The sequence below is a fragment of the Nicotiana tabacum genome, chromosome 8, assembly GCF_000715075.1.
Source record: "Nicotiana tabacum cultivar K326 chromosome 8, ASM71507v2, whole genome shotgun sequence".
NCBI lineage: Eukaryota > Viridiplantae > Streptophyta > Magnoliopsida > Solanales > Solanaceae > Nicotiana > Nicotiana tabacum.
The window spans coordinates 100,845,476-100,917,564 of NC_134087.1; the positions used below are offsets into that span (position 1 = coordinate 100,845,476).

At 37.9% G+C, this 72,089-nt stretch overlaps 1 protein-coding gene and 1 pseudogene across 1 annotated transcript; both read left to right on the forward strand.

The window, feature by feature from the left end:
• The first annotated feature begins 4,368 nt into the window (after positions 1-4,368).
• On the forward strand, positions 4,369-46,401 carry LOC107782534 (bifunctional monodehydroascorbate reductase and carbonic anhydrase nectarin-3-like; annotated as a pseudogene).
• Positions 46,402-50,453: 4,052 nt separating this feature from the next.
• On the forward strand, positions 50,454-51,218 carry LOC107784601 (secreted RxLR effector protein 161-like). The gene has a single exon (XM_016605752.2). The coding sequence runs from the start codon at positions 50,454-50,456 to the stop codon at positions 51,216-51,218; it is 765 nt and encodes a 254-aa protein (XP_016461238.2).
• Positions 51,219-72,089: the final 20,871 nt, after the last annotated feature.

The following is a 72,089-nucleotide window of genomic DNA, read 5'->3' on the forward strand; positions in this document are numbered from 1 at the left end:
CCAAGCAGGTTACCTTAGATGATGATGGAGTTTTGAGATTGTAGGGACGAGTTTGTGTGCCCAATGTTGATGAGATTCGAGAGTTGATCTTAGCGGAGGCCCATAGTTCCCGGTATTCGATTCATCCGGGCGCCGCGAAGATGTATCAGGATTTGTGGCAGCATTATTGGTGGCGTAGAATGAAGAAGGATATTGTGGCATATGTGGCGCGGTGTTTGAATTGTCAGCAGGTTAAGTATGAGCATTAGAGGCCTGGTGGTTTATTTCAGAGGATTGAGCTTCCCGAGTGGAAGTGGGAGAGGATCACTATGGACTTCGTTACTGGACTTCCGTTGACCCGGAAGAAGTTTGATGCAGTTGGGGTCATTGTTGATAGGCTGACCAAGTCAGCAATTTTCATTCTGTGGCAGTCTCCTATTCATCCGAGAGGTTAGCTGAGATCTATATCTGGGAGATTGTTCGCCTTCATGGTGTGCCGGTATCTATCATTTCGGATCGGGGCACGCAGTTTACCTCGCGTTTCTGGAGAGCAGTTCAGCGAGAGTTAGGCACCCAGGTGGAGTTGAGCACAGCATTTCATCCTCAGACGGACGGGCAGTCCGAGCGGACTATTCAGATATTGGAGGATATGCTCCGAGCTTGTGTTATTGATTTTAGAGGTTCATGGGATCAGTTCTTGCCTTTAGCAGAGTTTGCCTACAACAACAGCTACCAGTCGATTATCCAGATGGATCCTTATGATGCTTTATATGGTAGGCAGTGTCGATCTCCGGTTGGATGGTTTGAGCTGGGAGAGGCTCGGTTGTTGGGTACAAATTTGGTTTAGGAGGCCTTGGACATGGTCAGGATCATTCAAGATAGGCTTCTTACGGCTCAGTCTAGGCAAAAGAGTTATGCAGATCGCAAGGTTCGAGAAGTGGCTTTCATGGTTGGTGAGCAAGTATTGCTCCGAGTGTCGCCTATGAAGGGTGTGATGAGATTTGGGAAGAAAGGCAAGCTTAGCCCTAGGTTCATTGGTCCGTTTGAGATTCTTGATCGAGTGGGAGAGGTGGCTTATAGACTTGCATTGCCGCCAAGCTTATTAGCCGTAAATCCAGTTTTTCATGTGTCCATGCTTCGGAGGTATCACGACGATCCAGCACACGTGTTAGATTTCAGCACTGTCCAGTTGGACAAGGACTTATCTTATGAGGAGGAGCCGGTAGCTATTCTAGACCAACAGGTTCGTCAGTTGAGATCCAAGAGTTTCCCCTTTGTTCATGTTCAGTGGAGAGGTCAGCCTCCCGAGGCATCGACCTGGGAGTCCGAGTCTGATATGCGGAGCCGTTATCCTCATCTGTTTCCCGACTCAGGTACTTCTTTCTTCTGTGCGTTCGAGGATGAACGGTTGTTTTAGAGGTGGAGAATGTGACGACTCAAAGGGTCATCACCTCTTTTCTTACCCATTCGGAATCAAATTCCGAGGTCTCAAGCCCGAGAAATGGATTTTTGAGTAAAATTGTTTTTCTGAAATTTATAAAAAAAAATTGAAATGAAAATTGGTTAGAACATGTTGGTATCGGGCCCATATTTTGGTTCCGGCGCCCGGTACAAGTCTTATATGTAGTTTAAGATATTTTTGTGAAGTTTGGTTGAAATTGGACATCATTTGACGTGTTTCGGACTTAAAACTCTAAATTTGAAAGTTTATGAAGTTTGAAGAAAAACTAGTGATTTTGAGGCTTGATTTGTTGTTTTTGATGTTATTTTGGCGATTTGATCGCGCAGTTAAGTTCGTAGGATGTTGTTGAGTTAGTGCATGTGATTGGTTAGGAGCCCCGAGGACTCAGGAGTGTTTCGGAGTGGTTTCGGACTTAGAAAGATTGCAGGTTTTTGGCTTCAGCAGTTGCAGGCCATTTCTTCTTCGCGTTCGCGACGCATCATCCGCGTTCGCGAAGCTCTGAATTTTCCTTTCATCGCATTCTCATTCCTGCCTTGCGTTCGCGTAGAGTCATTTGACTCTGAGGACTCAACTTTCTTTTTCCTCTTCGCGTTTGCATATACACCCTCGCGAACGCGTAGTCTTGCAGATCCCTTTCATCGCGTTTGCGTGAAGGTCCACGTGTTCGCGTAGCCCAATTCCTGGACCCCCAGCCTTTTCTCTTCGCGTTCGCACTCTTCTTATCGCGAACGCGTTGGTCTGCCAAGTTTACCCTTCGCGAACGCGACCTTCCTTCCTCGAACGCGAAGGGCAATTTTGCCCAGTTATAATTTTTAATTCCAGAACGGTGTAGTTGCGGGATTTTCATAAAAACACCCGAACTCCTTCCTCTCCAAGGTCCTTAGGCGTCCATTGAAGCTCTCTTTCACCAACACTTCTTGGGTTAGTAAATTTCAACTCGTTTTCTTCATTTTCCATCAATATCTATTGAATTCCTAAGCCTAAAACATGTAATTTAGGGTAGAAATTGAGGGAATTGGGTAGAGTTAGGGCTTTTTACTTTTTCTTGATTTAGACCTTGTTTTGGGGTCGAATTTGAAAATAAATTATATTTTCGGGCTCGTGGGTAAATGGGGGATATGAATTAGGGCCGAACCTCGTGTTTTGACCAAGCGAGCCCGGGGTCGATTTTTGAGATTTTGGGAAAAAAGCTTGGAAATCTATAATTAGGCATTGGGTTTGTTTTGTTTAGCATATATTGATATTATGAAGTCATTATTGTATAGATTTGATTGAGTTGGAGCCGAATTCGAGAGGGAAAGCGGTTGTTGTGGATTGATTTGGCCGTAGAAGTTGAGGTAAGTGTTTGGTCTGACATTAGCTTGAGGGAATAGGAGTTGAGACTTATTTGCTACTTGCTAATTGTCGAGTACGATGTATAGGCATGGTGACGAGTATCTATACATTGGTGTCTAGCATGACCGTGAGTCCTTATATTGCAAATATCCTAGTTTTGTTATAACTTCCATACTTAAATTGATGATTTCTATATGTGGTAAAGAGTATGTGAAAGGAAATTGTGATCTTTGAACTTCGTGGAGCGTTGGCTCGAGTTGAAATACAAATTGTGAAGGTATATGAGATAATTAAATCTTTGGAGCATTGGCTCAAGTGATAACGTGAACTATGAGATGAAAGTGAAAGAAAGAGAAAGAGTTATTGGTTTATTCCCTTGCCGGGACGTTTCATTGTTTTGTTGATTTTCTCCCTTGTCGGGATATGGAAACTCATTGATATTGTTCCTTTGCCGGGATTTAACTGTTTAATTGCATTCCCTTGCCGGGATTTCTATCATTATTTGTTTACTTCTGTGCCCCATATTTGTGATTGTTGTTTGGGTAAGGAAGAGTGATAAAGCACGAAGGGTGATGCCGCGCATTGTTTGATATTGTGAGGAAAGAGTGTAAAGCATGAAGGGTGATGTCGTGCACTGCTTGATATTGTGAGGAAAGAGTGTAAAGCACGAAGGGTGATGCCGTGCCGTACGATGTACCATTCCGTACTGATATTCATTGATTATACTGTGAGGAAAGAGAGTAAAAGCACGAAGGGTGATGTCGTGTACATGATTATTGATACGATTGATTTGGTGAGGACGAGAGTAAAGCACGAAGGGTGATGCCGTGCAAGTTTGTGATTTCTGATTCTTATTGATATTCTGGCCTTGTTGTTTCTTTCTTTATCTGAGATTACTTATTTGAAACTGTTATCTCCCCACAGCATGTTCCCCTTCCTTTATTAATTGATTACTTCCTGTATTTCTTTTCCGTTGTATATATATATTCGAACTACACAGGTTTACTTGGTTGTCTGGTTCTAGCCTCGTCACTACTTTGCCGAGGTTAGGCTGGGCACTTACCAGCACATGGGGTCGGTTGTGCTGATACTACACTCTGTGCTATTTTGCACAGATCTAGGTTTTGGACAGCAGCAGTAGTAGCGTGGGAGCAGGCCTTCAGTCCAGCGAGACACCGAGGTAGCCTTGCAGGCGTCCGCAGGCCCGGCGTCTCCCCGATCTTTTACTTTAGACTGTTATCTCATTGTATTCGAGACAAACAGATATATTTCTTTCAGACAGTGTATTTATTATTCTTAGAAGTTCGTGAGTATTGTGACACCAGTCTTGGGTAGAGGCTTATGTTGAATTCTTCCGCATTTCTATTCAGCTTTCGTTAATTTAAGACTTCCGCTTATTTAGTTAAATCAGTTGCTTTTATTTTAATGCTGATATTTATTAAAAAGGATTATGTTGTTAATGATAAAGTAAGTAATGTTTGGCTTGCCTAGCTCCCAATAGTAGGCACCATCACGACTCCTGATGGTGGGGAAATACGGGTCGTGACATTTGCTCACCTAACTTACAAAACATTTCAATAGTTGAAGATACAATGAGGATGGCAGTAAAAGCTAAAATGTTGTTCATTTCGTTTCTTTTCCTTTCAAGTGTATTTCTTGCAGGATCTGGAGAAGTTGGTAGGTTAAGATCACTAGAAATAGCATCTCCTGTGTCTTTCCAAATCTGTTTTTTATTTTTAGTTTTAGCGCATGCCTTTTTACTTTGGAATATAATTAACTCATACAAATTGAGAGTGTAAATAATTTTTGCACTATCAATATACTTAACATATCTTATATTTTTAGGCTACTAATGCACACTTTTTATAAACAGTTACTAGTAGTTATTATCTTTTAGATCGATGACCACTTAGCTAGTGCAAAAAATATTTATTGTGTTAGTGTACAGAGTTAAAACTTTGTTTATGTTTGGGCAATTGTAGATGATGAGAGTGAATTTAGTTACGATGAAAAAAGCGAGAATGGACCAGCTAATTGGGGCAATATTCGTCCAGATTGGAAAGACTGTAGTGGCAAATTGCAGCCTCCTATTGATCTTTTTGAGTTAAGGGCTGAAGTAGTTTCAAAGTTGGGAATACTTCAAACGGACTACAAACCATCGAATGCCACCCTCTTAGAACAGAGGCCATGATATAATGGTAAGAAGAAAAAAGACTACTAGCTACGAGTATATAATAATTGCATATTGTGAAAACAACACTGCTCATGATGCAGTTGAGATGGGATGATGGAGGATACTTGAAGATAAATGGAACTCAATATCAACTCAAACAATTGCATTGGCACACACCTTCTGAACACACTGTTAATGGAGAAAGGTACGTACTTCCTTGCAGGCACTTGCTTATGCATATATTCTAAGTTTTTTTTAAAAAAAAAATCTTATTTTCATGACAATTTCATTTATATTAACAAATGCAGGTTTAATTTGGAGTCTCATTTGTGGTACATGAAAGCAATAATGGAAAGTTTGCTGTTATTGGAATCATCTACGAGATCGGATTATGGCCTGATCCCTTCTTATCTATGGTAAACAAGAATTATATTTTATGTAACACAAAAATATTCAAGGACAATATTTTATTTTTTTAATATAAAATAATTTAATTTGTTGTAGAAGGTCACTTGCTTTATGTTTCAGATTCTTAATATTGCTTTACTTCTGATCACAGATAGAGAATGATTTGAAAGTTCCTGCTGATAAAAAAAGGTATAGAGAGAGCCACTGGAACTATTGATCCAAATCAAATAAAATTGGATGGCAAACAATATTTCAGGTATATTGGCTCCCTTACAACACCTCCTTGCACCGAAGGTGTTGTCTGGACAATTGATAGAAAGGTAATCAAGTGTTGCCTTTCTCCTTATCTATCTCGATCTATATCTATGTCTATCTATCTTACATAAAGTATACAAATTATTTATAAGGTAAAAGAAAAATTAAATAATTAACGAAAGATATTTTAATAACAAGAATAATAAATTCATTTTAATACTGATAAATCGTGCAAACGAATATTTTATACGTAAATATTACTAAAACATTTAAATATAATGTGTTCGAATAATTAAGAAATCTATATCTATCTATGTATATATTAAAGCAAGAAAGTTACCATATATAATTGACATTATGGTTAAGCCAAGTGGCAAGCTAATAAAAGTCAATAGTATATGGTAGCTTTATTCTATATTTGACTATTTTAGTTAAATACAAATCCATATCTTACATACATACATACATACATACATACATACATACGGAATTTGAATTAAAAGATAATTTTAAATTTATAGATAAATTTCTAAAATTCAAATTTAATTAAAAATAAAATTTATCTTTTTTTTATCATGTTATCATACTTAATTCGGTTAATGATCATATGCAATCATGTTAGGAGCTTTTTTATTTTTCATAATTATTTAAATACTACTTTGCCTCTAGCAAAAAAAAAAACTACTCCATATAACTATAAAACTCTTTCACATTTAAAATCTTATAAGTATAGTTCTTTGAAACACTGTAGCTAGATTTGAATAAAACGAAATTCTTTTAAAATAAATATAATATACAGGGTACACGTCTATGTTTATCTAAATAACAAAAAAGAGTTTACAAAACCAAATAAAAGTTTACTTACATATATAATAAAATAAACATACATGCTGGAGAAAGAAACATCACAAAATCAGTCAATATTAAAAAAATAAAATTGTTTCTTTTTTCTTCTTGAAGAATACTTGTTTGAAGAGTCAATTTGTATAAATGAACATCAAACAAATAACAAAACTTTGGCTATACAATTGCAATCATTAATTTTAATTTAGCACATTCAAGGAATTGAAGGGTATAAGCTGAAAGCCCTTCATTTAGCTGTGGTCAAGCCAATATTACAAGGGTATAATATTTTTTTTGTTGAAGAATATTAGTTTTGAATCATTAGATTATGTGAAAGGTTTTTTTTCAAACTCAACAAGAGATAAATTGATTTCTAATTGATAGATTCTATAGCGACTTTTAAGTGTAACAAAGAGTATATATAAAGAAAAAATTGGTACAACGTGATATATATTTTTTTAAAATGTAAATAAATTATTTTGATTTTTTTTTGATTTTTTTAATTCAAAGATAATAAAAAGACAAGATATTTTTGAATATTAGTAGGTAGTTTTAAAATTATTATAATAGAAGTTATATCATGGATAAACTCAAAAAACCGAAATCTTATGGAATATTTACATAATATCCGGCCATATTTATTGTTTACTTCTTATAGCTAATATAAATAGATGATATACCGACAACACACGATTATACACATATTATATATGAATTATATATAAATAACACATCTTTCAATATTTTTAATTTAAGTGGTCAGGTGAGCACCTATTTAGCTGATTAGATAAAGCCAAAAGAAAAATATGAAATAATTTCAACCAAAGACTAAAAATATAATTAAAGTTCATATGTAGACAATTTTTATTAAAACTCATCCTTTTATAGTGAAATAAATTATTTTTTTGTAACAACAGAAATAATGACATAAAAAATAAGATAAAAGAAAATAAATATTGAAAAAAATATTAGAAAAATCTAAAAACGAGAAATAAAAGATGACAACAAATTTCTTCTTATGTTTCATCTTTGTTGAGTATAAAATTTTTTAAAGTTAATCTCATCGATTTCAAATATATTTTTTTCCAACTCAAATATATAGATTATAAGATAAGGATATTTTCGATTTTTTTTTAATTTACATTATGTGTCGTTTTAAAAAAATCACTATTACTAACAAACTCATATGATATTTGAATTTGAATTGGAATGCAATTTGAGTAGTTTGGATTGAGGTCAAGCCAAGTATGATGTCGAAAGATAAACTACTCGACAATTTTAAGACAATATATGCAATGTTTTATAATAATAATCAACTAATTTAACGTTTAATAATTCATTTAATAATTCAAAGAACAAAATTTTTGTATATATAGGATATTAAAAATTCAAATTCTGGGGCTAGAGATATCGATAAACTTAAAGTGGAGTCATACTGAAATAAATCCGGTCAAAGAATCATTTAAATTTTTAGATAGCCGATTAAAGTGAATTTTAAATTAAGAATAATATCTTCACTTGCATCATTATAAAGATAATTATTATTATAATATATATAAAGTTTTAGAAATTGAAATTTCAAAATAGAAATATTTTTTGAAAGATAAAATCATATCAAATAAGAGTTCAAGTCGTAGTATAAGAGTCACGTCATAATCAAATAATCGTTTATATCGTGTCAACCTTTGTGCTTTGCCATAAATATGAGTTATTATTTTACTTTGTGGCTATTTTTAGGTTCCAATGACACCTATGAGAATAGTGCAAAAACAAAATTATCACTACGAGAATTGAGAAAATGTTAGTCTTTTTTCATGTAGTGTTTCTTAATTAATATCTGACGATTATCTATAATTATTTAGAAGGTTTAAATGTTAAGGTTATTTACATATAATTCAAATAACTCAGATATTTAACATGGTTAATGTCAAATATCAAAATAAATTAAAAAAAATTCACTAGCTAAAGAATTTTTTTATATTTTTAGATAGCCAACTGAAATGAGTTTTGAATTAAGAATAATATTTTCAATTACATTATTATAAAAATAATTATTATTGAAAAATAATGTTTTAGAAACTAAAATTTTAAGAAAGAAATATTTTTAAGAGATATCAACACACCAAATAAGAGTTCAAGTAGTAGTAAAAGAGTTCAGTCTTATCCAAAGAGTCATTCATTATCTCAACATTTGATTGTTTTGCCATAAATATAAGTTATTATTTTGCTTCCTGACTATTTTTAGGATCCAATGACACCAGCAAGAATGATATCAAAAAAGAAAAATAGAAGAAATTGTTAAATTTCTTCATGTAGTTAATATCCAATGATTATCTATATTTACTGAAAAAGTGTAAATTTTAAGATTATTTACATACAATCAAAATAACTTAAATATTTGACATGAATAGTGTCCGCGCATCCACGCGGGTACTAATACTAGTCTATATTATATTAAAAGGAGAGTAGTTTGCAATGTGGTTAAGCCAAGTGACAAGTTAAAATGAAGTCACTTGGCAATTTTAAGACAAAAAAAATGGATTATAAATGAAAAAATATTTAATGAAAGTAGTAGTCTAAGATTTTCTGTAAAATGAATTTCATTCTTTAATAAATCAAAGCCAATTATTTGAATATTTAAACTAAAAATATTCTATTTTTGAGAATCCGTTGGACGTACACAAAGAGGGATGCAACTTTCATTAAGCAAACAAATATATTATAGCTATAGGTATCTTTACTTAAATTTGTATATAATTCAGTTATGTTAGGTATCCTTTTTTGAGAAAGAATCAACTAAAAATTTCGTTTTGTATCTTACACATTAATTTTAAGTTGAAATAATAATTCTATATTTAGTACAAGCTTTGTACTGACCTTATTTGCGAACAATATACATTAATATAGGTATCATATACATTAATATAAGTATTTTTAATTAAATTTTTGTGTATAATTTATTATTTTTTAAACTAAAAATGTTCTCTTTTTGAGAATATGTTGGACGTATACAAAGAGGGATGCAATTTTCATTAAGCAAGCAAATATATTATAGCTATAGGTATCTTTACTTAAATTTGTGTATAATTCAATTATAGTAGGTATCCTTTTTTGAGAAAAAATCAATTAAAATTTCGTTTTGTATCTTACACATTAATTTTAAGTTGAAATAATAATTCTATAATAAGTACAAGCTTTGTATCTGACCTTATTTGCGAACAATATACATTAATATAGGTATCATATACATTACTATAAGTATTTTTAATTAAATTTTGTGTATAATTTATTCTTTTTCAAACTAAAAATATTCTCTTTTTGAGAATATGTTGGACGTACACAAGGGATGTAATTTTCATTTAGAAAACAAATATATTATAGCTATAGGTATCTTTACTTAAATTTGTGTATAATTTAGTTATGGTAGGTATTCTTTTTTGAGAAAGAATCAACTAAAATTTCGTTTTGTATCTTACACATTAATTTTAAGTTGAAATAATAATTCTATATTTAGTACAAGCTTTGTATCTGACCTTATTTGCAAATAATTTACATTAATATAGGTATTATATACATTACTATAAGTATTTTTAATTAAATTTTGTGTATAATTTATTATTTATAAACTAAAAATGTTCTCTTTTTGAAAATATGTTGGACGTACACAAAGAGGGATGCAATTTTCATTAAGCAAGCAAATATATTAAGCAAGAAAATTCTAATTCAATTGAATTAATTATTCAAGATGAAAATGTGCATACTCTTTTACATGTTGTTATTTTTTTCGAGTTGTGATGTGTTTCTTCAACTTATGCGCCTTACTAACTTAAATTTCTTTTCACATTTTTGATTTTAGGGAGATCGAATTCATGCAACTATTGGAAGAGCTGTTATGCGTATTTTCAAAACAAAAATACATGAAATGGGATTGTACGTTATGAAAAACTTTGTGGTTGGACCAAACAATCTAAAAATTAAGACCATCAAGCATATATTGAAACTAAAAATTACAGGGGTTCCATCAATTTTTGATATTGGGAACATATTGAGTTCCCAGTTGGTATTCTATTGTTTATATCCATATGAAATATATTATTATTGTTTAAGTTCTCACCTCAGCATAATCAACCTTTCCACCGGCTTCATTTATGGTTTAAATAACTAAATTTATTAGCTCTCCGCAATTGACCAGTCCCTTTTCTGCCTCAACTTTGGCTTTAGACAGTGTTAGGCTAATAGACAAAGCCCGTGGAATGGTAGAAAGAGTAAAAAGTTTCAATTACCACATATGCCAGACAATAATAAAGAGAGAGCCTTAGCAGGAAATCAGTTTTTGCATATGCATTGCCGCATACATTTTGATTCTGAATAAGCTAATGTTTGACATAATTCATGTTCCTTTATCATTGACTCAATACAAAGGATAACTTTTGAAAAATGCACTGCAATATATCATGAGCATTTGCTACAAAAATATTCCCTTAAGCACATGTTTCATATCAAGCAAATTGTATAGCATCATTATTTTTCGTGGAACATCCATATCAAACAAATTGTATAGTATCATTATTTTTTATAGAACATTTACTAGGAGATGGAATGAAAGTTTTACTTGAGTCTTAAAATATTTTTAATCTTTGATTGTAAAGATGGTATTAACACTAACATATTAAACTTTACGGTGTAGATCATTCTTTTTGATTATCCGCCCATCGCGGGGGTACTAATACTAGTTATATTAAAAAGAGAGTAGTATGCATTGTGGTTAAGCCAAGTGACAAGCTAAAATAAAGCCACTTGCAATTTTAGGACAACATTAATAACTAAAAATTATATATAGAAACATAATTAATAGAAGTAGTTTAATGAATCTTATACATAATCTAAATAGATCTTAGACCAATCTAATCTATATATCTATAATTAAATTTATATGTATATTTGTATCTATATCTATATCTATATTTATATTTATATATTGATCTGCTCATAGATTTTTTTCTATATTAGCTAGAAATATGGAGGTGAAAAATTAATTAAACACTATAATAGAAAAAAATAAAAATATATAAAGACGTAAATTGAGATAACCTATAACTATTTATACTTTGGAGTAAGTTAAAATATAAAATAAAACTAAAATTTACTTAAGATATTAAGGATTTATTGAGTTTAAAAATTAAATAATTTCAAACAGCAAAATAAGATCTTACATAAAGTATACAAATTATTTATAAGGTAAGAGAAAAATTAGATAATTAACAAAAGATATTTTAATAACAAGAATAATAAATTCATATTAATACTAATAAATCGTGCAAACGAATATTTTATACGTAAATATTACTAAAATATTTAGATATAATGTGTTCGAACAATTAAGAAAATATTTTTCTATGATTATATTTGAATTAAGTTCAGCTAGTTTAAATTTGAAAGCATAACATAATTTTTTGAAAATATATTCCAATTAAGAAAATAGAATTATAAAAATTATTTAAATTTGAGATGAGAAAGTTTTTAAACTTTTATCTATATTATATTAGAATGGGTGTGGTAAAAATAGATACTTAATTCAAACAGGCTAATAAAAATTAACATGACAATGTAATAATATTAGGTATTGAATAATATAAAATCAAAAATAAAGAATAAATAGAGAAAAAAATGAAAATTCAGATTTTTTATCATAGGAAAAAAGGTAAAACTTATTTAAATTTGAGATAATTTTTTTTATTATACTAAGAAAAATCATAATATAAGTCCACATAACTTAGGTCTAATAGTTAAAATCAAAAACTAAAAAAATTGAACGATAAAAATAAATCAGAGATAATGTAAGGACATTTATAAATCATAATTTTAGAAAATAAAATAAAATAAATACACAATACTTTAAAATATTATTAAATTTAAATAATTTAAAATTTTTGAGCAATGTTTTTAAAACAAAATAAATATTTATTTCATAATTAAAAAAATTATATATTTATCTTATATTATTAAAAAAAGTAGTTGATAATGATATTAAATAAATTTACAAGTTAGCGAAAAGCCGCATAAAATGTAATAAGACTATATATTAGATTAAAAAAATAGCAAAATTATGTTAAATTATTAGAAATTTACTATTAGAAATTAAAAGAAAAGACTATTTGAATTTGAGATTAAAAAGTTCTTAACACTATGATGTGAATGCTCAAATTATGGATAATACCACAAAATTGAAGTCTTACTTATGAAAAATAAAACAATAATAAAAAATAAATTTTTAAATTACAAAATAAATTTCTAATATAGGTAATTTTACAAAACTTAAATTTGTACCTTAAAACTAAAAAAGAAAGAAAATTTATGTAAATAAATAAAATGATAGTGAAAATATTATTACAACATTTAGATATAATATATTCAAACAATTAAGAAAATATTTTTCTATGATTAATATCTGAATCGAGTGCAGTTAGTTTGAGTTTGAATGCATAGCATAATTTTTTTTTAAAATGCGGTCCATTTTAGAAAATAGAATGATAAGAATTATTTGAATTTGAGATGAGATTATTTTTTTTGTTTTTTAAAATATTACGTAAAGAACTAAAATGACAGTAAAAATATTACTACAATATTTAGAAATAATGTGTTCAAACAATTTAAAAAACAAATTCTATGTGAGCACGTGATTTTTGCCCTACGAGAACTACTCCCAAAAATTCAAAATAAAATAGTTTTGTGTTGTTTGTGATATATTTGTATTTTTGTCCGTGCGTGCTTATTTCTACTTTAATTAAGAAAGATACAAAAATAGGTATTGCATGTGCATTTAGGATTTAATTTTACAATCAGGAATTAACGAAAATCACAAAAATGTGTATTTTTTGCATTTTTAGCATTTAATGTCCGATTATGTGATTGTGTTTTAATTAGTGTTTGATTTTAGATTTTACTTATTATTAAGAGTCAATTAGTATTTTTTTTAGCTAATTTTGGTTTTTGATTTAATCTAGGATTTTGATTGTAAAATAGGAATTAAAAAGGAAAATAAAAGAAAAGGAAGAAATGAAGAATAAAGAATAAATTCGGAACTGGGCCGACTTTTTAAAATCAAAATCAGGCCCAAACAGATGCCCAGACCGGTCCAAATCTCACAGACGTTCGAACGACGTCGTTTCAACGGCAATCAATCATAGCCGATGATCCTGCATGATCCAATGGCTCAAAAGCCGTCTCCCTTACCCATTCCCTGGCCCGACCCGTTACCCGATTCAAACCGACCCCCTACTTAAACCAAACGACGCCGTATTGGTTAATCTCCTTGATCCTAGCCGTTGATCTTAATTGATCTAACGGCCGGGATTAAATTCCCCACATGGTATATATTCCTAAATCATACCCCGCCCCCTAAACCAAACCCCCTTGCCCCATTGTCTCTCTCAGACCTCTCAGAGACGACCCCTCGAAACCCTAGAGCCGCCACCCCGCCCCTTCGCCGTAAACCCGGCGGCGCCGGCTCCGATGGCCATGAAAATAACACCCCTTGACCACCTGACCCTCCCCTCCACAAATCCACACTCGGCTTGCTTCGAATCATCCCCGAGCTTCTCGAATCTTCAATCAAAGAATCAGCCTAAAACCTCACCTCCTCCGATGACTACCAAATTCACACCCTTGAAACTTCTAACCACCCTCAACACAAATCCCTACCCCTTTAACCTCGAATCATCCCGGTTCATTTCGAATCTTCAGTCGAAGGTTCGAGCAAACCCTAAAACTACCCAACCAGCCCCAAGTTCACACCCCAGCTCCACCTGACCTCTTTCGTTCCCAAACAACCCTACCGTGGCTCGAATCTTACTAGAACTGGTCGGATTTTAAATCGATTGAAGACCCCTATGAGGATCAAACCTGGAGCCGGTCCGAGTGAAGGGGAAATTTGAGGTTCCTAATCGACTTCAGTCGAGTGATTTCAGTCGAGAACACTCGATTAAGGTCCGTTTGGACCTCAAAAAATTCGAGTCGAAGTGAAAGGGGAACTGTTTGGAGTTTCAGCCTGTAATTTTGAGGTATTTGTCTTCTTTTTCTTTTCCATTTTTGTTGTTTATCTGTTTGAGCCTCGTTGTATTTCATCATCCTTTTAATTTATTTCTCTCCTGTTTCGGACCTTTTTTTTCGGTCCAGTTTTCTTCTGATTGATTAACATATATTATAAATAGTTTCGTCGATTAATCCGTTCATGTTTGTAGTTTAGTAGTTCTCGTCAATTTGTTTTGGTTTGGTAATTGGTGTTGACTCGTTAATTTCAGTCACTTGTTGAAGTTAGTCAATTTGTCGATTTGTTTTTAAACATTTCTGATTTTCGCAATCGTTAAAATTAAGTTTGTCCGGTCGCTAAAATTAAGGATTAGTTCATCACAGTATTTGAATCGCTTAGTCGTTCGTCACATTGTTTTGAATTGCTTGGTCATTTGAAATGTTTTGAATTGCTTGGTCAGTTGAACTGCTTCGTCACAACTGTTGTTTTGGTTGTCACCTGAACCTACTGTGTCATGCCCTGTAAGGGTGTTCTGAGTCATTAAAAGCCTTGGCCTTTATTTTGTTGCTATTTGATTCAAGCCTAAGCAATTGATGAATCGAATCCTACTGTTTAGGGTCTAAAATGAATCTGACATTGGTTTGAATTCAGTGTTGGTATGATAATGTCAACTAGATAGTAGTGAGTCATAAGGTTGCATTCAGAACTTAGGAGAATTGGTTATAGCTGCAATTTCAGGGACTCTAGGAGGGTATTTTGGGATTTAAAAGGTTTGAGAATGGCCTAAATTTAGTGGTCTGACAGTAGGGTACTAAAGTACCAATAAACTAATGAATTATTTAGTAATAGTGGGGAACAAGGCTTAATGGCATGGGAAGTTGATTAAATAAGTTAAGTCACCCATATCCTTGGATTAAAAAAGAGAAAAACATGTAGTAGTGGTTGTCAGGGAATATCATGGGCAGAAACACTCTCTTAATTAGCTGAATGCTCCTAAGAGCTAGAGGGTTAAAAAAGTTTGGCTATAAAGGAGAGGAGCTGGACACAGTTAAAGAAAAGAGAACATTCTGTAAATCTTAAGGGTGTTGAACATTCTGAAAAACTGGAAGAGAGTTTTAAGAGTTAGTCTAGTTCAACTAGTGCTATCCCATTGAAACTGAAAAGAGCTTCAGCTTTAACTGTGGAGTTGTATTTTCGAGTTTTTCTTGATAACTGAATTCTAGGGGTGTTTCTGCTTGTGTTTTGATTGATATTTGGTTGCTATCAAGCTGTTTTGGGGTCAGTTACTGGGTGTTTGTGTTGTTATTGGTATTGCTGGGAATTTTAACTGGTTTCCTGAGTCGCTGCTGGTTATCTTTTGTTGCATTGATGTTGCAACTGATGTTTGCTACTGCTGCTGCTGACCTTCCTCTCTTCTTCTTCCCCATTGTATTCCTTCCAGGTACACATTTGGACACTCTTGGCTTGAAGTGAAATGAAGTGTTGACCAGGCTTTGTTCCTGTTGAATTCCTCCTGTTTAGATTTGTGCTCGAATAGAGTTTTCCTTTCTTTGTCTAAATATGTAGTTGACTGATTAATGAGTCATATGGTTGCATATGTATAATGTTTAGTTTTCTGTAATAAGACTGGTTCGTGTAAATGTACCTAACTGGACTGTATCTAGACCATGTGAGCTACCGTTTTTCCAAGTTTTTTTTGGATTCAAATGAATTGAAGGTATCATCATATAGGTTCAAAGCTAACGAAATGGTTACTTGAATAATGTTAGCCTAACGTCAATTTTCAAATACTGAGGTATTTTCGACAGTTGTAAAAAGAGTTCAAAAATGGCTTGGTATTACATTTGGTTCTTCTAATAACCCATTCATCTAATAATGTTAGTTTAAATTAATCAAAGAATAGTTAGTTTGTTTTGATATTACTGTGTGTCAATCTCGTGTTCAATTCATAATCTCAACTTTAGTATTATTAACTAATAGAACAAGGAACGATACAATCTCCCTTTGAGCAAGCTCGGTTGCAATTTTCCGTTTGCATTTGTCTTAATCTAATAACTAATAAGAGGCACGAGCTTATAAACATGTAACTAATTAGGACTTCTTCTCTTTTATTTTAGAGACGAACTTAATAGAAAAATGTAGTCACTTTAGGATTGTCCTTTTAAAATAAACGAGATGAGCCTCGCCTAGTAAAACGCATAGATTGCGGGGCCCTCACAAATGTATGTATTAATTACTTAGAACTCGGGATCGGCCGCTTAGCGAACTTCACGGCCTTTTTCCCAAAATAACCACGCGTTAATCTCTTTAGGCGCGTACTTTAAATAACATTACCTTCTCAAATTCGGGTGCACATTTATGTGACCCAAATCCAAATCCCAACGGAGTCGAAATGTGTCGACAACCACGGGTACATTGATGTGACGTGGTTCGAGATACGTCTTCACAACGTTGCAATTCTCTGTTAAAATAATAATGATAATAATAAAAGCAGTAAAGAGTTAAAACTTGCATATAAGCTCATAATTGTTAAAGTCATATAAATAAGCCGAATTTGACAGCTGAGCGATCGTGCTAGAACCACGGAACTCGGGAATGCCTAACACCTTCTCCCGGGTTAACAGAATTTCTTGTCCGGATTTCTGGTTCGCGGACTGTAATACAGAGTTAATTTTTTCCTCGATTCGGGATTCAATCGGTGACTTGGGACACCATAAATCTCCCAAGTGGCGACTCTAAATTAAATAATAAATCCCGTTTCGATTGTCCTTTAATTGGAAAAACTCCCTTTACGCCCCTTTGCGGGGTGTAGGTAAAAAGGAGGTGTGACAGCTCTGGCGACTCTGCTGGGGATGGAACCCAGAATCTCTGGTTCAGGGTTCAAGAATTCGAGCCTGGAATAATTGTTATTATTTGGCTTCATTTATTATTTGATCTTATTACATGTTTTGGCCTAAATGTGCAAAATGTTGCTTTTATCGCTTTGATATTATCTGAACTGTATATAAACTGCTACGAAACCCTTCTCTTCTCACCTCCGGGGATGTGCTTACTGGTTGAGACTCCCTATTCTGTTAGTGTCATACCCTGAAATAAGAAAGAGGCCGGAAAAGTTACAAAGCCGGACGATCTCGCGGGTCCCCGGTACGTAGCCCCCTCCTCGACTCGAGTTGTCCGCTCGGGTACACAGTCTAGAACAAATACCCAGGTTACGAACCTAGAATAACTCAGCTTCATGCCGGATCCCTAGTAGGAACGTTTGTTTGTATCATGTGCATTTGACTTTTGAGGCTCAACACAGGGGTTGGGTCTGTCTAGTACAGATGTACCAAAATGACAAAAGACCATCCTGATACATCCAACTTGCTACATGTGCATTTGTTTGCTTCGGACTTGCATGCTGACCGACTTTTGAATACTTTGAGGAAAGAGAGATAGAGGTAGTTAATCGCCTGTTTTGAAAAAAAGCAATGTCCAAATAGCGTCAAAACTATGTCGAATTTTTGAGAAAATGAAAAAAAGGGGGTTTTGTTTATGAAAAATGGTTTTATTTGCCATTGAAAAGAGTCTTGTTTTTTTTTTGAAAAGAAGTTTGTTTTATCTACCCGAACTACGCCGGTTTGATTCTCACAAGGTGCGAGATACGTAGGCAACCCTCATCGGGTCCAACCTCCCCTTTACAAAAATATCAAAATTTTAATTTTCGTCATAAATAAGTCGGGTGACGACGTTTTTGTCAAAATAGCCGAATGTTCCCAAAAGGGACGCTGGAAGGCTGACTTTGCATAAACGGCCACTAGTAGTCATTTTTTGGATTTTTGACCGGTTGACTCACCCAGCCTCAAAATCTTCATTCCCGAAGTGCTGAAAGGTCGTGTTCGGAACCAGATCTTTCTTTTAATCTGTGAAAAATTAAAAAATAATCAATTGAGTCAAATGAATTTTATTTCTTAATCACTTTAATAAATATGCAGTATGAGCACGATGCAAAATGAACCTTTTTTAATAATGACTAAAATCCCTTTCAAGTTGCGGCTATGGTGGGATGATTTAGGTGGTGAAGGGCAAGATGAGGTCAAGAAATATCTAAAAGGTCTTACGGGTTTATTGGAAATCCAGCCTCGGGGGGATATCATAAGAGCTTTGGTCACCTGCTGGGACCCGACACACAATGTCTTCCACTTCTCCGATTTTGAACTCACCCCGACTTTGGAGGAAATAGCCGGGTACATCGGAAATGCTGAAGTTCCGTTGAGACAAAAATACCTGGTTGCTCCAAGAGCTGTCACTGTGCATCGGTTTTTAGATTCGTTAAAGATACCCAGGACGGTCCATAACCCAGATTTGGCCGCAGGTTTTTGTAATCCGCACTTCATATACGACAGATACGGTCATGTCGGAGGATTCAACAACCCGGGTAACAAGTTATGCAGCAAAAGTAACCGTCAGAAATGGGACGAGCATAGACGAGTGGCTTTTATGATAACCTTTTTGGGCCTTTTGGTATTTCCAAGGAAAGACGGAAACATTGATCTGAAAATAGCCGGGGTCGTCAGTACCTTGCTCACTCAAGATGAAAGCACTCTTGCGCCTATGATAGTATCTGATATCTTCCGAGCTCTCACAGCCTGCAAAGCCAGAGGGAACTTTTTCGAGGGGTGTAACTTGTTGCTACAAATATGGATGACTGAGCATCTCTGCCACCGTTCCCAGCTCTTGAGTTATTGTTCCTCGAAGAAAACTTGCATAGAAGAGTTCTACACAAGAATCAAGGGGGTCAGTCTACCCGAGGGAGTTACGGCGTGGACATCATTCTTTCGGACCCTCACCGCCAGCCAAATACAGTGGACACTAGGATGGTTGCCCGTTAACGAGTTCATCCATATGCCGGCAGCTAGGACCCACTTTCTATTGATGGGGCTCAAGAGCATTCCGCCTTACACGCCATATCGGGTTTTGAGACAACTCGGGAGATGCCAAACAGTGCCACAGGAGGAAAATCTCAGTGCTCAAGTAATTGAGATTAGCCCTGACGGACAGTTCCCTGAAGCAAGAGTCCGTCAAATCTGGAGTGAATGCCAATATTTAAAAGCAGATACTTGCGTGCAGGATCAGGCCAAAGGCGAAGTGGCGCCAGGATACCTTGCTTGGTACATGAGAGAACTTGAGCACGAAAGGCCGGCTAAAAGACCCCATCTCCAGGAATTCATCAAGGCGTCGCAAGAACAGTGGGATTGGTTGGCTAAAGAGCACGAGTACAGGGTTACAATAGGCAAGTTGGAGAAACAAGTTATAGATTTGAAATTTGAGAAAGATTTGCATATCGCTGCAGATGAGGGAGAAAAGAGAAAACTAGCTCAGGAAAACGAGGTCCTCAAAGCTCAAATCCAGGAAATGAAAATAGCTACCAGAAACCCAAAGAGAAGTCGGGCTGATGAAAGGCTCATAAACGGTCTAAAGAAGAAAGTCCTCGAGTATCAAGAAGACCTGGAAAAATCTAAAGCTGGTCTAGCGAGAATCCAGGTGAAATGGATAAAGAAGGCAGAAGAGCGAACACGGTCTATGCAACAAATGAAGAGGGACTACGAAAGGAACATCGCTATATTGAGAGAAACAATATCCACTCTCAAAGAGCGGATCTTCAGAAAAGCCCGAGATGCCAGAGCAGATAGGAAGCGCTACTATGATCTAATGGCCCGAATGGAGAAACAGATGAATGAGTTTCAGGATCAACTCCTTTACAATGCGCAAATGTTGGGGACGCGGAATCAACAAATAGAGCGATTGCTTATGGAAAGGGACAGAATCAAGGGAAGAATCGACGATATCGGGCACTACATCACCATAAAGTGCCTAGCTTGTGAGGATATGTCCCGTACCACCTTCTTTGCTTCAATAATGATTTATGTCCACCAGATCATGGAAGATTTGAAAGATCTGCAAAGGGGCCTTGCACCAAAGCCCGCGGCGAGGCCGAACGACGCCCCGCGGGCGCTAAAATTCAAAACTCTGAAACATTCATAGTTTGAGTCTGTATTTTCCTTGTCTTCAGAGTCTGTTGTCCGTCGAAGTTTGTATTTCCCTTTTTGGCATAAAGTCTGTAGTCTGTATCAAGTCTGTCAATTTCCTTTCAAAAATGTTTTGCCTTGTAATAAAACGTTTTGCTAGTAAAGGTTGAAAAATCCAAAAATGGTGTCTTTATTTTCCGCACTTGTGGTAGAACTACGCGCGGTCTAATTCATGCGGGGATATGATACGTAGGCAATCCACATAAGATTCGACCACCACTAAAAAGAAAAAGAGAAAAGGCAAAGTGAATAAAAGAAAGGAAAAGAAAGAAATAAAAAGAGAGATAAAGAAAGTTTCAGAAACACTTAAACGAGGCACAAACAAAGTAAGCCGGAATGATGCATGCGGTCAAAGCAAAGACATGTTAGAAATGGTTAAACTGCCTAGGAACATTGCATCCCCCAACGTGAAATTGCAATATGTGTTAAACTCTAACGCTAACAAGTTTGTTGTTTCTCCAAAGATTTTGAACCAGTTAGTTTGTTAGAACGTTCTGGCAGATTACCATTACCAAATAAGATCCAAATGGCCCATACTAAAAAGCATGACTAGTTCAGACCAAAGTGTCGAGGATGAAAGGACGGAGAATCAAATGCTGAAGGAGGAAATGGATAAGATGAGACAGGAGATGAAAGAAATGCAACTGGCCTTAGCTAGGGTACAAAAAGTGCCTGACCCTCCCGTTACTCCCACTCTCCCACCAGGACACACGCCGGAATACCCTCCCCCCGGCCCTTCGACAAGCTTCCCCAGTCACCAATACTATCAGGGAAGAAATGCCTATGATCCCCAAGCTTCACAACCCAATCAGAACCCTCCTCCACCAAATGTTCCTGTTTTCGTGGCATCCCCACCAGCCACGCTGCAAAGATCATCCAGCGAGCTGTTGTTTCAGGCTCACGATAACCAATATTACCCCCTGAACCAACCTTCAAAGCACCCGAGCCTCATACTTATAATACTCACTTCGAGATCCCGGTAGAGACTAAAAAGCCGGCTAAGAGCCCAGAGCAAGATGAAGTGCTTCGAAAGTTTAAAAGCCTGGAGCAGTCTTTCAGGAATATCCATGGGTTAGGCAACCAAGATAGTGTGGCCTACAAAGATCTGTGCCCATTCCCCGACATTCAATTGCTGGCAGGGTTCAAGATGCCAAAGTTTGATCTATACGAAGGGCACGGTGATCCAATGGCACATCTGCGAGGTTTTTGCAATAAGATGAGAGGGGCCGGGGGAAAAGACGAGCTGTTGATAGCTCATTTTGGTCAAAGTCTAAGCGGGTCTGCATTGGAATAGTACACAAAACAGGATCCTAGCAGGTGGTACACCTGGGATGATCTGGCACAAGCCTTTGCAGGCCACTTCCAATACAACCTTGAGATCGTCCCTGACCGTCTCACATTGCTGAAACTTGAGAAGAAGCCCGGGGAAAGCTTCCGAGAATTTGGGTTCCGCTATAGAGAGCAGGCGGCAAGAGTTGATCCTCCGATGAGAGAGGGGGAAATGGTGGACTACTTTCTGCAGACTCTGGAGCCAACTTACTTCGGTCACCTGGTAACGTCAGTTGGAAAATCTTTCAACGAAGTAGTAAAAATGGGCGGTATTATTGAAGAGGGACTTAAGTCCAACAAAATCCTAAGCTATTCGGCGATTAAAGCAACCACTCAGGCCATCCAGAGCGGCACGGGAGGTGCGCTCAGAAAGAAGAAAAGGGAAGATGTTGCAACAGTCAAGGCAGGTACTTGGTCCAGATCCAGAGGTCCCCCTCACTACCAACCTAGACCCCATCACTCAAATTACCCACACATTCCATACAGCCCTCCACAGCCCTACTACCCACCACAAGAGCCACATTTCTCTGTCCATCACGCCCAAACTTACACCCAGCCTCCGGCTCGCCCGCAATGGCATGCGCTGGCTCCCCAGAATACATATCCACCTCCAAAAAACACATATCCACCTCCACAAAACACATATCCACCTCCACAAAACACATATCCACCACCAAGGGCCTACAGGAATCCTTCGGGACCAGGTTTCCGTGGGAATCAGACTTTCAGGAATGAAAGGGTGCAGAGGCAGAGAACATTCACTCCGCTGGGAGAAACCTATACTACTCTATTCCATAAATTGAGGCAGTTAGGCCTATTGAGTCTTGTGGAGCCCAAATTGCCAAATACCCTTCCCAAATATCTGGACCACTTGGTAAGCTGTGAATATTGTTCGGGGGATCCTGGGCATGATACTGAGAAGTGTTGGAAGTTGAAGACTACCGTACAAGATCTTATTGACACAAATAGGATCGAGGTTCAGGAGCCAGAGGCACCTAACATCAATGAGAACCCATTGTCGGCACACCATGAAGCCCATATGATCGAACTAGTGCACGAAGGAGGGAAGCTCAAGAAGCCCTCACAAATGGTAATGATGATCCGTTCCAGTCCGAAAGAAAAGTCGATCAGTGGAAAAGTGGTAGTACAGTCATAAAGGGTAGAAGGCAAGCCAGTGGTGGTGATGGGGAAGAGTTCGTCTGATGTTTTCAAGAATCCAGAGCCGGTCAAAGTAACGGTGCAAGGGATATCAAGCAAGCCAGTAGCCGTGAAGGGGGCATGCATAGGACCAGTTGTTATCAGGCCAGTAATGCAGTTGCCGATAATCAGCGAGAAAGCTATACCATGGAGCTACAGTCAAGTAATGGTAATGCATAAGGGGAAGGAAGTTGTGGAGGAAATATGTGAGGCACAGGGGTTAACTCGTTCGGGAAGGTGTTTTGCTCCCGCAGAGTTAAGAAGGGTCAATCCAGTAGCGACAAAGAATCCAGTTACCGAGGAAGAGCCGGAAGAATTTTTAAAGAAAATGAAGGCGCAAGATTACTCCATTGTGGAGCAGTTGAGGAAGACCCCGGCACAGATCTCATTGTTATCGTTGTTGATCCATTCAGACGAGCACCGTCGGGTATTGATGAAAATTCTGAACGAAACCCATGTTCGGGATAAGATGTCTGTGAACCATCTGGAGAAAATAGCAAACAAGATTTTCGAGGTCAACAGGGTCACTTTTTCAGACGACGAGTTGCCCGTGGAGGGTACAGAACATAATAGAGCCCTTTATTTGACCGTGAAGTGCAAAGACTCGGTAGTCACTCGAGTACTAATTGATAATGGTTCCAGTGCCAATATCTGTCCTTTGACTACATTGAACAAACTGAAGGTCGATGGTGATAGGATTCACAAGAACAACATCTATGTTCGAGGTTTTGATGGTGGTGGTACAGACACAGTGGGTAACATCATACTTGAATTAACAATTGGTCCAGTCGAGTTCACCATGGAGTTTCAAGTGTTAGACGTGGCAGTGTCATATAATCTTCTGTTGGGGTGACCCTGGATCCACGCCGCCAAAGCAGTGCCTTCTACATTACATCAGGTGGTAAAATTCGAGTGGGATAGGCAAGAGATCGTAGTACATGGGGAAGACAATGCAAGCGCCGTAAGTGATGCCATCGTACCCTTCATAGAGACTGATGATGATAAGGGACCGTGGGTTTACCAGGTTTTCCATACGGTTTTAGTGGACAAAGTTCCCGAAGGTGAAAGCATCCCACTTCCCAAAATAGCAGCTGCAACTGTCATGGTAGCCTCGGAGATATTGAAGAACGGGTTTGTGCCAGGCAAAGGTTTAGGGGTTGATCTTCAGGGTATTGTTCAGCCGGTTTCTTTGCCCAAAAATATGGATACCTTTGGGTTGGGGTTCAAGCCTACAGTGGCAGATATGAGACGGGCCCGCAAGTTGAAGAAAAGAGTCTGGGTCATTCCCAAGCCAATCCCGCGCCTATCCAGATCATTTGTCAGAGCAGGTATCAGAAAGTTGTCGGTCCCGAAAGTTCTCGGACCACTGATTGGGCCAGATGGAGATTTGAATGAGGGCTTTGAAAGGCTGTTCGCCGATGTCAACATGATAGAAGCTGGAGAAGGGTCCAGTAGGTTAGATGTACAGTTTGTGGGGCCTAGGGAAAATATCAACAATTGGATGGCTACTCCCCTTCCTACTCGGAGGGAGTCTTGGTAGTGGGCTCTGATTTTTCTTTCTTGTTTTTTTTGGATTATTCCAGGGTTGTAATCCAGTTTTGTTTTGTATTCGGCAAAGTGTGAAACTCTGTTATCCCGTATTTTAATAAAGTGAAAGCTTTTCTCTTCTTATTTTGTTTTAATTTTGTTTTCTTCTTTTCTCTTTCTGAACAATTCTCTTTATATTGGTTCTAATGACATGGCATGCACAACAGATCTTCAACTTAGTCTAAAAAATCAATCTGATTCCGAACTAATTGTACAAGAGGTCGATTATGATGATGAATCGGAATACGATGAGGATGAAGCCTTCGAAGAGATAAACAGAGAGTTAAGCCAGTTTGAAGAGAAATCCAAGCCCAACTTAAATGACACAGAATCCATCAATTTAGGGGATGCAGATGATATCAGGGAAACTAAAATAAGCATCCACATTGCACCGAATATCAGGGAAGAACTAATCAAAGCACTTATTGAGTTCAAAGACGTTTTTGCATGGTCGTATGATGACATGCCGGGGTTAAGCACGGATTTTGTGGTTCACAAATTGCCCATTAACCCGGCATGCCCTCCCGTCAAGCAGAAATTGAGGAAGTTCAAAACAGACATGAGTGTGAAGATTAAAGAGGAAGTAACCAAGCAGCTGCAAGCAAAGGTTATTCGGGTCACTCGATATCCTAATTGGTTGGCTAATATGGTGCCAGTGCCGAAGAAAGATGGGAAGATCAGGGTGTGTGTCGATTACCGCAATCTGAATAGGGCAAGCCCAAAGGATAACTTTCCATTACCCAACATCCATATCTTGATCGATAATTGTGCCGGACGTGAGATCGGGTCTTTTGTGGATTGCTATGTTGGGTATCATCAGATTCTGATGGATGAAGAAGATGCGGAAAAGACGGCTTTCGTTATGCCGTGGGGGACTTATTGCTACCAGGTAATGCCATTTGGTTTGAAGAACGCTGGGGCAACGTACATGAGAGCAATGACTACTGTGTTTCATGACATGATACACAAAGAGATTGAGGTATACGTGGACGATGTGATCATAAAATCCAAGCATCAGGAAGACCACGTAGCAGACCTAAGGAAGTTTTTCCAAAGACTTCGAAGGTACGATATTAAGCTCAACCCGGCCAAATGTACATTTGGTGTTCCATCTGGAAAGCTGTTGGGATTCATCGTCAGTCGGCGAGGCATTGAGTTGGACCCGTCAAAGATCAAATCCATCCAAGATTTGCCACCGCCGAAGAACAAGACAGAAGTAATGAGTCTGTTGGGAAGGTTGAATTATATCAGCAGGTTTATTGCTCAACTCACAGCAACTTGTGAACCCTTTTTTCGGCTACTGAAGAAAGATGCTGCGGTAGAATGGATGGCAGAATGTCAGGAAGCATTTGACCAAATCAAAGGATATTTATCAAATCCACCTGTGTTGGTTCCACCTGAGCTGGGAAGACCATTAATTCTTTATCTAACGGTCCTGGAGAATTCGTTTGGCTGCGTACTGGGGCAACACGACATTACAGGAAGGAAGGAGCAAGCCATCTATTATCTCAGCAAGAAGTTTACAGGCTTTGAGGTTAAGTACACTCAACTCGAGAAGACATGTTGCGCCCTAACTTGGGTGGCCCAGAAATTGAAGCATTATCTGTCATCATATACTACTTATCTCATTTCACGCTTGGATCCACTGAAGTATATTTTCCAGAAGCCTATGCCCACAGGGAGATTGGCGAAATGGTAGATATTACTCACAGAATTTGACATCGTCTATGTGACGAGGACGACCATGAAGGCCCAAGCATTGGTTGATCACTTGGCTGAGAATCCTGTTGATGAAGAATACGAGCCCTTGAGGACGTATTTTCTTGATGAATAAGTGATGCATATAGATGAGTTGGAAATGACCAAGGAACCAGGATGAAAGCTTTTTTTCGATGGAGCCGCAAATGCGAAGGGAGTTGGAATAGGAGGGGTACTTATTTCTGAAACAGGGCATCATTATCCTGTTAAGGCTCAGCTGCGTTTCTATTGTACCAACAATATGGCTGAGTATGAGGCATGCATTTTGTCTCTACGACTAGCTGTAGACATGGATGTCCAGGACGTCTTGGTCTTGGGAGACTCGGACCTCCTGGTGCATCAGATTCAAGGTGAATGGGAAATAAGGGATTTGAAGCTCATACCATATCGACAATGTTTGCACGATCTGAGCAAGCGATTTCGATCAGTGGAGTTCAGACACATCCCAAGAGTTCATAATGAGATTGTCGATGCTTTGGCCACCTTAGCATCAATGTTGCACTACCCAGACAAAATTCATGTTGACCCGTTGCATATTCAGGTTCGTGATCAGCATGCTTATTGCAACATGTTAGAGGAAGAACTGGATGGCGAACCATAGTTCTATGATGTCAAGGAATACCTCAGGATGTGGATATACCCGGAGCAGGCCACCGGAGATCAAAAGAGAGCCATTTGGCGACTGTCAAATGGATTTTTCCTTAGTGGAGGAGGGTTGTACAAAAGAACATCAGATTTGGGATTGCTGAGATGTATAGATGCTAGTCAAGCCACGACAGTTATGACAGAGGTACATGCTGGAGTTTGTGGGCCACATATGAGCGGATATGTATTGGCGAAGAAGATTCTTCGAGCAGGGTACTATTGGCTCACTATGGAGCGTGATTGTATCAGTTTCGTGCGGAAATGCCATCAGTGTCAGATACACGGAGATCTGATTCATTCTCCGCCAACAGAATTGCATACAATGTCAACACTATGGCCATTTGTTGCCTGGGGCATGGATGTCATTGGACTTATTGAGCCGGCAGCTACCAACGGTCATAGGTTCATTCTGGTGACCATCGATTATTTCACTAAGTGGGTTGAAGCTAAAATTTTCAAGTCGGTAACCAAGAAGGCAGTGGTAGATTTTGTTCATTCCCATATCATCTGTAGATTTGGGATCCCAAAAGTGATCATCACGGACAATGGTGCTAATCTTAACAGCGGTTTGATGAAAGAAGTATATCAATAGTTCAAGATTACACACCGTAATTCCACACCATATCGTCCCAAGGCGAATGGAGCGGTCGAGGCGGCCAACAAGAACATAAAGAAGATACTGAGAAAGATGGTAGAAGGGTCCAGACAATGGCATGAGAAGTTACCATTGGCATTGTTGGGTTATCGCACTACTGTTTGTACTTCAGTAGGTGCAACTCCTTATTTGTTGGTATACGGAACTAAAGTAGTGATACCGGCAGAAGTTGAAATTCCATCCCTTCGGATTGTCGCTGAGGCTGAGATTAATGATGACGAGTGGGTCAAAACCCGTTTGGAGCAGTTGAATTTGATTGATGAAAAGAGATTGGCAGCTGTGTGTCATGGCCAGTTATATCAAAAGAGAATGGCAAGAGCATACAACAAAAAGGTGCGTCCCCGGAAGTTTGAAGTGGGCCAGCAAGTGCTGAAACGCATCCTCCCACATCAGGCAGAGGCAAAGGGCAAGTTCGCCCTGAATTGGCAAGGGCCATTGATTGTAACTAGAGTGTTGTCCAATGGTGCTTTATGTTTAACAGATATCGAAAGGAAATGCGTCGACATGGCTATCAATTCTGACGCAGTTAAGAGATATTATGTATGATTTCTATTAATTGTAATTGTTGTTTGTTTGCATTTGGTATGGTATCGGAGAATGAAATGATGGAGGCAATTTGTTCTTCCATCTAAATACTTCAACCTTTGCTTCCCCTTTTGAGCCTTATTTATTCTTTCACACCCCTCTTTTGGAATCAGTAATGAAAATGAAAGAAAAAGAGAAGAGAAAAATAATGATAATAAAGACAAAAGGAAAGTCACAAGAAAAACAAAGGAATTGGGAACTACGTTTGACCTGATTCCTCAAAAAGGATACGTAGGCGCCTCACGGCTCGGTCATAGTGTAACAAAAATAAAAATCCCCAAGCAAGAAACTGGGGCAGAAGTTGTGTTTGTAATTTTGGGAAGGAAGTTTGATTCCAAGAGTTGTAATGTTTTACCCATCAAAATTATTTTGAACCTTTTGATACCCCTTTTCTTTTAGCCATACACAAAAACTCATATTGATGTCCAAAAAAGACCTCCCGATCAGTATCCGAGAAGTGGCAAGTCATGCAAATAGAAGTCGGGAATAACACTCTGATCCCCAGCAGAAAAGAGGATCATAAGCTGGAAATGAATTGATAGCCGAAAGAATCCCCAGCAGAGAGAGTCATATCAGTAACACTCCAATCCCCAGCTGAAAAAATAAAATAAAATGAGAGAGTCTTATCGGTGAAAACCTCCACAGGCACCATAAGGCGACAAAAGTTGTGAGAAATAAAACGAGAGAGTCTTATCGGTGAAAACCTTCACAGGCACCATAAGGCGAGGGGAGTTGAGGGAAATGAGAGAGTCTTATTAGTGAAAACCCCTCGAAGGGCACTATGAGGCGACAAGGGGTCAAAAGAGGCCAACAAGATAAGATTGACGGAAAGGATCCGTCGAGGCATCAAGCAGTGCAAAGATGTTGAGTCGATAAAAGAATTGGGCGCTTACATTTCCCCAACAAAGTAAGGCCATCAGAAAGATTGATTGATATAAATAGACTGGGTTGGTTAATCCAAAATGCACGACGTGATCATTGGGATCGGTTGTACCCTTCAGATAAGTTCTTTTCCTTTTTTTTTCTTTTTTTTTCTTCTCCCCAACATTTTTCAGAAAACTATTCTTCTCTTATTTTCTTGAATTCATCATTTTTTCTTTTTAAAGACTTTATCTCCCCAGCAGTTTGTTTTTGAAAAGGATTTTCAAAGCTTATTATCAGTTGCCAAGATGGTGCAAAAACACAATGTGGATAGGACGGGCCAAAGATAATGCAATGGAATGAGAAAGACGTTCGTTGCAAGACCAAATGATGGATTGGTCTAGGATTTCGGGGAGAGTATGGAGAAAAGTGGGAACCAACAATTGGTGAATAAAGAATCGTCAAGAAACAAGAGCATCCCTGGCAGATTATCGACCAAGTTCCAAGAGGTTTGGACAACATGGAGCAGGTAAAGAAGAGGGGGAAAACCATCCCCAGCAGGAATATGATCGCCAGCAGGAATATCATCCCTAACAAATAATCTCATCCCCAACAAGCTTTGGGGCAGAAAATTTTCTTTCATTTTGAAAATTTTCTGGAAGTCCGGTACCCACTTGGGGAAGAAGAAAGATAACACAAGTTTGGGGAAAAATGGTATCCCCAGCAGTTTTCGGAAGAAGGCCAAACAAGTTTTAAAGGAAGCAATTTCGGAAGGAAGATAACACAAGTCATAAGGGAAGTAGTTCCAGTGGAAGGAAAGCACCAACTTTAAGGGAAGTAGTCTTTGAAGGAGGAAAATAACATATTTTTGAATAAAACACCAGTGTTATCCCCAGCAGTTTTCAGAGGAATGAAACACCAGTTTTGAGGGAAGCAGTTCTGAAATAAGATAATTTCAAGTTAGAAGAAAAATGGTTCAGGAGGCAGGAAGGAGCAATAGCAATAAAACGCATTTCTTAGAAGTCATTGAAGGCAGGAGCCCACCTGGAGAATGGAGGTGCTATATTTTTAAGAAGTAGTTGAAGTCAGGAGCCCGCCTGGAGAATGGAGGTATTATGTTTTGGGAAGTAGTGAAGTCAGGAGCCCGCCTGGAGAATGGAGGTATTACATTTTGAGTTGTAGCTGAAGTCAGGAGCTCGCCTGGAGAATGGAGGTTGTTGTCATTTCAAGTTGAAGTTGAAGTCAGGAGCCCGCCTGGAGAATGGAGGTTGTTGTCATTTCAAGTTGAAGTTGAAGTCAGGAACCCGCTTGGAGAATGGAGGTGTTATATTTTTGAGTTGTAGTCGAAGTCAGGAGCCCGCCTGAAAAATGGAGGTGTTATATTTTTTAAGTTGTAGTCGAAGTCAGGAGCCCGCCTGGAGAATAGAGGTGTTATATTTTTAAGAAGTTGTTGAAGTCAGGAGCCCGCCTGGAGAATGGAGGTGTTATGTTTTTAAGAAATTGTTGAGGTCAGGAACCCGCCTGGAGAATGGAGGTGTTATATTTTTGAGTTGTAGTCGAAGTCAGGAGCCCGCCTGAAAAATGGAGGTGTTATATTTTTTAAGTTGTAGTCGAAGTCAGGAGCCCGCCTGGAGAATAGAGGTGTTATATTTTTAAGAAGTTGTTGAAGTCAGGAGCCCTCCTGGAGAATGGAGGTGTTATGTTTTTAAGAAATTGTTGAGGTCAGGAACCCGCCTGGAGAATGGAGGTGTTATATTTTTGAGTTGTAGTCGAAGTCAGGAGCCCGCCTGAAAAATGGAGGTGTTATATTTTTTGAGTTGTGGTCGAAGTCAGGAGCCCGCCTGGAGAATAGAGGTGTTATATTTTTAGGAAGTTGTTGAAGTCAGGAGCCCGCCTGGAGAATGGAGGTGTTATATTTTTAAAAAGTTGTTGAAGTCAGGAGCCCGCCTGGAGGATGGAGGTGTTATGTTTTTAAGAAATTGCTGAGGTCAGGAGCCTGCCCGGAGAATGAAAGTGTTATATTCTGGAGAAATAGTTGTTGTTGAAGTCAGGAGCCTGCCTGGAGAATGGAGGCTGCATTATCTTTAAATTGTTGTTGAAGTCAGGAGCCCGCCTGGAGAATGGAGACCGTATTATCTTTTAAAGTCAAGTTGGAGTCAGGAGCCCGCCTGTAGAACAGAGGAGTACATTTCAAAACGAAGTCAGGAGCCCGCCTGTAGAACAGAGGAATAAATTTCAAGTTTGAAGTCAGGAGCCCGCATGTAGCACAGAAGACTACACTCAATTTCAAGTCAAAAGTCAGTAAAGCGGAGGGTTACAACAAAATATCCCCAGCATAAATTCCGCTGCAGAAATCAGAAGGAAGGCTACAAGAGCAAGTTAGAAGATAGATAAGATGTTGTAATCCCTAGTTTAGTCTAGCTTCTTGTCTTCTTTTAGCACGGTGTAATAAGAAGGTCGGAAAGCAGTAGTAATAGCATGCAGTAGTAGTAACAGCAAAATTACAGCTTCATGGTAGTCCCAACTACCGAAATTTCCCGAACTACAATGACCTGATTCCCCTTTACCCAGGGATATGTAGGAAACCTTTGAAGCAGAGGTTCGGTCAAATCTTTCAAAAATGTTTCACACGGAGTAGCCGAACGGGCAAAAATCGCTCGTATACGCTCACTTTATCTTTGCACGAAAACTCTTTGTGTTTCCGGACAAAGAGGGGCAGCTGTGAGCACGTAATTTTTGCCCTACGAGAACTACTCCCAAAAATTCAAAATAAAATAGTTTTGTGTTGTTTATGATTTATTTGTATTTTTGTCCGTGCGTGTTTATTTCTACTTTAATTAAGAAAGATACAAAAATAGGTGTTGCATGTGCATTTAGGATTTAATTTTACAATCAGGAATTAATGAAAATCACAAAAATGTGTATTTTTTGCATTTTTAGCATTTAATGTCCGATTATGTGATTGTGTTTTAATTAGTGTTTGATTTTAGATTTTACTTATTATTAAGAGTCAATTAGTATTTTTTTTAGCTAATTTTGGTTTTTGATTTAATCTAGGATTTTGTTTGTAAAATAGGAATTAAAAAGGAAAATAAAAGAAAAGGAAGAAATGAAGAATAAAGAATAAATTCGGAACTAGGCCGACTTTTTAAAATCAAAATCAGGCCCAAACAGACGCCCAGACCGGTCCAAATCTCACAGACGTTCGAACGACGTCGTTTCAACGGCAATCAATCACAGTCGTTGATCCTGCATGATTCAACGGCTCAAAAGCCGTCTCCCTTACCTATTCCCTGGCCCGACCCGTTACCCGGTTCAAACCGACCCCCTACTTAAACCAAACGATGTCGTATTGGTTAATCTCCTTGATCCTAGCCGTTGATCTTAATTGATCTAACGGCCGGGATTAAATTCCCCACATGGTATATATTCCTAAATCATACCCCGCCCCCTAAACCAAACCCCCTCTCGCCCCATCGTCTCTCTTAGACCTCTCAGAGACGACCCCTCGAAACCCTAGAGCCGCCACCCCGCCCCTTCATCGTAAACCCGGCGGTGCCGGCTCCAATGGCCATAAAAATAACACCCCTTGACCACCTGACCCTCCCCTCCATAAATCCACACTCGGCTTGCTTCGAATCATCCCCGAGCTTCTCGAATCTTCAATCGAAGAATCAGCCTAAAACCTCACCTCCTCCGATGACTACCAAATTCACACCCCTGAACCTTCTAACCACCATCAACACAAATCCCTACCCCTTTAACCTCGAATCATCCCGGTTCGTTTCGAATCTTCAGTCGAAGATTCGAGCAAAACCCTAAAACTACCCAACCAGCCCCAAGTTCACACCCCAGCTCCACCTGGCCTTTTTCGTTCCCAAACAACCCCTACCGTGGCTCGAATCTTACTAGAACTTGTCGGATTTTAAATTGATTGAAGACCCCTAGGAGGATCAAACCTGGAGCTGGTCCGAGTGAAGGGGAAATTTGAGGTTCCTAATCGACTTCAGTCGAGTGTTTTCAGTCGAGAACACTCGATTGAGGTCCGTTTGGACCTCAAAAAATTCGAGTCGAAGTGAAAGGGGAACTGTTTGGAGTTTCAGCCTGTAATTTTGAGGTATTTGTCTTCTTTTTCTTTTCCATTTTTGTTGTTTATCCGTTTGAGCCTCGTTGTATTTCATCATCATTTTAATTTATTTCTCTCCTCTTTCGGACCTTTTTTTTCGGTCCAGTTTTCTTCTGATTGATTAACGTACGTTATAAATAGTTTCGTCGATTAATCCATTCATGTTTGTAGTTTAGTAGTTCTCGTCAATTTGTTTTGGTTTGGTAATTGGTGTTGACTCGTTAATTTCAGTCACTTGTTGAAGTTAGTCAGTTTGTTGATTTGTTTTTAAACATTTCCGATTTTCACAATCGTTAAAATTAAGTTTGTCCGGTCGCTAAAATTAAGGATTAGTTCATCACAATGTTTGAATCGCTTAGTCGTTCGTCACATTGTTCTGAATTGCTTGGTCAGTTGAACTGCTTCGTCACAACTGTTGTTTTGGTTGTCACCTGAACCTACTGTGTCATGCCCTGTAAGGGTGTTCTGAGTCATTAAAAGCCTTGGCCTTTATTTTGTTGCTATTTGATTCAAGCCTAAGCAATTGATGAATCGAATCCTACTGTTTAGGGTCTAAAATGAATCTGACATTGGTTTGAATTCAGTGTTGGTATGATAATGTCAACTAGATAGTAGTGAGTCATAAGGTTGCATTCAGAACTTAGGAGAATTGGTTATAGCTGCAATTTCAGGGACTCTAGGAGGGTATTTTGGGATTTAAAAGGTTTAAGAATGGCCTAAATTTAGTGGTATGACAGTAGGGTACTAAAGTACCAATAAACTAATGAATTGTTTAGTAATAGTGGGGAACAAGGCTTAATGGCATGGGAAGTTGATTAAATAAGTTAAGTCACCCATAACCTTGGATTAAAAAAGAGAAAAACATGTAGTAGTGGCTGTCAGGGAATATCATGGGCAGAAACACTCTCTTAATTAGCTGAATGCTCCTAAGAGCTAGAGGGTTAAAAAAGTTTGGCTATAAAGGAGAAGAGCTGGACACAGTTAAAGAAAAGAGAACATTCTGAAAATCTTAAGGGTGTTGAACATTCTGAAAAACTGGAAGTGAGTTTTAAGATTTAGTCTAGTTCAACTAGTGCTATCCCATTGAAACTGAAAAGAGCTTCAGCTTTAACTGTGGAGTTGTATTTTCGAGTTTTTCTTGATTACTGAATTCTAGGGGTGTTTCTGCTTGTGTTTTGATTGATATTTGGTTACTATCAAGCTGTTTTGGGGTCAGTTACTGGGTGTTTGTGTTGCTGTTGGTATTGCTGGGAATTTTAACTGGTTTCCTGAGTCGCTGCTGGTTATCTTTTGTTGCATTGCTGTTGCAACTGATGTTTGCTACTGCTGCTGCTGACCTTCCTCTCTTCTTCTTCCCCATTGTATTCCTTCCAGGTACACATTTGTACACTCTTGGCTTGAAGCGAAATGAAGTGTTGACCAGGCTTTGTTCCTGTTGAATTCCTCCTGTTTAGATTTGTGCTCGAATAAAGTTTTCCTTTCTTTGTCTAAATATGTAGTTGACTGATTAATGAGTCATAGGGTTGCATAGGTATAATATTTAGTTTTCTGTAATAAGACTGGTTCGTGTAAATGTACCTAACTGGACTGTATCAAGACCATGTGAGCTACCGTTTTTCTAAGTTTTTTTTGGATTCAAATGAATTGAAGGTATCATCATATAGGTTCAAAGCTAACGAAATGGTTACTTGAATAATGTTAGCCTAACGTCAATTTTCAAATACTGAGGTATTTTCGACAGTTGTAAAAAGAGTTCAAAAATGGCTACATTTGGTTCTTCTAATAACCCATTCATCTAATAATGTTAGTTTAAATTAATCAAAGAATAGTTAGTTTGTTTTGATATTACTGTGTGTCAATCTCGTGTTCAATTCATAATCTCAACTTTAGTATTATTAACTAATAGAACAAGGAACGATACAATCTCCCTTTGAGCAAGCTCGGTTGCAATTTTCCGTTTGCATTTGTCTTAATCTAATAACTAATAAGAGGCACGAGCTTACAAACATGTAACTAATTAGGACTTCTTCTCTTTTATTTTAGAGACGAACTTAATAGAAAAATGTAGTCACTTTAGGATTGTCCTTTTAAAATAAACGAGATGGGCCTCGCCTAGTAAAACACATAGATTGCGGGGCCCTCACAAATGTATGTACTAATTACTTAGAACTCGGGATCGGCCGCTTAGCGAACTTCACGACCTTTTTTCCAAAATAACCACGCGTTAATCTCTTTAGGCGCGTACTTTAAATAATATTACCTTCTCAAATTCGGGTGCACATTTATGTGATCCAAATCCAAATCCCAATGGAGTCGAAATGTGTCGACAACCACGGGTACATTGATGTGACGTGGTTCGAGATACGTCTTCACAACGTTGCAATTCTCTGTTAAAATAATAATGATAATAATAAAAGCGGTAAAGAGTTCAAACTTGCATATAAGCTCATAATTGTTAAAGTCAGATAAATAAGCCGAATGTGACAGTTGAGCGACCGTGCTAGAACCACGGAACTCGGGAATACCTAACACCTTCTCCCAGGTTAACAGAATTTCTTGTCCGGACTTTTGGTTCGCGGACTGTAATACAGAGTTAATCTTTTCCTCGATTCGGGATTCAACCGGTGACTTGGGACACCATAAATCTCCCAAGTGACGACTCTGAATTAAATGATAAATCCCGTTTCGATTGTCCTTTAATTGAAAAAACTCCCTTTACGCCCCTTTGCGGGGTGTAAGTAAAAAGGAGGTGTGACATCTATGATTAAACAAAATTTTAAAAATACAAAATAAATTTCTAATATTGGTAATCTTACTAATGAAAATTAAAAATTAAATTGTATCTTATAGCTAAAAAAGAAAGAAAATTAACTGCATCTAATACAAAATTAATTATAAGAGAACTCAATACATTTGGAACATTATAATCAAATAGCTTATGTATTAATATTTTAGACTAATTAAAAGTTACAATTTAAAACAAAATATGACATTATTTTGGCTCTAAGTAAAACATTAATATAAAAACTAATTAACATTTGTAGTAGGGAAGAGAATGTACATAAAAAATAGAGGTAGTGTGAGGATACTTATACTTTAAATTAATTTAAAAATAGATAAAATAAACTAATTAAATTATATTTAAAAATATTACTGATAAATGTAAATAATTAAAATATTATGATTAAATATTAAATAATACAATAACTATAACAAGAGAAAAAAAAGAATTTATGTAAAAGTGATGTGATGAATAAGATATATTTGACTTCCAGATAAAAATAAAGTGATAATAAGAATTTTGTTAAGATAATATGATCTAATGTGCTCGAACAAGATAGATCACAATATGACATGTTTAGTATTCTTTAATATCGGCAGCGGAACGAAATACAAGTACCAAAATCAAGGGGTTAGGTTGTTACAAATATATATTAAAAAGATTGGTTGTTCACTACGAGATTTGAACAATAATTTCATATCATGTTTCATAATTAAATTCTCATGTTATATAATTTTTATCTGAGAGATTTATATTTTAAGGTTATTTGTACATGATTCAAACAACATACATCACGATTTGAAATGATTTGTCCGCGCATCGCGCGGGTACTCATACTAGTTGATAGAAAGGTAATCAAGTGTTGCATTTCTCCTTATCTATCTATCTATCTATCTATCTATCTATCTATCTATCTATCTATCTAGCTATCTATCTATATCTATCTATCTATACTATATTAAAAGTGGGAAGCCCCTAAGCCTAAAGTTAAATTACAAAAATACCCATAAAAATGATGGAATCTTTTACCCATTTTAATATTAGTTAATAATAATATTCAATTGAAAAGAATAAAACTAATTTGAAGTGTTCATTTTTAGAATAGCTGTGTCCGTTCAATCGTATAATAACTAACCTTTTCATTCAATAATAGTCTTTAACCGTTGCAACCTTTAGAGTTAATGCTCCAATACATAGCCAACCGATGGGCATCATCGACAAACAGAGAATTCAAAGAGATCTTCATTTTGCCAACTTCTCATATGAATGATTATTCTGGTATAAATTTAACTAATTCATCTCATGCCATAAAAATTAAACTCCTTGCCTTTTAGTGGTATTTTTCTTCTACTATATATCTTCAATTTGGTCTAACCTCTAATGCTAAAGAGAATTGATTTCATATAGGGTCTGTTGAACACCACTCTATATTATCTCTATCTTTGCGGACTTGCTTTTCTCAAATGCCGTTACAGTTACTTGTGACTTGTGACTATCATTTTAGTGTTTATTCGGAGATTCTATCATTTTTATATGTTTCATAATTCTTTACAAGTTTTACTAAGTTTATTTCTTTTTAATACTTTATCTTTCATGTCATGTGACTCTATGAATGGTATATAATCAAAAGTAATGTCTTTAATAACATATAGTCTTCCTTAGAAAATATTTACATTTGAAATACCTAATTAGTAATTTCGTAAAAATTTTATTATATTAATCAAGAAAATATCTTAGTTTATATGATTAATGCTAAAGAGACCATTTGTTTTAAAATGTTTCTATTATAACCTCATGGACATATATATTTTGCGCGTTTATAATAAGGTTCATGTATTATAAATTTTAGACATACAAATTTTTTGCATGGGTATCAAAAGTAAAAGAAAATTATTGAAGATATGTTTAAATGTGTGACTCTTTGTCTGAAATCTTCATTTATATATAAGAATAAATCGATCTCAGCAGTTAAAATAAATCAACTCATGATCAAAAAGTAACTCAATAGAAGATCGAGCCAATGAACACAACACACATTTATTGATAGCCCAATAAAAGATCAACTTTTTGTCTGAAATCTTCATTTATATGTGTTTGAAAACTAACAACAATGGTATTTCAATATGTTATATATGCATAAAAGAAAAGAAAGATCTAACAACCTTACTTGACCTAATAATCGACAAGCCGACAACCATCCTCAAGGTCAGGAGTTACTTTTGTGACTATAGCCAATTGTCTACCTAAAAACAAAGGAATAGAAAACTTCGAGATTTTGAAATTTTTCTACGTTTTTTCATTCTTTAGCTTTCCTAGACTAAAGGAACCAAAAATACAATGACTATCATTAAAAAATTACTCCTATCACTCTACCATGCACGTTAAGATTGACATTAGGTTTGATAGCGACATTTCAATATGAATCGAGGTGTGACTGCCTATATACGCCTTTCCATAAGATTAAATTATCATGCTAACTGGATGGAGTTTTTCATTGTTTTACATTCTCCGATAAGTCATCTGAAATAACATAAGAACTTTTTTGAATCATTTAAGAGCTATTTATATTATTAATGGTCGTTTAGGTCGTGTTAATCCTAACCACTCTTCAGTGCATAGAGAAGCCGAAATGACTTTTACCAACAATACCTTTACAAAGAAATTTGACAATGACATTCGCATTTAAAAAATAATTCAAATGGCTTATCCTTGGACGAGGCGAAAAATTTAGTAACCACACTATTTGGTGGTAATTCTTTATTAAAATTTATGAATTGTTTTTTAGCACAATTACTTTATATTTATCACTAAATTAATTTCATAATTTTCATGTTAGTAACAACGAAATTACTGTCACGACCCGGATTTCCCAACCTCGGGGGTCGTGATGGCACCTACTAATGGGAGCTAGACAAGCCAAACCTTAACTACTTGCTATGCTTCCCTATTGCTTCATTTAACAAACACAAGCCGATAACATGATAACAGCGGAACTTTAAATAATTAAGCGGAAGTCAACAATTAAATATCTTAAGTCTACGTCTATTACAACTTTTAAAACCTCAAATACCCAAAACCTGGTGTCACAGTGTCACAGACTATCTAAGATTTCTACATACAAGGTTTGAAGAAATAACAGTACGCTGTTTCTGAATAAAAGAAAATGAAACAAGAAGTAGAGATAGATGGAGATGCCAGGGCCTGCAGACGCATGCAGTCTACCTTGGATCTCCGGGTGGACTGAAGGAAGCACTTCAACTACTGTCCGAAAACTGCTCCTGGATCTGCACACATTGCAGAGTGTAGTATCAGTACAACCGACCCCATGTACTGGTAAGTGTCTAGCCTAACCTCGACGAAGAAGTGACGAGGCTAGTACCAGACTACCAAATAAACCTGTGCAGTTCAAATGTATATACAACAAAAAAGAAATATAGAAAATAACCAGTCAATGTGGGAGGGGGAAACATGCTTTGGAGGAGATAACAGTTCCGAATAGAAAGCATCAAGTAAGGAAAGAAACAACATAACTCGAATATCAACAAAGAATCAGAAATCAACAATTTGCACGGCATCACCCTTCGTGCTTTTACTCTCGTCCTCTCCAAAGAAATTTTATAATAAAAGTATGCACGGCATCACCCTTCGTGCTTTTACTTTTGTCCTCACCAAATCAATCATATAATAAAGATGTGCACGACACCACCCTTCGTGCTTTTACTCTCTTTCCTCACCATATAATCAATGAAAATCAGTACGGAATGGTACGTCGTACGACACGACATCACCCTTCATGCTTTAACAATCTTCCTCACCCAAACAATAATCACAAGAAAAGGGGCAAGGGAATAAATAAAATAGTAATAGAGATCCCAGCAAGGGAACCACATCAATAATCTCAACATTCCGGCAATGGAGATAATCAACAAAGCAACAATATCCCGGCAAGGGGACAATTTATTAACTCTTTCTCTTTCTTTCACTTTTATTTCATAACTCACTTTACCACTTGAGCCAATGCTCCAAAGGGTTCAATCATCTCATATACTTTCACAATTCATAATATAACTTGAGTCAATGCTCCAAAGGGTTCAATCATCTCATATACTTTCACAATTCATAATATAACTTGAGCCAATGCTCCAAAGGGTTCAATCAACTCATATACTTTCACAATTCATAATATAACTTGAGCTAATACTCCTCAATGTTCAAGAGTTACAATTCCTTCCACAAACTTTCCACGACAATTAGAAATCATCACCAAGGCATGAAGATACAACGAAATCAAGATCTTCAAAATTTAAAGACTCACGGTCATGCTAGACACCAACATATAGATACTCGTCACCATGCCTATACGTCGTACTCAACAATTATCAAGTAGCAAATAAGACTCAACTCCTAATCCCTCAAGCTAAGGTTAGACCAAACACTTACCTCGATGCCACGAACACAACTCAAGGTTCAATTATAGCTTTACCCCTTGATTCCACCGCCAATTCGTTCGTATCTAGTCACAATTTACTTAATTACATCAATAAACGCTAAATGAGTCAATTTGAATGCATGAAAATGAGTTTTCCAAAGTTTTACCCAAAAAGTCAAAATTGCCCCCGGGCCTACGTGGTCAAAACCCGAGGTTCGATCCAAAACCCGATTACCCATTCCCCCACGAGCTCAAATATGTAATCTATTTTGAAATCGGACCTCAAATCGAGGTCCAAATCCCCAATTTTTGAAAAACCTAGGTTCTACCCAAAACTCCCAATTTCCCCCATGAAAATCTTTGATTTTAAGTTGAAATCATGTTAAAAGATGTTAATGATTGAAGAAAACTAGTTAAAAACGACTTACAATTGATTTGGAGAAGAAATGTTGTTTGAAACATCGTCTCTTATGTTTTTGGGGTCTTAAAAAATGAAAAATAACTGAAAATCCCGTCTAAATATACTGCCCTCAGATGCCCTGTGCGGACCGCACAAAATCAACCGCGGCCGCACAGGCCTTCCTGTGTTCTGCAGTGACAGATCTTAGTATTTTGGCCATAACTTTCTCTACAGATGTCCAAATTATTATTTCTTTACCTTTATAGAAACTAGACACAAAGGGCTACAACTTTAGTGTTTAAGTCATCTCAAAATTCCTTATGAATCAAAAGATATAGGCTTCCAAAGTCGAACCAGTGCAGTGTTCTTCACCGCAGACCGCACCAAAACTAGTGCGGCCGCACAGGCCCTCACCGCGGTCCGCACAAAATCCAGTGCGGCCGCACAAGCCCCTCCGTGGAAGAATTCCTTTTTGTGCGGACCGCACTGGTCGGTTCAGAAGCCTTCCACCTCTCTGAACCTGCAACATCTATGTTTTTAAGCCTAAGACATCCCGGAACGTACCCGAAACTCACCCGAGCCCTCGGAACTCCAAACCAAGTGCACACAAAACCTCAAAAACATCCTACGGACTTATTCGTATAATCAAATCATCAAAATAACATCATGAACATCAAATTAAATCTCGAGATCAATGAAATTTTCTCAAAACTTCTTTAAACATAAATTTTGTAATTTAAGTCCGAATCACGTCATATGGCATCCGTTTTTCATCAAATTCCACAGAAATATCTTAAATCATATATAAGATCTGTACCAGGCGCCGGAACCAAAATACGGGCCCGATACAATCATGTGCTAATCAAATTTCATTTCAAATTTCTTTAAACAATTCCAGAAAACAATTTCCTTTGAAAATTCATTCCTCGAGCTTAGGACCTCGGAATTTGATTCCGCGCATACGCCCAAGTCCATATTTTCCTACAGACCCTCCAGGACCGTCAAATCATGGGTCCGGGTCCGTTTACCCAAAACGTTGACCGAAGTCAAATTAGCTCATTTTATAATCAAAACTTATCATTTTTCACAGATTATCATATTTAAGCTTTCCGGCTACGCGCCCGGACTGCGCAGGCAATTTCGTTTTAAAACAAGTGATGACCCAAAGGTCATCACAATTACTTATCGGAGAAGGATGAAGTAGGAGAAGAGAGATAATAGTTACAATTAAAGGTAAGTTAGAATTATATAAGTTTTCATGAAAAATATTTAGTTTTTTGTACTATATAAATAAGATAATATAATTTATGCAATTTCAAATTTGAAGGGGAGTCTTGGCATAACTGGTAAAGTTGTTGTCATGTGACTAGGAGGTCACGGGTTCAAGTCGTGGAAATAGCCTCTTGAAGAAATACAGAATAAGGATGCGTACAATAGACCCTTGTGGTTCGGCCCTTCCCCGAACCCCGCGCATAGCGGAAGCTTAGTGCACCATGCTGCTTTTTTTTAGTAAATTTTAAAATTACATTCTAGGGAGATTTTTCTAAAAATTACATGTATCTAATTGAATATTGATTGTTTATCTTAGTAGGATCACATGATCCAATCATTTTGACCTAGACAAACAAACTATTGTACAATAATTTACATTGATCATTAACATATATACTTTATTTTGTCATGTATAATTATTTACTAGAATATTTTCTTTAATAATATTGATATTATTTTACAAAATTGTGTATTACATGACTCGGACATACACGTGCAACGCACGTGCAGAGAAACTAATAAAATTAAATGTAACTACGTATATTTTAAAAATAATATTATATAATTTTACCTTTTCAATTTCCCAGGTAAAAACTGTAACCAAAAGACAAATAAAACTACTCCAGGAAGCTGTTCAAGACGTGAGTTGCGTTCGGTATTTCGGTTCGGTATGTAAGAATTTCGGTTCGGTATTTCGGTATTCGGTTTATCAATTGTGTATACCAAATACCATACCAAAATATTTCGGTACGGTTCGGTATTTACTATTTTGGTTCGGTACGGTTTCGGTTTAACAATCAATGAATATTGAATAATCAATGCTAAATTGCTAAATGCTAACGCCTAACCTAACAGTGCACAACTGCACATGCAGTCATGCACAATTGGAACTTGGAAGAGGAATCACAAATGCAGTGTTTTCAGTTTTCACAATCGAAATTCTAAAGTGTTTGCACTTTGCACAACTGCACAATGTGCACAAGTTTGAAAACACTGAAAAGCCTGCACAGTGCACACTGAAAACACTGAATGTTCTTCACAAATTTGGAAGAGGAAGCACAACTGCACATGGCTCATGGCTGAAAGCCTGAAACAAGAATAACATATTATTCTGCAGACAACAACTTCACAATCTGGCAACTGCAGATGCAAACTTGAACGCCAGATCTGGCAATCAACTTAATAGTTAACACGTAACACTCACAGTGCAATAAAAACACAGTCCAAACTTAAACACATGTCAGCTGAACACTTAAACTGTTAAACAGTTAAACTGCAGATGCTAACTTGCACAACTGCAGTCTGCAGATGCTAAACACATTAACCCAGTGCAATAAAAACAGTCCAACAAATGCAGTGTTTGCACAATCGAAATTCTAAAGTGTTTGCACTGACAGTGAAATAATTAGTTAAAAACACAGTCCAAACTTAAACACATGGCAGTTGAACACTTAAAACTGTTAAATATTTACACTGCAGAAGTGCAGATGCTAACTTGCACAACTGCAGTCTGCACAACTGCAGTCTGCAGATGCTAAACTGCAGTCTGCAGACAACAAACTTACGAACTTCTCCGTTATCTTCTTTCACCACAAAGTATTCCCAAATATCGGAGCGTTGAGCAGTAGCACGGGGCATGATTGCACTTGAACTTGAACCTAAAAATAATATAAATCATATGTTAGAATATTATAGTTTGATGATAATAAAACAAAACTACAAACTATTAAGTATATCATTATCACCAAACAAATAGAGTATTAAACTTACCACTCAAGATGCAAGTTGCAACTATACATCAAACAATGCTAGTAGTGCTTCCATTATTTTCCATATCTAAAGATAATACGACCAAATATGTCATACAAATGAAAAGGCATGATATATTATTTTGAATTAAAATACACACAAAATATTAAAGCTTACCAAACTCGAGTTCCTCAAGATACTTCAAGTCTTCTTCAACACTAATAGGATTCTTCTCTTCTCTAATCCAATCTTGCACACAAATAAGAGCTTGCACACATTTAGTAGTCAATGAACTTCTAAATGAATCAAGAATACGGCCACCAGTGCTAAACGCGCATTCCGACGCCACACTAGAAATTGGAATTGCCAACACATCACGAGCCAACTCCGAAAGAATAGGAAATCTAGGAGCATGTGTTTTCCACCAACTCAAGATATCAAATTCTTCACTAAAATATCGACACCGTGCTTTCCCAATTCTTAGATGAATTAGCAACATAAGCTTGTTTACAATATCGACACCGTGCTTTCCCAACCCCATTAACCTCAAATTTATCAAAATGGTTCCAAACGTCAGACCTAGGTTGCATTGCTTTCCTTTTCTTGGAATCTTCACTATCAATGTTGTTGGTGTTACTATCTACCGTAATAGGTAAACTTTCAGTAGAACCAACATCACTTACTTTACTTGTATCTTCCATCTATACAAAATTAAACAAATATAAACATAAATTAACAATCAACAAATTAACTAATAACTACCTTGCTATCAATAACAATCAACAAATTAAGTACGTTGCTACCTTACAAAATTAAACAAATACAAGTATTATCTACCTTGCTACCAAAGTAACATGAGTTTTCTTATGTGTGCACATTATAAGTCTAGGATTAGCATTTTCACTTTTCAGTGGTTTTTAGTTATCTTCAAGTATTATCTTTTCTGACTTTTTGAATATCAATAACAATTTCCTGTAACTTAGAATTTGCTGTAGAAACATTATTCTTGATAGTTTCTAAGGTCTTGATTACATCAATCATAATTGTTACACCAATTCTTGATAGTCACTGACAATAGAGCTGATGTTACACCATACTGTATTTCATGATTTTCAAATTAGGAGTCTGCTATTGTTAGTTGCTCATATGAATATGATATGGTAAAGTTCAAAAAATCAGACCTAAACAAGGTAATACAACCAAAAGAAAGAGTATGAACGTGATACAAATGATATTTTCCTACTAAAGGGAAAAGCTCGGAACATCAGTTCATTCAATTAGCAATACAACCAAAAGCAAGCGAAACATACCTTTGAAATTGAAATTGAATCGAGCTCGGAAGACTGGAACAGGACAGCAGCGTCTTCGACACTTCGTTTGCCCGGAATCGAATCGAGCTGGAAATCGCCGCCTATAACCCTAAAATAGTTTGATGCAGAAAATCAGAAATTAAATCTCAACAAAAACCTCAGAGAGTAGTCGAGTACTGGGATGAGATCATGAGAATGAGATGAGACTTACAAAACTTATAAAAGTAGTGAAGTTAACCGGTGAAGATGAGATGACACTCGAGCTCGAACGTCGACCGGTCGTAACTCAACTCGCAGACTGATATCCTAGAGTCGCAGTCGATTCTCGTCTTCTTCTTCTCGTTCTCGATGATATCTCCTAAGCACCGAAGGCTGAAGCAGTAAGCAAACCCTAATACCCTATCTCGATCTGGAATTCTCGATGATATCTCTGACTCCTCCTAGCCCTAGACCCCAAATGTATTAACACCAAAACTCTGAGTGTTGGACTGTTGTGTTGAGTGTTGGGAAAACGTCTAAGACTCTAAGGTAGAATTGGGTTTGGGGCAGGGGCACAACTGGGCCTGGGTGTGGGCGTGTGGGCTGTGGCCCAAAGTCAAATAAAATATGTAATTGGGTTTGGGGCTTTGGGCTGTATTAATATTACCAAATTCGGTATTTCGGTAAACCGAAATAATTCAATTATAAAACCGAACTGAAATACCGAAATTCAAGTACCGAATTAGACCGAAATACCGAAAAAACCGAAACCGAAATACCAAATTAATTTGGTTCGGTTCGGAATTCGGTTTTTCGGATTTTATGCCCACCCCTAGTATATTGGACTACCCGAATAACACCTGTTTTCAACTGCTTTGTGATTTCTTTTTTGATCTTATCGCTTATACTCTTATTAAAAAAAATTCATGAAAGACTTAATTGTCTGATCCTAAAACTCTATATAGTTTTAATTTTAATTTCAATTTGTATTTTTAAAGGGTGGTTCTTCAACTAAAAAACTCAAGAATCTACTTGTATATATAAAAATTCAAAGGCAGTGTGCTATTAACTTTCTTGTTTGTTTTCTCCAAGGGATTTGAATCCAACGCTAGACCAACTCAACCAGAAAACAAACGTTCTATCAACTCAACATACCATTCCTTTGGTATTGAAAAGCAACAGTGAAATAATTCTCTATATCTATTTGTTATCGACGTTATTGTCTATTGTACTAGTACAACATGATATACTTAACAATTTCATTCAGAAAATAAGGATAAAATAAATGTCGACGAAATAGCTGGTTTAACATTATGTATTTCGTGCTCTTACAGACGTTACTTGTTTGTGGGCATATGATAAATAAAGAAGTGTAACGTTTACCTGAATCACTCGTATGTGTATTTTATGGGTCAGTTGTTGGATAATAGAATTAAGATAATACGTATACCATTTGAAAGAAAAAATTCGAACAGGGAATCGCAAGTTCCACAATTTTTTAGCAAATAAAATTTTAGAATGTCTAAGGTTTGATAATTGATATGATCAGCAACTTCACAGAAGTAATCGTTCAAACAACAAATTGTCAATCTATTAGATGGTTATACGATTCCATATATTATTGATCATATGTATACGTAGTTCGTTCATGAATGGCATGACCCCTTGGAATCCAATAAAATACGCGAAATACATAAACGGGCCTATTTATGTTGTCCCTAACGACAAATCAGACAATTCAACTGAGCCATTTTCAGCTAGACACTTTATTCATTCACAAAAGACGATTAACTAACACCCGACCCTATCAAACCCCATCGCGTGAAATACACTTGTTGAACAATGAGCGTGTGAAAGTAAAGTTCAAGCTGTTGTTGAAATATTCCAGCTAGGATCTAGCTCATGTTAAGTTAGTCAAGCTATTAGAGGTGTATGTGTAATAGTTAGTTAGTTAGTTAGTTACAGCTATAAATACAATGTACATGTAGTAGTTAGAGTACAATTCCTTTTCCAGAAATTCCTTTTCCAGAAATAGAGTATTTCTGCATCTTCTCTGATTCGATCCTCTTCTTCGTCTTCTCTCAAGCTGCAAACTCCATTTTCATCGAAGTTATCATGGTATCAGAGCCTGTGACAGCGATCGCTGGCACTCGATAGCTCAGCTGTCTTCATTAGATTCTCTGATTCTCTCAACTAAGTAGGTGAATTCACGTGATGGAACTCAATTGAAGCTAGGGCTTGGGTTATCTATTGTTTCTCTCCTTATCTAGCTAGAGATGGTGATTGAAGATGCAATCAATGGTGCTACTCTTGCTAATGCTACTGAAACCTCAAATCCAGTGAATGCTACAACTGGAGGAAGTTTCTTCCCTACAATCGACCACAATCTCCCCTTGTACCTGCAACCAATCGACACACCAGGTAGTTCTTTGATCTCTCTTAAGTTAATTGGGTCTGAAAACTGTGCATTGTGGAGTCGTGCTATGCGAATTGGACTGCTAGGGAAAAGCAAGCTAGGGTTTATAGATGGTCGATATCCTAAGTCTAGATTTGCTCCAGAATGACATGATCTATGGGAAAAGGTAAATTATGTTGTCCTTTCATGGATTATGAATGATGTTAGACCTGGTTTGCTAAGTAGTATGTTGTATGCATCGAGTGCATATAAGGGCTGGGAGGATTTGAGATAGAGGTTTGATAAGGTGAATGGCTCGAGGGTGCAGTTTCTTCACAAGGAAATCCACTCATCGAGTCAGGGTACTTGACAGTGGCTGATTATTTCTCTAAACTTAGAGACTTATGGGATGAGTTTGATGCAATTATGCCATATTCAGGGTGACCATGTCCAGAATCTAAGAAGTATTCAAAGCACTTTGAATATCAAAGGCTACTTTAGTTCTTAACTAGATTCAATAAAACCTACACTCAAGCCAGAAATCAGAACGTGATGATACATCCAACTCCTTCCTTTAACAAGGCATACTCCTTGATTATTGATCAAGAGATCCAAAGGAACTTTGCCAACCTTACACAAATTGTTCAAACCTCTGAGCATTTGGAAGGAGCTGCTTTGTATAGTATCAAGGGAGCAGGCTACACTGGAGGTAATCTCAAGTCTAAGAAGAATCTGCTGTAGTGTGAGTATTATCACTACAAAGGTCACACAAAGGTAAATTGCTACAAATTGATTGGCTATCCACCAGATTTTAAGTCAAAGAAGAAGGGAGGTAATTCAGGTAATTTTGCAAACTATGCTTGTAATTCTGATGCTAACTCAACAACAGCAAACTATGTGAGAAGTCCAACTCCACCAACTTTACTTCAGACACAACAACAAGGAAGGAATGGTCCCACACCAGCTGATATTCCTATGACACAGTCATCAGCTCCATTCTGTACACAAGAACAGTATCAGCAGATCATTTAACTACTAAATAAGGGATGTGATGACGGGCCATCTGTAAAAATAGTTGCTGCAGCAGGTACTATGAAAGCTCTATTCACTTGTTGTGTTAATAAAGAGTGGATAATAGACACAGGAGCAACAGATCATATGGCATCTGCCTTAGAAATGTTGAAAACTTTTAAACAGATACCTGAATCTTAAAGGAGTAAGGTTCATTTACCCACAGTTGATGTAGCTTTTGTATCCCATACAGGAAAAGGTTCTGTGTTTGAGGGTTAGGATATATCTAATGTGATATTCCAGACTTTAAATACAACCTACTATCTGTGTCTAATATTACTAAGGAACTGAAATACTCAACCTTGTTCTTTCCTGATTTCTGCATCTTCCAGGATCTTTGGAGTGGTCAGATGAAAGCGAATGGTAAGGAGGACCATGGACAATATGTGCTAAAGAAGAACTCCACACAGCAAGGTTCACCATTAGAAGGAAATAAAAGTGGATGTACAGCTAGTCATTCTTTTACTACTAGTTTACGGTGGCACAAAAAGTTAGGACATGAACCTCTTGATGTAATAAAAAGACATGATATGCTTAGACATGTAACAGAGGGTGAGCATAATACTTGTAATGTTTGTCCTCTAGCTAAACAAACAAGACTGCCCTTTCCATTGAGTAATATAGTATCAAAATCTGCTTTTGAATTGATTCATTGTGGTATTTGGGATCCTTATAGAGTACCAACCTATGATGGTAAAGGTACTTTGTGACCATTGTGGATGATTTCACAAGATACACTTGGATATTTCTGATTTATTCCAAGTCAGACACATTGATAGTGCTGAGGAATTTCTTTGCCAAAGTACACAACTTGTTTTCTACTCAAGTGAAAATACTTAGAATAGATAATGTATGTGAGTTCTTCAGTACCGAGTTTACTAGTTTATTACTAGATAGGCATTGTCCATCAAAGTACTTGTATGTATACTCCTCAATAGAATGGTGTTGCTGAGAGAAGGCATAGGACAATTCTAGATATGGCCAGATCACTCAGATTCCAGGCCTTAATACCTTTAAGATTTTGGGGAGACTGTGTCGAAACTGCTTTGTACTTGCTCAACAGGCTCCCCTCCAAAGTCATTGGGTACAAGTCACCTTTTGAGAAGCTTTATTTGCATTCTCCTTCCTTGAATCATTTAAGAGTGTTTGGATACTTATGCTATGTAACCAGTCGCCATACACATGATAAGTTTTCCTCTAGGACAATTCCATATGTGCTCATGGGATATTCTCCAACTCAAAAGGGATATGCACTATATGATCTACATTCGAAGTCATTTTTTGTAAGAAGAAATGTAGTGTTTCATGAAGACATCTTTCCAAACAAGTACATAAGAAACTCAGGAACTCCTTTATTTCCAGTCTTGGACCTATTATCCCCAGCATTATATCAGCCTAATCCTAGCTCCTCTATTCTAATAGAACCCACTGAGGCTGCATTTGAAGCACCAAGTCCCACATCTCCATCCCAGGGGGAGATATTAGTGCAAGAAGGAGTAACTGACCTGATTTATTGATCACGGGCAACAACCATCTTCATATGTGTGGATGATTTATTGATCACAGGCAACAATCAAGGCATGTTGGATCAGACTAGGAAAGATTTGTAGAACAAGTTTAAAATGAAAGATCTAGGTGAGCTGAAATTCTTCCTGGGAATTGAGTTTCCTAGGTCTAAGAAGGCATAGTGACGAGTCAAAGAAAATATGCTTTAGAGCTCATTTCTAAATCAGGACTGAGTGGAGCAAATCCTGTAGGAACTCCACTAGAGATGAACCAAAAACTGACCTCTGTGTACTATGATACTTGGTTGCACAATCACAATGTAATTGCAGATGAAAAACTAAAGGATCCTAGTATCTATCAGGGACTAGTGGGAAGACTACTATACCTTACCATGACTAGACCAGACCTGGCATTTGCAGTTCAAGTTCTCAGCCAATTTATGCATTGTCCTAAAGATCCTCACTTAGAATATGCTCTCAGAGTGGTGAAATATACCATGGCAGAACCTGGCCTAGGAGTTCTAATGCCTGCAGAGAGCATAAGCAAGCTAACAGCCTATTGTGACTTAGATTGGGGAGCTTGTGTGGAGACAAAAAGGTCGGTTACAGGTTATCTAGTGAAATTTGGTGGTTCCCTTATCTCTTGGAAGTCAAATAAGCAAGAAAATGTTTTTAGGAGCTCGGTTGAAGCTGAATTTAGAAGCATGGCATCATGCACTGCTGAGATTACTTGGCTTGTGGGGATGTTTAAAGAACTGGGAATTCATGTGGATTTACCTGTTCAGCTGATGTGTGATAACAAACCTTCAATAGAAATTACAGCAAATCCAATTTCCCATGAAAGAACTAAGCATATTGATATAAACTATCACTTTGTAAGAGAGAGGATCATACATGGCTTGATTAAGACAGAGCATGTATCTACAAAGGAGAAACTGGCACACCTGCTTATAAAAGGCTTGGGCAAAGCACAACATGACTATCTACTAAGAAATCTTGGAGTGAAGAACCTATTTCAACCATCAGCTTAAGGGGGAGTGCTGAACAATGAGCGTGTGAAAATAAAGTTCAAGTTGTTGTTGAAATAGCTAGGATCCAGCTCATCTTAGGTTACTTAAGCTATTAAAGGTGTATGTATAATAGTTAGGTAGTTGGTTAGTTAGTTAGTTAGTTACAGCTATAAATACACTACATATGTAGCAGTTAGAGTACAATTCCTTTTTTCCAAATATATAGAGCATTTCTACATCTCTGATTCGATCCTCTTGTTCGTCTTCTCTCTAGCTGCAATCTCCATTTTCATGGAAGTTAGTAACACTCTCGGAGACGCGAGTTGCCTACGTAAATTAAGTTTTTTTTTCCCCTAAAAACAATATAGAACCCACCTATTTTCACACCTCCTTCTCCTCCAATTTTCTCCTCCACCATTCGATACCCTCCTCTATCCAAAATTACCTCTGCCTCTCCATCTTCTCTTCCTTCACTTCACACTTCAACACCCTATTTTCTAGCTCTTAAATCATCCCTTGCATGACCTAAATGACTAATAACGTAAATATTGTGAAAATATATTCAAAAAATGTGCTCTCACTCTTACCAATTATATATGTCTAATGCTATAAAAAATTTAGTTTTTCATATTTATGCATTTTCTTTCTCAAACCTATAATTTTCTTGTTCCGTGTACAAACCATTTGGATTTCCATGGCTTGATTTCTGTTTATTCAGTTTTTTAAATCTGCGAAATTTTTTGCTAACCAAGAGAATTTATGGTGCAGTTTTTGTTCTTATCCATATTACCCACTGTGACAAAGAAGAAATTAAAGTGTGCAATGAGCATTACAAGAACACAGAGGTCATGGAAGACGTTTTTTTGGGAAGAAGAAAGAAGGGTGTGGGTAGATTTAATTAAAAAATATTAAGGTTTTTAATAAGAGGGTTACTATTCTAAAAAAATCACGTGTCAATTAACGATTGGTTTGTTTGACACGCCATTTGTGATTTTAACTCACGCATGAGGTTTGTTAGACTCGGGTGTTTAAGAGACACACATTTGTGAATGAATGAAGTGTTAACTGAAAATGGGCTCAGTTGAATTATCTAACTAGTTGATGGAGTAACTTAAAGGGGTTATTTATGTATTTCGCCATAAAATACTAATATATACGCGATGCTCTTTTGTTTGGAAGAAATAGAGATAAGTGATATTTGCGGAAAGCACTACTGAGGGAATAGTAGGAAGAATGTGAAAGACTATAAATAGATCAGAAGGGCAGAATGTGTACTGGAACGAGTTGCTATCTTCCGGAAGAAGGGTAGACAGAAGAATAAGGCATTTAAAATATTATTCTCCCAATTCGCAGTTTATCTAAGATTAATTACTTTGGAAGAAAGTCCTTAAATCTTTTTATTTTCACATTTTAAATAAGGAAGTCCTTGACTGAAACATGGAATGATGCCCCTATAGACAAGGCAAATCTTTCCAAAATAATTTAACGTACATGTTTTTACACTTCTGATTTTTTTCAAGTAAATTAACCTTGGGTAAGTTCTTGAAAAACTTTCACTTTCTCGTGAACGGTGTATTCGGTCAAAATTGGGCCAACTCGATTTTGCTATTTGATCGAGACAAGGGGGTTGCATCGAGGGTAGCCTCGTAATGAATCAAACCTGAGCTCGAAGACGAGGCATTGAGTCCAAAAATCGAAGTGTCCGTTGAGACCGAGGCCAGCAACAATCGAGGCTAAGCATGACCAATTTCGAGTGAAGTAATAATGGAAAGGCGAAATATCCGTAACCGGACGAAGATCACAGCGAAAATCTTGGAACATATCAAATCAAGGGCGATTATTTGTACCAATCATAGGATTTACTTCCGTAGTTAGAATTGTACCATAATTAGGAATCATCTACTACATAAAGGGGAGTCCCCGTCATTTGTAGAGATCTTATATTCATGAATATTGAAGCAATATAATATTTCTTTCTTTTTCTTATCAACTTAATGTTCTTTAATTGTTCTTACTTTATTAAGCTCGAGGGTTCACCAACTCGAAGTTATTGACCAAACGCTGGTTTGCTTTGTATTATTGTCAATTTACATTATTTATCTCTATGTTTATCAACTGGTATTAGGTGAAATCACATATCCTTATAATCACATTACAAGTTTAATTGTTATCCAGTTTTTAGGGTAACAGTTTGGCGTCCACCGTGGGACTAAGGATAATAGTGATTGCTTAGTATTAATCTTCATAACACCTGCTGCTTTTACACTTGCTCTTGTAAGTGTCTTTGATTTCAGGAATCATAATGTCAAACTCTCAAGTAGTGCCCACTCACACAGACACCGGCCTTGGTTTTCATGGCGAGAACGAGCACATAGTCGCCCCGGAAAACGGAGTACCTTCAATCAATCTCGATGGACCACAGGCTGTAAATCCAATCGATGTCGATTCTTGTGTTGCGATTCATGGAAATTTAGGCACCGATCCTGAAAATAGCGTTTGCAGAGATGCCTGGGCAGCCGATCAAAATGCACAGGGCGGTGAAGAAGGCGAGATTAGCCTTCAAATGATATTTGAAATGTTACAAACTCAGCAGGCTGCAATAGCGCAACTCCAGAATTGGGTACCAAGCAGAATCGAACTCGATACATCACAAGAAGTTGTTCATAGCGTCGAACTAGTATAAGAGAAATTGTATGATAATGGATCGGGGACTGATCCTGCCGTTATGAAGATGCTTGAGGAGCTCACTAAACGGATAAAATCAGGTGAAAATAAAATTGAGGCTGATGACAAAAAGGTAGAAACGTACAACTCATGAGTTGACCAAATACTGGGGGTACCCCTGATCCTAAAAGGTTTGGATTCGAAGAAGTTCGTGTAGAAGCCTTTTCCTCAAAGTGCGGCTTCAAAGCCTTTTCCTAAGAAGTTCCATATGTCGGACATCCCCAAGTAGAACGGGACCACCGATCCTAACGAACACATCATTTCATACACACACAGAATAAAGGAAAATGACTTAGAAGATGATGAGATTGAATCCGTTTTGCTGAAAATATTTGGAGAAACTTTATCAAAGGGGGCAGTGATATGGTACCACAATTTGCCGCCAAATCCATCAATTCTTTCACCATGCTCGCCGACTCGTTCGTAAAGGAACATGCCGGAGCAATAAATGTTGCGACTTGGAAGTCGGACCTCTTCAAAGTGAGACAAAAGGAGAATGAAATTCTAAGGGAATTCGTATCTCGATTTCAGATGGAACGAGGGACCTACCCCCGGTTACTGATGATTAGGCTATTCAAGCCTATACTCAGGCTTTGAACGAGCGAAGTTCGGTAGCATCACGTTAACTAAAGAAGAATTTGATTGAATATCCAACAGTGACCTGGGCTGATATGCATAATCGGTACTAGTCAAAGATCAGAGTCGAGGATGATCAGTTGGGAGCCCCGTCTGATTCCGTTTACCCAAATAGATCTGAAGGCAGGATTCAAAGAGACACGATAGAGAGCCCTGATCGAACAAAGATCGGTATCAACCATATAGCGCAGATCATATGAACAACGGATCATGACGTAATCCCGTTCGAAGTGATCGAAAGAATGATCGAGGTCAAAATTCCCAAGGTCATGAGTAAGAGTAGCTTCGATAAACATGTCGAGCCTAAAGAAGCACCACGGTTATCTGAGTACAACTTCAGCGCCGATGCTTTAGGTATTGTATAAGCCATTGGACGAATCAAAGATACTAGGTGGCCCAGATCCCTACAAACCGATCTAGCTCAGAGGAATCCAAATCAAATGTGCTAGTACCACAGAACCCATAGTCACAGAACCGAAGACTGTAGACAGTTAAGGGAGGAGGTAGCTCGATTATTCAACGAGGGTCACCTTCGAGAGTTCTTAAGTGACCGAGCAAAAAATCACTTCAGAGACAGGGATGGAAATAGGAAAAACGAACAGGAGGAACCACAACACATGATGCATATGATCATCGGTGGGGTCGATATCCCTTAGGGTCCGACATTTAAATGCACCAAAGTCATAATCACAAGGGAGAAGCATACCTGGGACTACTTACCAGAAGATACCTTATCTTTCAACGATAAGGATGCAGAAGGGATCGAATAGTCTCACAACGACGCACTAGTAAGATCTATCCTTATGAATAAAATTCAAGCTAAACGTGTGTTGGTTGATCCAGGTAGCTCGGCGAATATTATTCGATCGAGGACCGTGGAGAAGCTCGGCCTTCAGGATCAAATCGTGCATGCAGCTCGAGTGCTCAATGGTTTCAACATGGCGAGTGAAACCACTAAAGGGGAAATAATGTTGCCAGTGAACATGGCTGGAGCTATCCAGGAAACAAAGTTCCACGTGATCGAAGGTGATATGAGGTACAATGCGCTGCTCGAAAGACCTTTGATCCATAATATGAGGGCAGTATCTTCAACGCTTTATCAAGTCTTGAAATTCCCAGCACAGGAAGGAGCAAAACGGTGTACGACGAATAACCAACAACCAAAGAGATGTTTGCAATCGACGAGGTGATACCTGTATCGACTCTAACATCAACAAAAGGACCAGAATCAAGGGAAAAGCAGAAGGTCCAATAGCAACCACAAGCTTAGACTAGATCGGAATAACAGGACATTATCGAGGATGATGATTACATAATACCTCGAACCTTCGTAATCACCTATGATTCCGATGCCACAAAGTCAACAGTCGAAGAAGTGGAACAAGTCATACTGATCGAGTATCTGCCCGATCGAAAGATATACATGGACACCAGGTTAACTCTCGAGCTCAGGAAAACTTATTAAATTCCTTATTAAAAATATGGATTGTTTTGCTTGGTCCCACCTTTACATGACATGGATCCCACCAGAGATCACCACTCATCGATTGAGTTTGGACCCGAAGTTCAGAACGGTAAATCAAAAGAGAAGGTCATAGCCCAAGGTAAAGCATGTATTCATCAAGGACGAGGTAACCAAACTCCTCAAAATATGATCCATCCGGGAAGTAAAATATCACGAGTGGTTAGTAAACGTAGTTGTAGTCCCTAAGAAGGGGAATAAACTTAGAATGTGTGTAGATTACAAGGACTCAAAGCATGCCTGAAGGACTCTTTTCTACTACCATATATCGATCGCGTGATCGATGCCACGGCCAGCCATGAGATCCTCAGCTTTCTAGATGCCTACTCTGGGTACAACCAAATACAAATAAACCCAGAGAATCAGGAAAAAACTTCATTTATCACTAAGTATGATACTTATTGCTATAATGTAATGCCGTTTGGGCTAAAAATGCTAGTGCTACCTATCAACGCCTAGTAAATCGAATGTTCGAAGAACAAATAGGTAAATCAATATAGGTTTATATTGACGATAAGCTAGTTAAGTCCCTGCGTGCAGAGGACCATTTAACACATTTGCAGGAAACCTTCGACATCTTGAGAAAATACAACATGAAGTAAACCCCAAGAAATGCACATTCGAGGTCGGTTCAGGCAAGTTCCTCGGCTTTATGGTAACAAATCGGGGAATCGAGATCAACCCTGATAAAATCAAGGCAATTGAAGACATCACAGTCATGGACAGATTTAAGGTCGTACAAAGACTAATAGGACAGATAACTGCTTTAGGCCGGTTCATCTCGAGGTCTTCTGATCAAAGCCACAGGTTCTTCTCACTTCTCAAAAAGAAGAACAAATTTACTTGGACCCCGGAATGCCAACAGGCATTGGAGCAATTAAAGTGATACTTTTCGATCCCACCATTTCTTCATACTCTGAAGGCGGACGAGTGACTCTACTTATATTTGGCAGTCTCAGAGGTCGCGGTAAGTGGTGTCTTAGTTCAAGAAGAACAAGGTATGCACATTCCTATTTACTATGTTAGCCAAACTTTAGGTGAAGTAGAGACCCGGTACCCATACTTAGAAAAATTAGCGCTTGATCTAATAAGCGCCTCTAGGAAATTAAAACCATATTTTCAATGTCACCCAATTTGTGTTGTAACCACTTGTCCCTTTTGCAACATTTTGCACAAGCCCGAGTTCTCGGGCTGACTGGCCAAATGGGCTGTCGAAATCAGCAAGTACGATATCGAGTATCAACCCCGAACGACCATCAAGTCTCAAATCTTAGCAGACTTCGTGGCCGACTTTACACGAGCCCTCGTGCCCGAGGTCGAAAAGGATCTATTGCTAAAATCAAGTACATTTTCGTGGGTGTGGACCTTTTTTACCGACGGTGCCTCGAATATGAAGGGGTCCGGGCTAGGAATCATTTTGAAGCCACCCACAGGCAACGTGATTAGACAATCTATCAAAACTCCTAAATTGACAAACAATGAGGCTGAATATGAGGCCATGATTGTAGGTCTCGAGCTAGCTAAACATTTGGGAGCTTAGATCATCGAGGCCAAGTGTGATTCCCAGCTCATGGTTAACCTAGTCAACAAACCTTCGAGGTCCGAGAAGATCGAATGTAGAGGTACTTGGATAAATTGCAAATAACCTTACACTGGTTCAAAGAATGCACCCTATTACATGTACCTCGAGAATAGAATGGTGAGGCCAATGCCCTTGCAAACTTAGGGTCATCAGTCGAAGATGATGAAATTTGCTTGGAGACTGTCATACAGCTTTCAAAATCGGTGGTCGAAGAAGTCCACGCCGAAGTAAACTCACAAGCCTAACTTGGGATTGGAGGAAAAAATATATCGATTATCTGAAGAATGGGAAACTTCCATCGGACTCTACGAATGAAAGTTGCACGATTTACATTGGCCGAAGATGGAACATTGTACAGAAGGACGTTCGATGGGCCGTTGGCAATATGCTTGGGTCCGGGAGACACTGACTACGTCATACGAGAAATCCACGAGGACACTTGCGGGAACTATTCCGGTGCCAAATCACTGGTTCATAAAGTCATCAGAGCAGGATATTATTGGGACAATATGGAAAAAGATACTAAGGAGTTTGTTCGAAAATGTGACAAGTGACAAAGGCATGCACCGATGATTCATCAGCCTGGGGAGTAGCTTCATTCAGCCTTATCCCCATATCCGTTCATGAAATGGGGAATGGATATTGTCGGCCCTCTGCCATCGGCCCCAGGTAAAGCTAAGTTCATTTTATTTATGACTGACTATTTCTCTAAGTGGGTTGAAGCACAGGCTTTCGAAAAAGTCAGAAAAAATGAAGTTATAGACTTCATATGGGTTCACATCATATGCCAATTCGAAATACCCGCTGAGATAGCATGTGACAATAGGAAACAATTTATCGGCAGCAAAATAATGAAGTTCCTTGAAGATCACAAAATAAAAAGGATATTATCAACGTCATATCATCCTAGCGGGAACGGACAGGACGAATCAACAAACGAGACCACCATTTAAAACCTAAATAAAAGGTAGAACGACGCTAAGGGAAAATAGAGAGAATTTTTTCCCAAAGTTCTTTGGGAGTATCGAACGACATCAAAATCTAGTATGGGGGAAACACCGTTCTCCTTAGTATATGGTGTCGAAGCTCTAATCCCGATCGAGGTTAGAGAACCTAGCATCACGTTTCGATACATAACAGAGGAATCAAATCACAAGGCTATGAACACAAGCCTCGAATTACTAGACGAAAAGCGGGAAGCCACACTCATTCGAATGGCCTCCTAGAAATAGCGAATCAAAAGATATTATAATCTAAGAGCCAACCTTCAACACTTCAAAATAGGGGACTTAGTTCTAAGAAAAGTCACCATCAACACTCGAGATCCAAACGAGGGGAAACCCGGCCGAATTGGGAAGGGCCATATCAGGTCCTCGGTATCATTGGAAAGGGTTCTTACAAACTTGGCACAATGAAGAGTGAACAATTGCCAAATAATTGGAACATATCACTCCTCAAACGATATTATTGCTAAAGTATGATTTTCTCCTTTTTCATTTGTATTTGACACTAACTTACCGTAGGTGTTCGATCGAAGCCGCCGAGAAGTTCTTCAACATGAAGACCTTAGGTTTTAAAGCACGTGTGGTTTTTATCCCAAATGGGTTTTCCAGCGAGGTTTTTAACGAGGCAACAATTATTTGTGCTACCTAGGGACAATTCAATAGTATCCAAGGCTTCTTTACAATCAATCTCGAATACTTGAGAGCATCATTCTCAGAGGTTATGTTCTCAAATAAGGTATTCCATATCAACAAGTCTCGATAGGTAAAAGTTTATAAAGGGCCAAACGGTCGAATGAACCGTGTCTTTGTAGATTAATCGAGCTACGATGACAAGACATGTACGCATAAATGATTTATTAAAAGAAGTACTTTTTCCTTATCAAATGTTCTGTGCCTTAGTGAAATTTCTACTTTACAATTTCGTGCTTACGATATATTGCGAAAATCGGCTCAAGATCCAATCGCAACTAAAGCTTGAGCAATTAACCACGTACTCGGGGACTGTCATCCGAATATCAACATGCTCGAATTATTAAACTTCGAAATCTTAAGACCTTAAAAAGGCAATCCTCGATTTTGTAGGCCACGACCACCCCACTTGGGGACTAATACTTCGAACAAGTTTTAAGTATAATCGAAAAACAAGCCCAATGGGCAAATAACAAGTTAAAGGCTACGGTCAAACTAACACGGTTCGGAGACGTCTGAATTCCGTTATCAAACAGGCCTTCAAATATTTTTATAAAACCAGTTAAAAATGGCTACCCTCGATAAATTTACATAGGGTTTCGATAACATCAACCCTCGAAAACCTTAAGAGGTACAAAATTGTTTGAACTCTCGAACAAACTTATGCTAAGGGATAACAGATTTTTTCGATAACACTGAATCCTAATGGGTACATATTTATACCATGCTAAGGCATAATAAATTTTTACATGATTAAACTTTTAAGCCGAAAAAGGAAAAAAAGACACTCTTTGAGGCCATATCGGCCCGATTCAAGAGCCTAAGGGCCATCACATTGTTGAGTTCGAGGACCCGCCCTCACTTAGCCAAAACCTAAGGGTTTTTTCTATTCCAAGTTCGAGCAAGTACTCACTCGATTATGGAAACTATGGCAATCTGATTCCAACAAAATTTTCACAAGACCTAAAGTATATCAGAATTAACATAAGGCAAAAGCAAAACAGAGTTTCCACAAAACAAAAATCAGAGACAAATCAGAAAGAAAAAAGGGTCTTTCATATATGCAAAGTATTTACAAAGATCGCTCAGGGCCTTACACAAAAATCCAAAAAAAAAAGAAAAAATTCTAAAATGCCTAATCTTTCCCGAGAGCTTCATCTTCATCTTCTCCGCTCTCGAATCCGCTCGCACTCCCGGAGCATCATCATCAGAGAGAAAAGCTTTGGCTTCGTCCTCTAGCACATTTGCGTTCTCGATTTTGATAGTACGGTCAAAGCCATGAGCATAAATCTCCTCGAGAGTCTCTCTCTGAGACTGACATTTGGCATGCTCCGCAACATGGAATGATCAAGCCTGAGCAACATCAGAAATATCCTTTGCTTGAGCCTGAGTGACTTCGACATCAGCTCGGTAGACGGCCACGACCACCTCTGCATCGGCCTTTACTCTTTCTGCCGTAGATGTGGCCTTTGCAAGATCAGCGGCAAACCGAGTCTCGAGCTCCTCAATTTTCTTGGCTCCGGCCAAGCTCTCCTCCTTCATGCTTTGGAGTTGATGCTCAGCTGAAGATATCTGGACTCGATGAGATCGGTCTGCTCTTCATGAGTTGTTGCTAGTTTAGCTCGGAGGTCCCTGACCTCCTCTTCTTTGTTCACATAGATGAGTTTGAGGGTGTCTCTCTCCTACGTGATACTTTAGAGATCGGCCTCACATTGGTTCAGCTCAGCTCAAGATTTAGAAAATACTTCCCGATGAAGTGTCACGGCCTATGAAGAAAGGAAGGAAATCAGACGAAAGAAATAAAAGCAAACGTAAACCTAATAACAGGGGCTGAAGTCTACCTGGTTAAAGAGTCACTGAGCCTCGTCAAAAATGATCGATGCATCCAGATCGGAAACATCATCGACCCCCGTGAAGTAGCCACAGAACAAGTCATCCCCTTCGAGGGTCGTTCCCAAATCGGGGGCCTCTATAGCCTGGGCCTCCCAAAATTGTCCCTCAGAAAGTGTGGGGAGGGATGGAAAATCATCAATATTGATTTCCCCAAGCAACATACTTGGGGCACTATCTCCTTTTCGGATGACTTCAGAACCGGACCTTTCAGGTACACATGCCGATTATTCGTCACGGCGGGGGACATCTTAAGGATCAGATGACTCAGGGACTTTGCTCGGACCATCTTTCGAGATTTCCTCGATCCGAAGATGATCCTCCTTGACCACCACTGGCTCAGTTGCTTTTGAAGCCTCGGCGCTTCCCTTCTTTCGGGCCACCAGCTCATAATCAACATCTTCTTTCTTTTCTTCTTCATCTCGTAGTTTTTGGTCTACATCGGCAAAGAGAGCAGCAGTATCATTCTTCGACTTACAGGCCTTTCTCTTCTTAGGCTTTGGAGTATCGTAAGGTGAGGCCCTTCTCCTCTTCTTGTCCTTAGCTAGTTCTGGGGCCTCCTCTTCCCCAGGTGGGGGCGGCCTCATGATAGCTTCTTCTCCAAGATCTGTATAGGAGGAAATCAAGTAAAATAAAAAAGAATACATTTCACAGAAAGGCATCGAACACGGATAGTGAAGCTTACCATGATTTTTGGCCTCCCATTGGCCCTCGGCCAAATAGCGCCACAAGCGCTCAGCGTACGAAGAGGTCAACACCAGTTCCCAAACCCAGCCTTCAAAGTTCGGGATTGCACCGGGCACCCAAGAAACCGTTGCATCATAGGGAAGGATGTCAATACAAAAAGACGAAAGAAACAAAACGGTAAAAGGAATCTATAGGTGGTTTTGTGCTTACGCTTCATGTTCCACTCTTTAGGGAACAACATCTTCTCGGCCGGGATTATGCCCGAAGTCTTCACTCGGACAAACCGGCCCATCCATCCTCGATCTTTATCCTTGTCTATGCTCGAGAACAGTACCTTTGTGTCCTGACGCTAAAGCCTTACTAGTCCGCCTCGATAAAGACGAGGGTTGTACAATCTAATGAGATGATTGGGGGTGAAAGACATCCCTTCAACCTTGCTCATGAAGCATGCGCCAAAAAGAGGTGTCGATTTGGCCTAGGATTATGTGGTATTGGCGGCAGAAGTTGATAATAACCGGATCAACGGGACTCAGTGTAAAGGGGTAAGTGTAAACACTTAAGAACCCTTATACTTAAGTGGTGATGTCCTCTTCAGGGGTGGGAATCATCACCTCTTTGTTTTCTTAGTGGCATTATTTTTTCACCTGCTCGAGATTACCTTCAGTTATCGAGCATATGTATCTCGACATCGGCTCACATCGTCCTAGGATAGATGAGGGTTTCTCGATCTTGTAATCGGAAGTGAGATCGCATGACCCGGGAACACACTCTTCGATGTGTGGCTCCACTGGTGTTTTTTCACCAGTCGGCCACGATGAAGAGGCTTTTTCCTTTTAGGGAATGATTTTAGATGTTTTCGCCATTTCTATGTGAGTTCAGAAAAAAAAAATAAAGTTTGTTGTTTAAGAGAGGATTGGCAAAAGGGATGTAAATAACTTGTAGAATTAAGGAACTTGAAGGTAGTAGGAGTGCTTTGAAGATTAGAAGCGACTTTGGAACTAAAGTTTGACAAAATTGTGAAGATGGTCTATTTATAATGTTTGCCATGACGATTCACGGGCACTAGTGGCCGACTATCAACTGCTAATTAAGGATCTTGAGAAATGTGCAGACGCGATGCTTCAGTCACCTCCGTCGCTTACATCACGAGGGTGACATTATAATTGGTCAAGGTGAAAAATCGAAGGCTCAGTTTGTTTCTTCTTATTACACTCTAAGAAACGAGGGGACTATCTGTATACGGTCAAAATCGGGACTACCCGATTTTTCTATTTGATCGAGACTAGAGGGTTGGATCGGGGGTAGCCTTATAATGAATCAGACCTGAGCTCGAAAATGAGGCATCGAGTCCAAAGATCGAAGTGTCCATTGAGACCGAGGGCAATAACAATCAAGGCTAAGCATGACCAACTTTGAGTGAAGTGTAATAACGGAAAGGCGAAATATCCATAACGATCGAAGATCATGGTGGAAATTTCGGAACAGATCAAATCAAGTGCGGTTATTTGTACCAATCATGGGATTTACTTCCGCAGTCAGAATTGTACAATAATTAGGAATCTTCTAGTATATAAAGGAGAGTCTCCATCATTTGTAGAGATCTTACATTCACGAATATCAAAGCAATATAATATTTCTTTCTTCTGCTCATCAATTTACTATTCTTTAATTGTTCTTACTTTATTAAGCTCGAGGGTTCACCAACTCGAAGGCATTGACCAAATGCTGGTTTGCTTTGTATTTTTGTCAATTTACATCATTTATCTTCACGTTTATCAACTGGTATTAGGTGAAATCACATATCCTTAAAACCACATTACAAGTTTAATTATTATCCAGTTTTTAGGGTCAACAAACGGAAAAAAAAATTCCTTAAACAAAGAATCATTTAAATTTATAGAAAAACGACAAAAACCATGGTAAATTGGCCTCAGTTAGAAATAACTTCGATTATTTCTTCGAGGATCTTCACCAGCCCGACCATTTATCTTGGCAACGGCCATCAATATACATCTTCATTGAAAATTAAGCATCTAGCTTTTTTGCCCACGTACAAATTAAAATCCCAACATTTAATTTCATCTGGCTTTGTTAATATACATTCTAAACTTCGTTAACAAGAATGTTCTCGCTTACATGGACTGATCTACAGTTGAAGTGCCTCACACCACTATGTTTTGTCCTTTTATGTTGCACCGGGTTCTTTGACATGTTCATTGAACACGTATTTTCACACAATAAGGGCACATAATTAGAAAATACACCAAAATTCTCAAGTTGTTGCTTGATCCATAGCAGTTGAGCACAACAAGAAGCAGCAACCACATACTCAGCTTTAGCAGTAAAAACAGCCATGGAGTTCCATTTCTTTGTACCCCGTGAGATCAAGCATGACCCCAAAAAATATGTCATTACAGATGTGCTCTTTCTATCCACCAGATATCTAGCATAATCAACATCAGCATATCCAACCAAGCCTAAATTTATCTCCTGAAGGATAGAAGAGGACCTGGTTCTGCGTTCCCTTGAGATATCTCAAAATTCTTTTGGTAACCTTTAAATGAGATTCTTTTGGGCTTTATTAGAACCTAGCACACAACCCAACACTAAAGATAATATCTGATATGCTAGTAGTCAAGTATAGAAGAAACCCAATGATACCCCTATATATAGTTTCATTGATAGGAAAACAAGGTTCGTCCATGTCTAATCAAGTAGAAGTGGCAATAAGTGTATCAATGGTCTTGGCATTCTTCATCTCAAATCTTTTCAGTAGCTCCTTGATGTACTTATGTTGACTAATCATAGTGCCTTTCGAGATTTTCTTTACTTGCAACCGAAGGAAGAAATTTAGTTCATCCATCATACTCGTCTCGAACTCACTTTCTATGAACTTTTCAAATTCCTCACAGAGGCAATCATTAGTTGCACCAAAAATGATATCATCAATATAGACCTACACAATCAACAAGTTTCTCCTTCTTTTCTTCAGAAATAGAGTATTGTTAATTTTTCCTCTAGTATCTCAAGAATGAATTTTAACAACCTCTCATACCATGCCCGAGGGCTTGCTTCAAACCATATAGAGCCTTATCAAGCTTGAAGACATGCTTAGGATGCGCATAACTTTCAAAGTTGCTTGAAAAATACTTCCTCTTTCAGATATCCATTTAGAAAGGCGCTTTTAACATCCATTTGGAACAAGTTGAATTCCTTATGGGATGCAAAAGCAATAAGAATCCTGATTGCTTCCACTCGAGCAATAGGAGCAAAAGCCTCATTATGGTCAATCCCTTCTTCTTGGTTTTAACCTTGAACCATCAATATTGCTTTATTTCTTGTTGTATTTCCAAATTTATCAAGCTTGTTCCTAAACACCCATCTGGTTCCAATCACTAATCTGTTTGAAGGCTTAGGGACCAGGTGCCACACTTTATTTCTCTCAAGCTGGTGGAGTTCTTCTTGCATAGTAGCTATCCAGTCACCATCTTTCAATGCTTCCTTAATATTCTTAGGCTTGATTTGAGATATAAAGGTTGAGAAGACAAATATGTTCCTTGCCTTAGATCTAATTTGAATACCAGAGTCTAAGGGAGTGATCACATTTTGAAGGGGATGCGAGCTCTTGTGCTTCCGGTTGGATACTTGCACTTAAGTATTCGAGGGACCAGGTTCCTCCATATTTGTACCATCATTGACATCAACGGAAGTATGACTTCCACTCCTTTGTCAAGCATTAGGAGTACCTAATATAGCATCAGCAACCCGATGTTCAGCTTCAGTTGATGTAATATAGGGACCAGGTTCCTCTGTGCTTTTTGGATATTCTGTTGCATGTTCTTCATCACTCTGCTTGACTTGACTCATCAAATCAGTTTTTCCATTTATAATATCTATAGCTTTACTGGGAACTTTTGAAAATTCTCCATCTTCATCTTCCTTGTTATGTGACCCTTTGCCACTTGATTCATGGGATTCATCAAAGATCACATGCATACTTTCTTCTACACACTGGGTTCTTTTATTGTAGATTTTGTATGCCTTGCTTTGAGAGGAGTAAAAAAAAATCCCTCATTACCTTTTGCATTAGATTTCCCAAATCCTCAATACCATTGTTGAGAACGAAATATTTGCATCCAAAGGCTCTCAGGTAAGTCAGCTTGGATTTTCTCCCATTGAGTAATTCATAGGAAGTCTTCTCAAGCAGGGACCTGATCATGCACCCGTTAATCAAGTAGCAGGCAGTGTTGACATCTTCAACCCAAAAACTTTTAGGCACACCACTATCGATATTGTTCTAGCCATATCATCAAGATCCTATTTTTTTTCTACAACGCCATTTTGCTGAGGTATTCTAGGAGCAGAAAAGTTGTGACTTATACCATTTTCAGCACAGAATTCTTTGAACTTGCGTTGTCAAATTCAGTGCCATGATTGGATCTAATACTCACAATGTGATTATCTAGTTTCACCTGAATCTGCTTCGCAAATGGAACAAACAAGAAAAATGTGTCATCCTTGATTCTTAGAAACAATGTCCAAGTAAATCCAGAATTATTACAAATATGTACTTCTTTCCTCCTCTGCTTGGCACCCTCATAGGTCCACATAGATCCATGTGAAGGAGATCGAGTGGCCTTGTGGTGCTGACTTCCTTTTTGGGCTTGAACGAAGATCTGACTTGATTTCCTTTTACACAAGCATCACACACCTTGTGATCCTTGAAGCTTGATTTGGGCAGACCACGAACCAGGTCCTTCCTTACTAGGTTTGTTCAGTAAGGAAAAACGTGCATGTTCCTGTCGTCTGTGCCATAATTCATCATTATCATCAATGGCACTTAGGCATGTTAAATCACCACCATTCAGTGAATCAAAGTCTGCAACATAGATTATCTTGAACATTTTGGTTATCAACATTACTTCACCATATGTGAGATTGGTGATAGTGTAAGATTGGGACAAGAACTTCACTTTATTTCCCTTATTACAGATTTGAGACACACTCAACAGGCTATATTTCAAGCTATCACATAGTATATATTTTTAATTGCATGGGAGAGTATTTTACCAATTTTGCCAACACTAAGAATGTAGCCTTTCTTGTCATTTTCAAAAGACACACTCCCACCTTGAAAGGCTATGAGTGAGAAAAAATCATCCATTATTCCACTCATATGCTTCAAGTAGCCACTATACATATACCATATTTTACTGCCACCTCTCGCTCCAACCTACAGACAAAATCACTGATTAGATTTAGGAACACAAGCCAGCTTGGGTCCCTTAAATGATAGAATGGGTGAATCAAATTTCTTTTAACCCATGCAAGCAACACATATTTTCTTTTTCAGGGAACCAAGTTCCTCCACTATAGGCTTCTTTTCAAGTTTTCTTTTTCTACAGAGACTAAAGTTTAGCTTTACATGAATCTTTGTAATGGTCAGTCTGACCATAATGAATGTATAGCCAATTAACAGTCACTAGGGATTATAGGAAATTTTGTCCTTTTGGACCCCGATTTCTTTCCTGCTTACAATTACTCTTGTACGTAGAAGCAATTACATCAGATGACCAGGTCAAGTGGAGTGACTTATCAAGATCATTTTTAACCCTTTTTAGATCCTATTGAAGTTGTCTATTCTTTTCTAGCTCAGTAGCAAGACGTATTTTGATTTTCTTAAGCTCTTTCTCAAGCTCAAGTTGAGCTTCAATAGCCACTTCTTTTCCTTTAGGGGTGTCCATCTATTTTTTTATTTGGTTTTTCAATAAAGTATTTTCTCTAGTTACTTCACCCACTTGTTCCTTCAAATCTACAATAGAACTACCATATCTTTCCTTTCTTGGTTAACATCACCGATTTCTCATTTAGAGCATTTTTCTAATTAATGAGGCTATGTTAGGCACCAATCAACACATTTGCTAATGACATCAATTTTTTCTGAGAGTAAGTTTTCAATTTTCTTTGAACATCAAGAAAGTTTACCTCATCTTCCTCAGCATCATCAGATTTATCCATATGTGCATAGATTGACTCATATTCTGAATATTAATTGTCATACATCATAGATGTATCTTCTTGGTCATCTTCACCGTCGATTCACTGGAGGAATCTCCCTAGTCAGCCAGAGCTTGCTTCACCGCGTTGTCAACAACATCTCTTCTTTTAAACCTCTTGCCAAGGACCGGGTTCCTCTTGGCCGCCTTATCAATGTGCTTTTATTTGTGATCCTGCTTATTAAGAGGACTGTCTTTTATGTAGTGTCTAGGCTTTCCACACTTATGACAACAATTATTTCCTTTGTAGTTTATGCTGGAACTTCCTTTATTTGGAATCCCATCATTTCTTCGAACTATCTTTTGGATATTTTGAGTGATATAGCCATGTCGGATTCATTACTGCTTGAATCACTAATGCAACTTTGATAACCAGGCTCTTCTCATTCTTGGCCTCTCTTTTTTCAAGATCTTTCTTTCTCTCATCTCATAGGTTTGAGATTTCTAATAAGCTCATCTTCAGTTTCTACAGATCCTTGGCTTCAGTGATGGCATTAACCTTGCTTTCCCAGGAACTTGGTAGAACATTGAGTATCTTCCGGGCCAACTCGTTGGTTGGAAAGATTTCTCCAAAAGAATAAAGCTCATTGATTGTAGAGGTGAAATGGGTATACGTTTATTGAATGGACACATCCTCCTTTATTTTAAAAAGATCATACTCAGTGGTAAGCATGTCTATTTTGGACTACTTTACCTGAGTACTTCCCCCGTGAGTAATTGGAAGAGCTTCCAGATTTTCTTAGCAGATTCACACGCCGAGACACAACTATACTCGTCTGGTCTAATACCATAGACAAGAATCTTTTTTGCCTTGAAAGTCCTCTCAACAGATTTTCGGACGACATCATTGTATTCTTCTTTCTAGTTTTTGGACTGGTCCTTGTTCATTCTCTAACAATTTTCATAGGGACCATCATAAATCACGTCCACAGCTCGATCCTCATCTATAATAAAATCATGCATTCTGTTTTTCCACCATCCTTAATACTTTCTATTGAACTTTGGAGATCTTGTAGTTGATTGTCCTTCCTCAAGGTTTGGTTGAGCAGCCATGATAAAGATCTTTTCTAGGTGTTAACCTTTTAGAAAGAACCTTCTCCGATACCAATTGATAAAAACTAGGAGTCCACCAGATAGTATAGAGAACCAGGTTCTCTATATGTTCCCACAGTAAAAAGATAGAAGGTAAATGACACACGATATTTACGTGAAAAACTTCTTGCTCAAGAGATTAAAAATCACGACCTACCCGAGTAGGATTTTAACTCCACTAAACGGAGCAACTTCAAATTAACCTGTTGCAATCTAGGAATTAAACTCTTAATCCTTCGCCCCTTATAATAACTCTATTGCTAGCTCTTTGTAACAATTCTATTACAAAGCAAATACATGTTGACTAACTCTAGTCAAGAAAACCAAAACAACAATGGTTGAATACTGTCCTACAAAAATACTTCTCGAAAATAGTGTAGGATTACAAGCAAATAATAAATGACAAAGACACAACTGACTTGGATACTTAAGACATCTTCAGTGTTGGGATCTGCTCCTTCAGTTTGTAGCAACTTTGTTCTTGAATGTACCTAGTGAACAGTAGCTAGCACTTGAGCGAATGTGTTTTTAGATTTTCAAGTGTTAGGTCAAATATTGTATCATGCTGTATATATATATGAGAGAGCATGTGAGAATAGATAGGGAACAATACATCTTTTGGTTTAGCCTCTAGCAGTGGTGGCTGTGCCAATGCACTACTGCCAGTCGGTACAGTGAAATAACTTTTATAGCTATATAGTTAACTGTACAACGGCTGAAAAACTGATCATATCTGGTCCCTATCAGGTTCCTCGAGAGCATTTGGCCAAGCATCAAAACAAGAAGAACATATCATAGCAAGGCCAAAAGAATTGATCCCATCTAGTTCCGATATGGTTCCTCGAGACAGTTTGCCTAATCATGGAAATCTAAAATAACACAACTTATCACAAAGGTTATGTTTTATTGATTCTCTTATTCTGAGTTGGTCTAGCTAGTAAACAAACATTCTAGCGAACTCAACATACCAACTCTATGGTATTGAAATATCATAAGGTGGTTTCGTACAAGGATAAAAAGAATTAAGACAATCATTCTGAAAAGTATTTGACTACTACATTGTAACGACCCGACCGGTCGTTTCGAGCTTTTGCACTTTGATCGCCAGTTCTCGGGCATGACTTACCTCGTATGATGTATTATGACTGATGTAAATCGTTGATGTTAGTTTTCACGAAAATTGGTATGAATTCGAAAGAACAGTCTCAGTTGAAAGCTTTGAATTTGAAAGGTTTGACCAAGAGTTGACTTATTTGTATATTAGCTCGGATCGGAATTTTTATGATTTGGTTAGCTTTGTTGGGTGATTTATGTCTTAGGAGTGTGATCAGAATTGGTTTTGGAAGTCCGGAGTAGAAATAGGCATGAATTGGCGAAGTTAGTATTATAGCGATTTCTGGTTGATAGGTGAGATTTTGATCCGAGGGTTGGAATGGAATTCCGAGAGTTTCTATAGCTTCGTTATGTCATTTGTGATGTGTGTGCAAAATTTCAGGTCATTCGGTCGTGGTTTGGTTGGGTTTTTGATCGAAAGTGTATTTCAGATGTTTTTAGAAAATTTAGGCTTGAATTCGATGTGAATTGATGGATTTGATTTTGTTTGAAGTATTTTGATGATTGGAACAAGTTTGAATAAGGTATTGGGTCATGTTCGTGCTTTTGGTTGAGGCCCCGGGGGCCTCGGGGTGATTTCAGATGGATGGCGGGGAAATTGAAATTTGTGTTGCACCTTTAGATTTGCTGCTTCTCGTATTTCCGCATCTACAGTTTGTGGATCGCAGATGCGGCGCCACAGATGCGGCGCCGCAGATTCGGGTGTATCATCACAGAGCAAAAATGGGTCAGACGAACTGAACCGCAAAAGCGGCTAAAGGGATCGCATCTGCGGAAGCGCATATGCGGAAGTGGTTGCAGATGCGGCTTAGGCTGGTTTAATGAACTCCACAGAAGCGGATGTGTTTACCGCACATGCGGTACCGCAAAAGCGGATTTTGGACCGCAAATGCGGTCATGTCTGGGCAGAATGTATATATGTCTTCCTTCGCGATTTTTGAAGGGTTTAACCATTTTTGCACTCGGAATTGGGAGCTTTGGGCAATTATGAAGAGAGGAATCAAAGAGACTTCATTGAGGTAAGGATTTTGGATTTAAAACATATTCATATAGTAGAATTTCATGAATTTAGGGCTGTAACTAATGGGTTTAAAGGGCTAAAAATCGAGGATTAGGGCTTGAGTTTAAGAGGCCTTTAATGGAGGATTTGTGGGGTCATTTGAACTCCGATTTTGATGTTGTTGATATGTATAAACTCGTGGAAGGATAAGGAACCCGTTGATGTAAAAATTTCCGAGTTTCGAGAAGTGGGCTTGGGGCTCGGGTTTTTGGTAATTTCGGGATTTGGGCCCGTTATTGATTGTTTTCGCTTGGGCTTTGTTCCCTTAGCATATTGTGATGCATTCGTTCTAATTTTGGATAGATTCGACACGCGTGGAGGCCGATTTGAGAGGCAAGGGCATAGTGAGCTAGAGCTTTAGCCGGTTCGAGGTGAGTAATGAATGTAAATAATGTCGTGAGGGTTTGAAACCCCGGATTTGCACATCATAGTGCTATATTGAGGTGAGACACGCGCTTAATAATGAGTGTGGGGTCGTTTACTATTGAGGATTATGACTTGGTCCGTCCTGAGTGATGCTTTTACTGCGTATTTGATTAAAGCTTATTTCTTATCATCATTATTTGGACTGATTGCCGTATTTGGGCTTCGTGCCAACTATTTGAACCCTCCGGGGAGTTTTATCATTATTTCCTCACTATTTTGACTTACTACTTGAACTCAGTTGTATCATTTTTCCTTTTACAACTCAACCACCTTTTACTCGGTTTTGAAACTAAAATGATATATTAAATGATGTTTTGGGCTGAGAACTACTGTTTTACTACTGCCCGATGGGCTTATATGATTTCTGGACTGAGTACGGCCAAGGGCCAGATGTGAGGATACCATGGGAT

Coding starts and splice junctions, on each gene's coding strand:
- LOC107784601 (XM_016605752.2), top strand. CDS start 50,454: ATGAACCAAAAACTGACCTCTGTGTACTATGATACTTGGTTGCACAAT.